We start from the raw sequence: 72089 nt of genomic DNA, 5'->3' as shown, positions 1-72089 counted from the left end.
GTGGGAGAAGGAGGACCCTATGACCAAGGATCTTCAAGAGTTCCTGCAGGCCTTTCGCAGCACCTTTGACGAGCCGGGACGCGCCTCTGCGTCTGCTTCATCCCTTCTCCGCTTACGTCAAGGAACACTGACGGTGGGCCAATACGCCATCCGTTTCCGCACCTTGGCTTCAGAACTCGGGTGGAATAATGAGGCCCTAACCGCCGCCTTCTGGGAAGGACTCTCGAGTCGCATCAAAGATGAGTTGGCGGGTCGTGACGTGCCCTCCACCCTAGATGCTCTGATTGCCCTAGCAACTCGAGTGGACCTTCGTTTTCAGGAGCGCTCCAAAGAGCTGTCTCGTGAGAGGCGTCCGGTATGGCATTCTTCTCCCCCACAGAAGCCCTCCGTCTCTCAGTCATCAACAGCTGGGATTCCCGTCCACGAGCCCATGCAGATCGACCGAGTACGACAGTCTGAACAACGTCGAGCAGAGCGGCTCGCCAAGGGTCTCTGCTTTTACTGCGGAGAAGACACACACCTCCTACGCTCCTGTCCGGAAAGGCCGGGAAACTCCAAAGCCTAGGGTTGGTAGGAGAGGCCACCCTAGGTGCTGGGACTCTCTCAGACCCGGTTATGTGGACTGTGCAAGTGTCAATGGGAGAGACGCGCTTCACGGCTGAGGCATACCTCGATTCTGGAGCAGCAGGCAATTTCATCCAGCAGGCCACTGTGGACAAGTACCAGCTGCCTGTTACTCTACTCGAGAAGCCCCTAGTGATTGCCTCTGTGGATGGGAGACCCCTCTCTGATACCATCTCCTGGGTCACCAGACCGGTCGAACTGCGTATCGGTGCCCTGCACACCGAGAACATCGCTCTCTACGTCCTTCCACACATGTCCCATCAAATCCTGCTGGGACTTCCCTGGTTGCGGACTCACGAACCATCAGTCAGCTGGGGTACTGGCGAAATCACCCGATGGGGTCCTGCTTGTCATGAGAAGTGTCTGAAGTCCATACAACCCATCCGACGACCTCCGGTTCCAGAGAACCTACCGGAACTGCCCTCGGCCTATTGGTCCTTCGCAGACGTTTTTGACAAGAAGGAGTCTGAGGTACTTCCGCCACACCGTCCCTACGATTGTGCCATCGACCTGCTCCCAGGAGCAACACCACCTCGAGGACGGATATATCCGTTGTCTCCCGCCGAAACCAGGGCCATGTCTACCTACATCACAGAGAGCCTGGCAAAGGGATTCATCCGGAGATCCTCCTCTCCTGCGGGAGCAGGCTTCTTCTTCGTTAAGAAGAAAGAGGGTGACCTACGCCCATGCATCGACTACCGGGGTCTGAATCAGATCACCGTCAAAAACAAGAACCCTCTGCCGCTCATCCCCGAATTGTTCGACCGGCTCAGAGGAGCCCGTGTGTTCACCAAGCTGGATCTGTGGGGTGCCTACAACCTAGTTCGTATCCGCTCTGGGGACGAATGGAAGACCGCGTTTAATACTCGCGATGGGCACTATGAATACTGCGTGATGCCCTTCGGCTTGTGTAACGCACCAGCAGTCTTCCAAGAATTGGTGAACGACATATTCCGGGACCTCCTCTACATCTGTGTAGTAGTTTATCTGGATGACATCCTTATCTACTCTCCGGACCTCCAGACCCACAGAGAGAACGTACAGCTGGTTCTACAAAGACTGAGAGAGAACCGTCTCTACGCCAAATATGAGAAGTGTGTCTTTGAGCAGTCCTCTCTTCCTTTTCTGGGATACATCATCTCGGGTACTGGACTGCAAATGGATCCAAAGAAGGTCTCCTCCATACTCAACTGGCCTCCCCCTTCTGGACTGAAGGCAATCCAACGGTTCCTGGGATTCGCCAACTACTACCGCCAGTTTATCCCTCACTTCTCTGCCCTGACTGCTCCTCTCTCCGCTTTGACCAAAAAGGAGGCTAATCCAAAGGACTGGTCACCTGCGGCCGACGCCGCGTTTTGCTCACTGAAGCGAGCATTTGCCTCCGCTCCTGTACTCCACCGTCCGGAGTTAAACCGCCAGTTCACCTTGGAGGTGGATGCCTCCTCCTCGGGAGCCGGAGCAGTGCTCATGCAGAAGTCCTCCTCCGGGAAGATGGTGACTTGCGGTTTCTTCTCCAAGAGCTTCTCAGCGCCTGAACGCAACTACACCATCGGTGACCGAGAACTATTGGCAGTCAAACTGGCTCTGGAGGAGTGGCGCTACCTCCTGGAAGGAGCAGTGTACCCCGTGATTATCTACACGGACCACAAGAACCTGGAATACTTGCGGTCCGCTCAGCGACTGAACCCACGGCAAGCCAGGTGGTCCTTATTCTTTGCCAGGTTTGACTTCCAGCTCCATTTCCGACCCGCGGACAAAAATGTACGCGCTGATGCCTTGTCTAGGTCTTTCATGCCCATGGAGCAGGAGGAAGAGACTACCCAACCTATCATCTCTCCTAGCAAGATCATTCCGGTGGCCCCTGTCACCCTGGCCCAGATACCGCCCGGAAAGACCTATGTCTCTGAGACTGACAGACAAAAAGTGTTACACTGGGGCCATGCCTCAAAAACAGCCGGCCATGCAGGCCAGAAGAGAACATGGGGTGCGATTGTACGCCATTACTGGTGGCCATCCCTTCGCACGGACGTCGCTGCTTTTGTCTCTGCCTGCTCCTCTTGTGCCAGGAACAAGACGCCCAAACACCTGCCCTATGGCCGTCTTCTGCCTCTGCCGATACCCTCAGTTCCGTGGCAACACATAGCAATGGATTTTATTACTGACTTGCCATTGTCCTCCGGACACACGGTCATATGGGTCGTGGTGGACCGGTTCTCCAAAATGGCTCACTTCGTCCCTATGGCTGGACTGCCCTCTGCTCAGGAACTCGCGGAAGCCTATATACATCACATCTTCCGCTTGCATGGCTTTCCATCCCACATCGTGTCCGACAGAGGAACTCAGTTCACCTCCCGCTTCTGGAGGGCGCTCTGCACACATCTGGGAGTGACTCTGGACTTTTCTTCTGCTTACCATCCTCAGTCTAATGGCCAAGTGGAGAGGGTCAATCAAATCTTGACCTCCTTCTTACGTCACTATGTCAACGCCCATCACGACGACTGGTCCACGCTTCTGCCTTGGGCTGAATTCTCACATAACCACCACATCAGTGAGTCGTCCTCCAAATCTCCCTTCCATGTCGTTTACGGACTTCAGCCCTCCGTCCCATTGCCTGTATCCCCTTCTTCGGATGTCCCTGCGGCTGATACTGTAGCCCGTGACTTCGCTACCATTTGGGACTCTGTCAAGGCGTCCCTTGGACGCGCTTCCCAGCGGATGAAGAAACACGCTGACAAGAGGCGTCTGGACCCTCTGTGTTTCTCTCCTGGAGATCTAGTCTGGCTTGCTTCCCAGTACATCCGGTTGAAGATACCATCCTACAAGCTGGGTCCTCGCTACATCGGGCCGTTTAAAGTCCTCAGCAAAATCAATGAGGTCTCCTACAAGCTCCAGCTCCCGGCCACGATGAGGATACCCAACTCCTTCCACGTCTCCCTGCTCAAGCCGGTTGTCCTTGGTCCCTTCTCCGCTGCTGCCAGTTCGGCTCCTCCTCCTATAGCCGATGACGACATCTATGCGGTAAGGGATATCGTGGCCATGAAGACCGTACGTGGTCGACAGTTCTTCCTGGTGGACTGGGAAGGGTATGGTCCTGAGGATAGGTCCTGGGAGCCCAAGGAGAACGTGGGCACTCCTCTGATCCGTGCCTTCATGTCCCGGTTGCGGGGAGGGGGGCGTGGGGGGGGGGGGTACTGTCACGCTCCCCGGGTCCTCACCCCCGCTCCCCGGCTCACCTGCCACGCTCCCCGCTATCCAGCCTCCGGTGCCCGTCCTTCCCAGGCCCCCTGGTGCCCGATTCCGGCGCCCGACGGCTTCCCAGGATCTGGCCGGCTCCCCTGCGTCCTCCTCTCAGCCTCCTTCCCTGGCTTCTGGCACCCGGGCGGCGCGCATGCGCATTAGGGCGCGCGCGCGGTCACTGACCCTTTCTTAAAGGGCCAGCGTCCATTAACAGGAAATGAGGTTGAACAGGTACAGGGTATAAAGGGGGTTAGTGTCCAAGGGGGCGGGGCCTGATCTTCGTGTTTTCCAAGCTAGGAGTCAGGTCTCCTTGTGTCGTCTTGCCATACTCACGTATCTCTCTTCTAGAGCTGATCCTGCCTCGCCAGCCGGGCCTGCTGAATCCCGAACCCCGCACGCTGTCCGTCTGCCATCTGACAGTCCGTACCATCTCGGATCCCTGCAGTGACCCGTCATCTCGCTCCAAAAGGTTCCGGACCCCGCCTGACATCATCTCGGCTTCCGAACCTGAGCTACGTCACCCGGACTACCATCCGTGACTCCGTGGTCCCAGGGACTTCTTCGGTACCTTCACTTGCACGGACTGTTCTACTGCCCATACTGCTGCAGCTACCGGACTCCTTACCACCATCTTAGAGTTCGGCCCAGTGGATCCACCTCCTGGGTCTGCCCGACCGCCTGGCCCTGACAGATGGATAGATGCAGTAGCAGTGGCCCATGTGGATATTTGCAGCAGCAGTAGTGAATATCGTGGTGGACACTTGCAGCAACTTCAGCAGAATTGTTGTAGGTGGCCTGCATGGATAGTTGCAGTAGGAAAGTTGCAATGCACTAAAACATAGAAACGAATCAGCAACAGCATACAGCATAATGACAGCAGCAGTAAAATGGACCTGAGAACTAGAAACATATAGAACTCATTGCCGAGGCAACTTCCCTTAAGGGGAAGGTGCCTTAAATACCTGATGCCTCTCAGCTGAGATATATGCAAATCAAAAAAGGTCCGTGGAGCCTCTGTTAGGAGTTTTTTAGGTTCCACAGACCTTTTCTGATTTGCATACTTCCCAGGGGGCAATACACCTAAGATTTCACTGTGTGGAATGCCTTTGCTGGCTGCCTGCAGTGTTTTCTCTAGCTGGTCTCCCTGAGATCAGTGATTGTTTTGTCTTGCTGGTCTACTAGGCATTGCTCCCACGTAGCCAGAATCCTACTCCACACTGATGAGAGGCAATACCCCGAAACAGCTGTCTGTGGATGAATACCTGGCCTTGGTATTTCTCTTGTCATATCTTTAAACTTGTCAAAGAGTTAGATATTGACTAAAAGGGTCACTTAATATGGTGGTTATGGTGGTTTCCTAAAAAAAGCCTCTCCTTGGCTAGGTCCTTCCCGGAGGAATATGTGGCTATTTTCTGTGTCGAGATGCCTAACAGAGGCTCCACGGACTTTTTTTGATTTGCATACTACCCAGGGGGCAATGCACCTAGAATTTCACTGTGTTGAGCGTCTTTGTTTTCTGCCGGCAGTGTTTTCTCTGGCTGGCCTTCCCGAGATCAGTGATTGTTTTGTCTCTCAGCTGAGATGAGAGACACTTCCAGGTCAGGGTGTACTGGCTGTTTAAGAAAAGGGGTGTGTCCATGTGCACACCCTACGGGCATACCAAGGAGGCTTGTGGGGTATGTGCAGGCCCGGGGTGACAGAGGTATGAACTGGGGATGGGGCAGCCACTGCTAGGCAGCTAGGAAGGTGAGAGTGCCAGTGTCCCCGAAGGAAGATGGTTATGGGTGTTGCAGTGATGCACATTGCATCACTAACAAGACATTGGGGACAAAGAACGTGACAGGTGCCCTTTAATAGAGCAATATCGGTCAGAGCTTTTAGAAAAAAAAAATCAATGATTTTTTTTTACTTCATAACACCTTTTTATTAATGTTTTGGTCAGTTAAACTGGAAAATATTTTTAAGGTGCTGTTGGATGCATAAGAGACATTGGAAAAACTTCTATTACAAATAGAAATCTTTCATACGTGACACTTTGTTGAACCCCAATGTATATTTGGACTGAGCGCTTTTATTCTTGTTTTCATTATTTTGTAGTCTTGTCTGATTGGGCAGAATTATCATCCTTGTGCACCTGTTTTATTGTTTCTGTGTGTAAATTACTTGGCTATATTTTCAGAGTAAAACCGGCGAGGAGGCTATGGGACTCTCCAGTGAAGCTTTACAATTGCTCTGTTTCTTTGTAAACAGCTGAAATAAAACCTTCATGTTACAAGCTATTGTTCCATTTGTATGTATTATGCCTCCTTGTATATTTTGAGTACATTTAATATAGTTTGATAACATTTTGTCTGTGTACTGTATGTCTTTTGTGGATATAAACAATTTCAGGAAGGATAGATGCAGATACCCTGCTTTGCATATAAGCATTTGGACGTTAGGCAAGTTAAATACTGACATTTGGACAATTGCCCAGAGTGCTAAGTAAGTTTTGGAAAATAGCTTTTATTTAGCATTCAGCTGAAACAATTCATGTGGAACTAACACCCATTTCTGTATAGTTACATAGAGCATTTGCTAAAATGTGACTTGTAATTGCTCATTTTCACATCACTCCTCAATTAAACATCAATAAACCATGATCGCATATGGCACATTGTGATGTCATCGCACCGTAGCATGTTCCAAGCATATCTGGGTCAATAAAATAATAAAAAGCCATAAAATGGATGACTAACTAGTAACTGGTAGTTTAAAATTGTCATCTTTTAGAAATTGTCACCTGTCAAAATGTTTCTCAGCTGCAGAACTGCTTTGTTGACAGTTCTATGATGCGGAAATGGTTCTAACTACATTATGGCTGAAATAGAATTTACTATATAGGACTATGGCCTGATCATGAAACGCGTTAGTACATATTTTTTTCTAAACAGTTTTCTTTTGTAACCTTTTTAATTGCTTTTGGAATGTTTTTGATATCAGTGTTGTCTTACAATGTATGTTTCCAGTGTGATAAACCTCCTGGCTTTCTTCTTTCTCGTAGTTGTTTACAAGTTATATATTTCTCATATTGTGAAATCATTTTATTATTATTTTTTTTTACTTATTGTGCCCAAGCATATTCTTGATTCTGCAAGGCCATTGTTAACAGTGTAATTTTCATGTGGGAAGTGTATATTCTGCTCCTTACTGAGCAGAGACTTGTTGGTATTAGCTGTGGTTTTTAATTGTTTTTATTGTTTCCATTATTTCATAGTTTCTTGTTTGAGAAACCACTTGATGGCTTATATTATATGGTATCCTTTTCTGCTGGAGGTTTGCCAAAATTCAGCAATAGCAAGACAAAAATAGAACATAATGAATAGGAGGAGGAATATTGAATTTTTGGCAGGTTCCAGATATTAATTTGCAAAAATTCTAACTTGGGATAATACATTTTTTTTAACTAATATGATTGCAAAATAAGCAGCATAAGTCTAAAAAGTGTTAAAAAAAATCGCTGCAGGCCCCATGTCTGAATAATTAACCATCTTGGTTTTGTTTTTGTATAATTTCTATTTTTCACTAAATTACTGTCCACGGAAAAGTCAACATCATTATAGCCACCTTTTACATTTTTATTCTTGCATATATATGAAGACAATAATTGAGAAACAAAGAATATTTTTGCAACATTTTTATTTTTTTATTTATTAATTATTTACACAATATTAAGTAGCTTTAAGTTTGGAGATTTTTTAAAGACATATAATATCTTTCTAGCAAAATAGAGTATGATCTCCAGCACTTAAAAAAAAATAAAAATATTTATTGAAGTCCTATTAAAAAAGATCCATCGATCATGAAAACAGTGAGGGGGGACACATTAAGAGATTGGCAGTCCTTGAATAAGGCTCTACTAGCCGAAACATGTCGGATTTCTCTTAATGTGTCCCCCCCTCACTGTTTTCATGATCGATGGATCTTTTTTAATAGAACTTCAATAAATATTTTTAACCTTTTTTGAAGTGCTGGAGATCATACTCTATTTTGCTTGTCTGTGTTCTGCCTGAGGCCAGGACAGCTCCATGCACCAACATCGATCCTGGTCTGGACTTTAGGAAGGGTGAGCTACTACTTTTTCTATTTTCTGCATTTCTAATATCTTTCTACAGTAGTATGATTTAAAATCTTCTATATGAATCTAGACTATTAGTTAGGCCCCCTTCACACGTGTGTTTGGTATGTTTTTCACATGTACCGGAGACACGGACACATGTAGACATTAAATTTAATGGGTTTGTTTACACGTCCATGTTATGACACGGACCTTGTATCTGTGTGGAGTACAAACATGTCTGTGTGCTCCACATGGTGACCTATCCATTTTTGGAAGGCAACACGGATGTCACATGGACCGCACACTGATGTGATCCATGTGACATCAGCGTGACATATACCGGAGAACACCTCACTGAAATTAAATGGATTTTTATACTTACCTGTTGCGTCCAACTTATTATGCCTCATGAATATTCACTGCACTGACTGCGGACCTGGAAGCACGTGTGACAACAGTGCCAGAAACAGGTAACTATACAAGTTCATGCTGTCCGTGTGCTATATGGATACCACATGGATAGCACCTGGACAGCACACTGATGACACACACACTAACATACGGATGGCCAATGGCACTCCACAAGGGACCGTGCAAAACATTCGTTTTCTGCATGGATGTGTTAAGGAGCCTTAAGGCCCAGTCACACTAAACAACTTACCAGCGATCCCAACAACGATACAACCTGATAGGGATCACTGGTAAGTTGCTAGGAGGTCGCTGGTGAGATGTCACACTAAGCGACGCTCCAGCGATCCCACCAGCAACCTGACCTGGCAGGGATCGCTGGAGCGTCATGGAAGCGATGCTGCACTTGGTAACTAAGGTAAATATCGGGTAACCAACCCGATATTTACCTTGGTTACCAGCACACACTGCTTAGCGCTGGCTCCCTGCACACCTAGCCACAGTACACATCGGGTTAATTACCCGATGTGTACTGCAGCTACATGTGCAGAGAGCAGGGAGCCGCGCACACTGCTTAGCGCTGGCTCCCTGCTCTCCTAGCTACAGTACACATGGGGTTAATTACCCGATGTGTACTGCAGCTACATGTGCACAGAGTAGGAGCCGGCACTGGCAGCGTGAGAGCGGCGGAGGCTGGTAATGAAGGTAAATATCGGGTAACCAAGGTAAGGGCTTCTTGGTTACCCGATGTTTACTGTGGTTACCAGCCTCCGCAGAAGCCGGCTCCTGCTGCCTGCACATTTAGTTGTTGCTCTGTCGCTGTCACACACAGCGATGTGTGCTTCACAGCGGGGGAGCAACAACTAAAAAATGGCTTAGGACATTCAGCAACAACCAACGACCTCACAGCAGGGGCCAGGTTGTTGCTGGATGTCACACTAAGCAACATCGCTAGCAAGTTGTGCATCAGCAGCGATGTTGCTAGCGATGTTGCTAGCGATGTTGTTTAGTGTGACGGTACCTTTAGACACAGCCTTTTTAAATCCTAATGACCACAGTGTCATGGGCCTAAATGACCAGTCTTTGCTTACATGATTGATTTTATTTTTTTTTACTATGTATGTACCTGTGTTATCCAGCTGGACACCAGCAATCACATGACTATCATCCCCAATAATGGCAGAAGCTTTGCTGCCTTTATTCATTATACAGAATTAATTTACAGATTGGTCAACACTACCTAAAGTGTAATATTAATGAATATGCAGACACAAGTTCTCTGTAGCATTAATATAATATGAAATTCAGAAACTATGCAACAGCGCTCTTGAACAATACATGAATTCCACCCCTCAAAAAGTCATGATTTTGTTGTTGTTCATCATCTTCTACTGTATGTCTACTTTTTCAGTCCGTGAAGCTGTACAAGCTAGGTAAGAAACCCATTGCCCACTTAAGAGCAACTTGTCTATTAGATTGTATTTAAAAAAACTAAGATAATGAATTTCATAATTTATGTCTGTGTATGATACTGATGTAGTATATATTTTTGCTTTCCAAGCACAGGAAATAAATATGTTTGGTTGACAATCATCTGTAAAACAAGAGTAATACCATGTTTTTAAATCAATTCTACCTTAGTCATTTTGATGTACAGTTAAAGGAGTTGTCCGACATAAACTCCAAAAATGTTTTAAGCTAATCTGTGCTGTATTGTCATATAAAACACCCCTACAATATTTTCTTTTTGTTATGTAACTTTTATTCCTCTTGATTTTTCACTTTATTTTCTGCAGCTCTTTGTTTACATTCAACACAACCAAACATGACATGTTTGACTGCCGAATGTCACAGTCAGAGTTGGCACCTTCCGGCCTCCCTGCCCAGCCCCGCCCTCTGCCCGCCCTCTGCACACACATTCCCTGTCAGTATACTGCCACCTGATAGATAAATGAATACTATGTAATGAAAATTATATATAGCCCCTAATGTGAGTCTATAGGATATACACACACACACACACACACCTAGAGTTATATAATATATTGTATATAATCCTCCCTCATGCACTCTCTTCTTTCCCCCTGCGTTGTCTCCCCTGCCCCCCCCACACTCCCCTGTCTCTCACCCATGAAACTCGTCTCTGCCCCCCACGCTCTGTGTCACTCATGAACTCTCGTCTCTGCCCCCCCCGCTCTGGGTCACCCATGAACTTTCTTCTCTGCCCTTCCCCCTGCTTTGTCAGCCGTGCACTCTCTTCTCTGCCCCCCCACTCTGTTAGCCATGCACTCTCCTCTCTGCCCCTATCCCTCCCCCGACTCTGTCAACCATGCACTTTGTTCTCTGCCCCATGCCCCCTGGCACTATCAGCTGTGCAGTGCACTTTGTTCTCTGCCCCCATTCCCCCTGGCTCTGTCAGCCATGCACTTTGTTCTCTGCCCGCTAGCTCTCTCTTCTCACCCATGCTGTCTCCCTAAACAATGTATGATATCCTCACATGTGAATTTCATCACATAAATTACCCCCACAGTATTTTCATAAGCACAGTATTATGAATCCCACAGTGCCTCAGCAACATATGATACCTCCACTATGCCCCAAACACACTATGATGACCCCCACATTGCCCAACAAACAATAATGTTCCCCACAACTCCCACACACTATGATGTCCCCAAAAGGTCCTCACACAGTTAGCAACATGGTCCCCATGGTCCCCACTATACAGTACCATGGCATTCAAATTCCCCCACAGAAGATCATGACCCGCACACAGTATCATAGAACCAACACAAAGTATCATTGTCCACATAGTATCATGGCACCCACAGCATTACATGGTATTATAGCCCTGATAGCCCCCAAAACACAGTATGATGGCCACTAGAGACCCCCACACTGTATGGTGGTTGTTTCTGTTCTCCCGACACAATTTGATGGTCCCCAGAAACCCCAAACAGTATGATATCCTCCTCATCCCCCACACACAACATGATAGATAGCTGCTACAACCTCTTCTACAAAGTATGATAGATAGCAGTTACCCCAATGATTGCCCTAACTGCCTACCACACTATATGATGACCACCATAGAATCTCACAGTGTCATAGCCCAGACACACCACATCATGGACACCACATACAGTTTCATAGCCCTCATAGATGAGCCTCCACAATATTGTGGCACCCCTGAGTGTCAGATGCCACAGGGTACTACATCCAACCCCGGATTTCTGGAAGACCAGTTCTGGTAAACACCACAACACACACACAAACCATGCTCTTTTCCTCAGACTGGGTGACAGACTAGAGATGGACTTGACGGGTGGTCACTTATTGGCAGGGACGCATCCTCCCACTAGAAACGTGGGAGCAGGAGCGGCTAGTCAGTGAAGTGGACGGAAGACAGACATCTTGACAACCAGTTTGTCAGAAACTGAATAGTGAGAAAGAAGTCAGAAGTTGATGTGCTGACAGGAAAGTGTGAAGTGACTACTAAGTAAAAGGGAGTACAGTCACTGGGAGAGTACGTACTGGTACTCACAGAACTGAGTACCGATGGGGCACAGGGCCCTAGTTCAGAAGGATTCTTCAGGCTCACCTGATAAACACCTGCCCACTGAGGGGACCATCAAGGACCTTACCGACATCAGTGTCCAGGGCAAAGCAGCAGAGAGGAAACCTGGGAATAGGGTCAGAGGTCCGACCAAAGAGTGGTTAAAGCTGCCTGCCGTACTGGCCAGGACGGACACAACAGGAGGGTACCCCCAAAATGCTCCAGACCATGGTGACCCACCAATTACTACAGACTACAGGGTGCATGGAAGTAAAGGTCACCAGTTCACTACACTGGCACTGGAACAAATGAAATACTGGATTGGTAAAGACCAGCACAAACCAGGTAGCAGCAACTCCAAACCAGTGAGTAAAGCACAAGTTAAATCACAGCCCCTGTGTTGTTTGAATTCTTCTTACACGTCTGCACTTAAATACTACTACCACAATCATCCTTCCCTGGGGTCTAGCTCTACACTGTGTTCCAAATTATTATGCAAAAAATATTTTTTCATATTTTCCTAAATTAACTTTATGAATTGCAGTCATTGTTGTTTTCCAGTCATCTACTATTCGTGTATAATTGAAATGTTTTTGATCAAACTGCCTATGAAAACAGTATATTTTTAAAAATAACAAACACTCAAAATGCACTCAAAATGCACTCAACATTCATGTTCCAAATTATTATGCACAGCAGAGTTTTCAACCTTTTTATTTTGAAAAACAAAATGGTCAATTGTGAAATTATAAGCATTATCGGCTTATTACAAAATAAAATCAAACAGTTTTCAAGTCAAAACTTAATTCTAGGTGATGTTACATTTGCACATAGGACCCCTTGTTCGAAAGCAGGCTTCTAAACTCTCTTGTCCATGGAATTTGTCAGTTTTTGGATGGTTTGTGCTTCAATTGTTTTGCATGTGGACAGAATACTCTCCCAGAGCTGTTGCTTAGATGTGAACTGCCTCCCGCCATCGTAGACACTCCTTTTGATAATGCACTAGAGGTTCTCAATGGGGTAGAGGTCAGGGGAAGATGGTGGCCACACCATAAGTTTGTCCTCTTTTATGCCCATATCAGCCAGAAATACAGATGTGTTATTTGCAGCATGAGACGGTGCATTATTATGCATGAAAATGATCTTGCTGCGGAATGCACGGTTCTTCCTCCTGAACCATGGCAGGAAGTGCTGTTTTAGAAACTCCATATAGATTATGGAGTTCATCTTTACCCTTTCAGGGATCCTAAAGGGGCTGACAATCTCTCTCCCCATGATTCCAGCCCAAAACATTACTCCACCTCCTCCTTGTTGGCGCCTTAGCCGTGTTTTCATGGAGTGTCCATCAACCAGCCATCCTCCACTCCATCCATCTGGACCATCGAGCGTTGCACGGCACTGATCAGTGAACAAAACAGTTTGGAAGTCAGTCTTCATGTATCGTTTGGCCCACTGGAGCAGTTTCTGCTTGTGTGCAGTGGATAGAGGTGGTCGACAGGATGGCTTACGCACTGCTGCAAACCTCTGAAGGACCCTGCATCTTGTTGTTCGAGTGACGTTAGAGGCAACAGCAGCTTCAAAATCTTGTCTGCTGCTATGACAAGGCATTTTAGCAGCTGCTCTTTTAACCTGACGCAATTGCCTGTTAGAAAGAGTCCTTAATTTTTCCTTATCAGCACGCACACGTGTGTTCTGTGAATCAGCTACATACTTCTTGATTGTGCGATGATCACGATGAAGTGTCTTGGCAATGTTGATTGTAGTCATGCCTTGACCTAAATACTCCACAATTTGTTGCTTCTCAGCAGTCAACACATCCTTTTTCTTTCCCATTTTGGCAAAACATGTAGGATGCTTAATAATGTGGAACAGCCTTCTTAAGTAGTCTTGCCTTTATTTGGACACACCTTCCAAACTAATTTGCACAGGTATCTGCAATTGCTTTCAGTGCTATAAAGAGCCCTGACACACATCACCAGCAATGAGTTTAACTGACAAACAAAAAATTTCTAACCTTATCACTCCTAAACTCTTTTTGCATAATAATTTGGAACACAGTGTACTTGCGAAGAGCCATCACACCTAAGCTGCTAATACAACCAGCCCCAGCAGTGGTTGCAGCGGCGGCTTCTCCCATATAGCCGCATACTGCAAGTGTATGGCTAAAAAACATTTTATTTTATTCCCTTGTACAAAACCACCTATTAAGTGACCCCCAGGGTCATGGAACCGGGCAACGGCCCCCCAGTGACATATCCCAGCAATATACAGCCCGGGACCGAGTACCCCAAAGCCCTGGGGTGCGTTAATATCATGATGCCTCCAGCCCCCCACTTACAGTATCATGCCCCTCACAGCCACCAATACATTGTAACTTCGCCCCCACAGCCCTCCCACACACTATGATGCCTCTTCATTTTCCCTGACATTTACTAACAATACTTTTATACAAATAAAAACACAATCTAGTGACACAATCGTGCTTGCTATGCTGAGACTCAAACATGCAGGCTACATGACACAACAGACAGCTGATAGCAGCCTGTTTGACAATTGAATTCAACTGTATCTGAATCTAGATGATGCAGATACTGTTGAAATTGAGATGTTGTGTGAGGGCTATGGTCTGACACTATTAAGCCCCCGTCACACACAGCGAGATCGCTGAAACTTCACAGGTTTTGTGACGTATCATCTCAATAGGATAAGGCACTTCCACAATTATAGAGTTCCGTATATGGGGTGCTCACGTAGGTTTCCAGACCATATAGTGAGTTAATAAGCACTAGGCACTCCCAGATAAATTGAGAAACATGAAAATGTTTTTATTGTTATTTCATATTCAGTGCAGTTAACGTTTCGGTCAATATTTGACCTTCGTCAGTAACTAGCACATGAAATTAACAATGCACAGGATAGCTGACTCTGGCTTCACAGGATTCCGCTCTTCACAGACGGCCAGTAATGATGCCTAATCATTAGCATACCTACAGCTATTCCTGACTTGTGAAGACAGAGCCAGCTATGCTGTGCATTGTTAATTTCATGTGCTAGTTACCGACGAAGGTCAAATATTGACCGAAACGTTAACTGCACCGAATATGAAATAACTATAAAAACATTTTCACGTTTTTCAATTTATCTGGGAGTGCCTCGTGCTTGTTAACTCACTTGTGACATATCAGCGACCTCGCTAGCGATATCGCTGTGTGTGAAAAGCAGCAGTGAGCGGGCCCCCGCTGCGAGGTCGCTGATCGTGACAAAACGGTCAGGACCATTTTTTACTCGTTAGTCTCCCGCTGTGCAGCACGCATCAGCGAATTTGACGGCGGGAGACCAACAAGCGCCCGTTCTGAGTATGCAGGGAGACGGTTTTACACAGGTCGCTGGTGGCTGATCTCTGATTGCTGTGGAGATCTGCCTGATTGACAGCTCACCAGCGACCATGTAGCGACGTTCCAGCGATCCCTGCCTGGTCGGCTCCATATCTCACCATCCACTAAAGCTTCGAACATGAGACTACCATCATTTTATATACAATCATCTTGGCTATCTCATACATCTATTAAGCATATCATTAGTTATGCAGATTCTTTTCATGTTACTGTATTGTTACTGTTTTGCTCCTGATGGTGGAAAAATCTTTTTCCTCCTGTATAATGTAAATTACAACCAGCCTAATAACAGAGTAATACCTCAGTGTGTTATTAAGCTGATTAACAAGCAAAAGGTCACTGGTTTGAATCATGGAGCCGGCATAAAAAAAGATTTGCAAAATTTAACAGAAAGGCCAGCTCCCCGCATTTTGACAAGCCCTCTTGTTAGGAGCACGGATCTGCTTTGCCAAAATGTGTAAACATAACGAGAAGAAAAATTCAAGTCCAGCTTCACTAACTACAGCCTTCTTTATTATTAAAATCACAATAATACAGCACACACCACATCCGCTATGATGTATCTACTAGTTTCTGATGTTAAGCATAAGCACCTTTAGTCATCATGTCATGACTAGGGGTGATTGACATCAGAAATTAGTAGAGGCATCATAGCGGATGTGACGTGTGCTATATTTTTGTGATTTTAATAATAAAGAAGGCTGTAGTTAATGAAGCTGGACTTGGAGTTTTCTTTATATCATCATAAAGATTTTCCTAGAAAAGAGAAACAGCATTGTAGGGATGGTGTCCCTGCGCCTCTTGCTTCTCTCCCCACAGGAACGTGTGCTCACTCACCGCTGCAGCCGTCTCTCTCCACTATATCCGGTGTCTCTGCGGCACTCCACATGGGTGCCTCTTGCTTTCCGCTTCTGGGGCCTGTGAGTGTGGCACAGGTTCTCTGAGAGTGCTCCTAGGGTGTGCATGTGCATCGCTGTCCTTCTCTTAAAGGGCCAGCGCATTATTCTCAGGAAGTGACACTCAGCCTATCGCTGAGAGGCACTGGGTACTTAAGGCACTCTCCCACTAGGGAAGGTGCCTGGTGAATGCCCTTGTTTAGTTAGTGATTTGTGCCCTATCCAGCTAGTTGTCATGTCCCCTTGTTGTCCATCCTGTCCTTCTTGTACCTGGTCTCAGCCCGTCCTACCCTGTTGGCACTTGGTTCCAGTCAGTCCTGTCCTTCCTGTAACTGGTTCCAGTCTGTACTGTCCTGTTGGTACCTGCTACCTGTCCGTTCTCTTGGCTCTAGTGACTGGCCATGCCATCTTCCTCAGCTACTTCAGTGGTCCCAGCCTTGCTAGTGACTCTGCCTGTCCTTCCTGGCAATGTCATCTACCTCAGCCACTCCGGTGGTTCCAGCCTTGGTAGTGACTCTCCCTGTCCATCCTGGTTGTGCTGTCTGCATCAGCTATCCTGGTGATCCCTGTTTACACTAGACACTCAGCCTGTCTGCACCTGTGTCTGTACCTGCCCTTAAAGTCAGCTGCAACAGTACAGGTCTCTGCCCTGCGTGTAGCACCTGGCATCCCCCTCTCAGTGGGCACTTAGTCAAACCCATCATACTAAAGACTAAGCCCGGGGATCCTTGATGGTCCAGTGGGTCCACTTCAGCTCACCACTTTACCTCCGGCGGCGAGCATTAAAAGCACCATCCAGCTCATATATAGCTATCTCTCTGCCAAGAAAATTACCAAACTACATCATGTGAGTGTCATGACAGTTGAAAGAATATAAAATGAAGTCAGTCCATCTATTCAAAAGCCAAGAGGTGGATTTCCAGGCAAAATATCTGCGTCAACAAGTCAGCTCATCACAAGGTCTATCAGTTGTGGCGTGACAAACATGGCTGGGGAGTTTTCTCATATGCCTTGTAATAATGAGATAACAGACGTACATGCAAGCACTCTGCAGTGCACGTTACACAAGTCACGAATGGCTGCCAGAAAAAAGGTGAAGGAAGAAGCCTTGACTTCAATATCGTCATAAGACGTGTTGGCTTGAGCGTGCAAAAAAGTACAAAAAGTGAATAGGAGAACATTGGAAACAGATAATTTAGAGTGATCAGATGAATAGAGATGAGCGAACCCAAGGTTTGGTGTTCGGCATTCGTACTTAACACAGACTTTACAAAATAGAGTTCGGGTTCAGCGTTCGGGAGTTTTACATATGCAAACCACTCACAGAAGCATTGCTGTGCTCGAGTAGGCTTGATGCTCAGCCCAACGCGAGCCTCGTGCAGTGTTTGAACATGGGGTAACAGCAGCATAATATAGTGTGCATCGAACAAAAAAAAAATGGAAAAACTCACCTTCCCATGGAAATGTTCTGTTTATGCCTGGCTGCATGTTAGTGGAGACCCAAACTGCTCAATTAGTGACTTTCATTAGTCCAAGTCCAAGTTCCAAACATAGCTTTATCTCAAGCTGTCAAACCGAACTTCCATGGGTCTGCTCATCTGAAAGTCAATAGACTGGGCTCTGATGGGGAGTGGGGACAACGACCTGAAACATATGTGAATATTGGCAAAGAAGGAACCAGGAAAAATGTCGATTAATTTGCGCTGCTGGAGAAGAAAAGATGTTCCAAATTGCTTAAAAGGCATGATAGGTGCTTTACTCAACGCTTTTCAAAGTAAATCCCCACTTCTTCATCAGGAAGTGCACTGTTGCATTCGATGCATTTATTGATTTAAAGGGCAGGTTAGAGAAGGAATTTGGGCATACAGGTATCACTGCTGTTGGGTTGGAGGGCATAAGGTACTTGACAGGTTCTTTTTAATAAAATCCACAATCTGAGGATCCAGATGTTGCTGAAATTGTGGCAAATGGAAGAGAGAGGGCCCCCACAGCCCCTTACTCATTATGAGGACCCCTATAGAACCCCATTCAGTATGATATCCTTCATATGCTGCCACTCAGTATGATGGCCCTCACTACTCCCTATGCACATTATGATGGCCCACACAGGCCCAACCTCAGTACTATGCCCCCAACTCATTGGTCCCCCATCAGCCACGTAGTCTGCTGTGGTTGATGGCATGCCCCTGCATATACCACCTCCAGTGTGTGCCCGTCTCACGTAATGACTGGTCATCTCCATTCCTGTATGCCATTCTCTTGTTTACCGAGGCACTGGAGCTTCTACTGCAGCCACCATGGTGATGCACCTCCTGGTAGTGATCATCACCTTCTTTTCCCCCATATCAATCACCATACTAGGTGTCTCTGATATATTTGCCACAGCACTCTAAATGTCATTTCTCCTTATGCTCCATACATGAACCTATGCAGAACCACACTTCAGTGCAGGAAAGTCAGCCATCTTATCCATTTTCTTGCTATTGTCTACCTTCCTCTCCATATGTTTAAGTTTTTCATACATTAGGTGGTGTACTTATTATCCTGTTGTGTATGATTTATTGATTCCTCTTCTGTCATTCATTTTCATGTTAGCCTAGGTCAGCGTCACCTGCCACTTATTTTATCATGTTGTTGCTCACATAATTATATATCATACCTTGGACACCTTATTATGCTCTTATTTTTTTAGCGACACTGGAAAAAAGACCTAGGAGGGTCGAAATGTCGCACATAAATTGTCGTTAACAGACCATGATATACCTTGTCAACACCTTCAGTGTACAAATTAATCTATTTTATGCTCACATCATAAAGCATATTTTGCAGTCAATTTCCTTATGCTGAGTTTAAGGTGTTCCACCCTCCTCTTCCAGTAACCACCTTCTTCTTTTTTATCCAAAAATCTTCAGACTAAATTATTTGGGCAATAGACAAAATTATAGGCGAGTGATCACAGAAGTTAAAGGGAACCTGTCACCAGTTTTGAGGTCTATAAGCTGCGGCCACCACCAGTGGGCTCTTATATACAGCATTCTAACATGCTGTATATAAGAGCCCAGGCCACTATGTAGAATGTAAAAAAATCACTTTATAATACTTACCTAACAGTCATTGCGTTAGAGTTGGGCCATATGGGCGTCTTCGGCGTTGTAGTTGGGCCATATGGGCGTCTTCGTTCTCCGATACCGGTGCCTCCTCTTTTGGCCATCTTCATCCTCCTTCTGAAGGCTGTGTGCATGACGCATCCTACGTCATACACACTCACCGGTCCCAAGCAGGAGCACTACAATACTACTGAGGGCAGATCAAGGTGTGCCTGCACAGGACCTAAATGCTGGCGAGTGTGGATGACATTCCAGTTCCCTTGAAAGGCAGATCTTATCATTAGTTGCCTTATTCATTTAATAGGTAAATGATACATTTTACTAATATAGCGGATCAATACATATATTACATGACATAGTGTAGGCACGATTTAAGCATATTGCTTAATCAGTAACATATGTTTATGCTTCAGTACAACTTAGTAAATCTAAATATACTGTATTACGGCTAATTTCTAGATTAATGCACTGAGCAATTCACTCCATTTACTAATTTCATTTTTAATTTTCTATTTATCACATAGCCTAGGTATCTAGACTCGCTATGTAAGATGGTAATTCAGCAACATCTTGACTAAGAGGTGTGAAGACATTCAATGTCTGTTTGGTCCTCTAAATCTTTTTATATAAATACAAGGTCACTTCTGTGTGAGAAAAATGGCACTTACAGTAGATGTGTTTATACTCATACTTGAAAATTAATGTTTAAATATGCCTGTCGTGTCTGCATGTTGTAAAAATACAAGCCATCATTTTTCTTCTTTATGAATCTATTTTATTCTGTTGCATGGAAAAAATGAGAAAACAATGTAAGCAGATGGATAATGGATTTATTCATGAGCGCTGCTTTCATAGATGTTTGTGCAATCACACTATGATGTTAAACAAAGGCACAGGATAAAGGCAAGTGTTCTCCTCGCTTATTTTACCAGCTTCACTATATTTCATGAATGATTTTCTTAAGAGCATTCACTGCCAATTTGCTCTGAGTTGGACCTTGACAATTATTTTGGCAAATTAATATAGCAAATAAAAAAGGGTTGGTGATAATCGCTTAATTCTGATGTTAAAAAATACAAATAGCTATGTTATTTTCCTATTATTTTGAATACTGAGTTGCAAGCCAGGGACTGAACACATTGAAGTGCTATTCTGTGCTCAAATTAAATTGTGATTTGGTTGCTTTTGCTATTTTTATGCTACTGTTTCTATATAAGGCAGGATTTTTCTTCAGTAACTGAAATTCCAGTTTACAGAATTGCTCCTACATATACAGGAGGGGGAATATTTGACAGGATTGAAACATCTATGAACATAAATTCAAGTTAAGACCCTGTACATGCCTTGACTTGTAATGTATAGTGGTGCTCTACTTTCTGCATACCTGACCACAGTCACAATTTTGATTTCCAATTTGGGCCATTAAAGGGAATCGGTCATGTAAAAAACAATTTTAATCTGGAGATACGGGGTTAATCTGAAGTTTAGTAGTGTTCTGACACTGTGCGGTCACTGCACTGAGAGCCCCACTATCAGGAGGAAATTAACTTAAATCCTCCCAGCAGTCTCAGACCTTCAGTCATAAAGGAGCAGCCAGCTCGGCTCAGTCACTGCTCAGGGGATAGTAAATGGTGGCTATAACCACACCCCTGTACTGAGAACCCCACTACCACGAGAAAATGAACTTTATTCATTTCTCAGCCTCGGGCTGTCAGTCATAGAGGAGCGGCTGACTCGGCTTCAGTCACTGCTCAGTGCATAGTGAGTGTCGGCTATAACCACACCCCAGCACTGAAAGCCCCACTATCAGGAGGAAATGAACTTCATTAATTTCTCAGCCTTCAGCTGTCAGTAATAGAGGTGCAGCCTGCTTGCCTAAATCCCTACTCAGTGCATAGTGAGTGGCAGCTATAACCACGCCTCAGCACTGAATACCCGATTAATAGGAGGAAATTACCTTTATTCTTTCCCCACCCTTGGGCTGTGTTATGAACCGGCGCCGCCATAGCCGCAAGCAGCCTGCTGCGGTTCCTGTTGCGCCGTGCCTCGGGTCGTCCAGTTGGCTGCTTCGTCCACCACGTCTAAGTGTGGAGAGGCGGCTAGTGCGCATGCGTGCGCCGATTTACCCCAGCCAGACTCTAAGTCTGGTGTTTTGCCTACTGAGCATGCTCAGCCTGATTCTGTCATTTCTGAGACTAAGTCCTCAGTTTAGGCTACTGAGCATGCTCCCACAATTAATCCTAATAGCCTCTTTGCACAGGTACTTGGACTTCGTGTTGTGTCTAAGTTCTGGGATGTTCCTACTGAGCATGCTCAGGCAGATAGTCTGATTTCTGACTCTGTTGTTCAGGCTACTGAGCATGTTCAGGCACTTAGTGCATCAGAGGCTAGGTCCGGTAAGGACCTCACTGAGCATGTCTGTGAGGTGGCAGGCCCTGATAGGGCAGAGGGTGTCAGGTGTCCTGATGACGTGGCCACTCCGGACTGGCTCGCAGAGGCCCGCCCCTATGATCTGGCACCTCACCATTGGTCGTCAGACGATGACTGGTGAAGAGTTTGGGGCGTGGCTGCCATGAGGTCATCAATGACGTGGCGGTTCCGGATAGGCCGCTGGTGACGTCGCTGCTGACATGGCACTTTGCTATTGGACCTTGGTGGTTCCACCCTAGGTTTGGGGTGGACCCAGGTTATAAAAGGGGCTGGAGACAACATGGAGGTATGCAGTCTTCATTTAGAGTTCATGGTGGCATAAGCTTTGTTGGAAGCGGTAGGCAGGGCTAGGCGAATGGTGCCTGTCACGCCAAGATTCGTGGCTCGGCACATCAGGGTCAGGCGCCGTGCTTCCTTGCTGCCGTTCCAGTTTTGCTATAGCAGTCCAGTGGCGTTAACTGGACTGCGGCTGCTGTGTCACCTGTCCGTTTGTGCCTCCTACGCACACGGACAGCATACCTGTTGCGTTACTTGTCCGGTTGTGTTCTCTACGCACACGGACAGCATACCTGCTGCGTCACCTGTCCGGTTGTGCCGTCTTCGCGCACGGACAGCGTATTCCAGAACCCCTGTGGAGTTAACAGGGTGTTTCTAGATTGGGTGTGTGAACCCTATTTCTCTCCCCGGCTTCCCAGTCAAATGCTACTGGTGTGACTACGTGGTCTGACGTGTCCTTCACACACGTGGCCAGTCGAGTGGTGACCAGAAACGCTAATCGAAGGACCGCTCGGCCTGACGTGTCTTACACACGTGGCCAACAGGGCACTGTCGCAGCGGTTTTCTCGGTCAACGGTAACTGGTTACCATCCGGCCTGACGTGTTCCCTACACACGTGGTCGGAGTAGCGCCCACTCCACCGAAACGCTAACTTGGTTGTCGTCCGGTTTGACGTGTCCCTACACACGTGACCGGTTCCCAGGTCTCCTGGGTTATCTCTGAGTCATCAGCTCTATAGTCTCCGCCTAACCCACAGGGTGCCAGAAGCTCCATTGCCATCTGGAGCACGGTGGGCCACGACTGGTGATTGGAATATATACCCCCTGGTTCTAATCTGCCGGTCCCCCCATAACAGGCTGTCAGTCATAGAGGAGCGGTCAGCTCGGCTTCAGTCATTACTCGGTGCATAGTGAGTGTTGGCTTTAACCACACCCCAGCACTGAGAAACTCACTATGAGGAAATTAACATTCCTCAGTCTTGAACTGTCAGTCATAGACTAGCAGCTGGCTCGGCTTCAGTCACTGCTCAGTGTATAGTGAGTGACAACTATAACCACACCCCAGCACTGAAATACCTACTATAAGGAGGAAATTAACTTTATTCCTCCCAACAGGCTAAGACCTTCAGTCATAGAGGAGCAGCTGGTTCAGCTTCAGTCACTGCTCAGCTATAACTATACTTCAGCACTGAGAACCCCACTAATAGGAGGAAATGACCTTAATTAATTCCCCAGCCTAGGGCTGTTAGTCATAGAGGAGCGGCCAGCTTGGCTTCTCTCACTGCTCAATGCATAGTGAGTTGCGGCTGTAACCAGACACCAGAACTGAGAACCCCAATATCAGGAGGAAATTAACTTTATTCCTCCCGGCAGCCTCAGTTCTTCAGTCATAGAGGAGCAGCCAGCTCAGCTTCAGTCACTGCTCAGTGCATAGTGAATGGCGGCTATAACAACACCCCAGCACTGAGAACCCCACCATGATGAGGAAATTAACTTTATAAATCCCTCAGTCTAAAGGCCCCGTCACACGCTACGATATATCTAACAATATGTTGGCGGGGTCACGGAATTTGTGACACACATTCTGCATCGTTAGAGATGTCGTAGCGTGTGACACCTCCGAATGACTGTGAATGAGCAAAAATACTCACCTTATCATTGCTCGTTGATACGTCGTTCATTTTCAAAATGTAATTCCTCCTTTTGTGCGCTGGTTGCTCGTCATCATTCCCGAGGCAGCACACATCGCTACGTGTGACACCTCGGGAACGATGAACTGCAGCTTACCTGCGGCCACGGGCAATGCGGAAGGAAGAAGGTGGGTGGGATGTTACGTCCCGCTCATCTCAGCCCCTCCGCTTCTATAGGGCGGCCACTGTGTGACGTCGCTGTGACGCCGAACATCCCTCCCCCTTCAGGAAGAGGATGTTTGCCACCCACAGTGACATCGTTAGGGAGGTAAGTACGTGTGACGGGGGTTAACGACTTTGTGCGCCATGGGCAACAAATTGCCCGTGACGCACAAACGACGGGGGAGTGTTCCATCGCTCATGCGATCGCACGACATATCAGCGCGTGTGATGGCGCCTTTAGGCTTTAAGTCATAGAGTAGTGGCTGGCTCGGCTTCAGTCACTGCTTAGTGCATAGTGAGTGGCAGTTATAACCACACCCCAGCATTGAGAACCCCAATATCAGGAGCAAATGAACATTAATTCTTCACTCTCAGGCTGTCAATCAAAGATGATCAGCCAACTTGGCTTTATTTACTGCTCAATGCACAATGAATGGTGGCTGTCACCACACACTAGCACTGAGAACCCCACTGTCAGGAGGAAATTCACTTTATTAATCCCGGCAGCTTTGCACCTTCAGTCATAGAGGAGCAGCCGGCTCAGCTTCAGTCAGTGCTCAGTGCATAGTGAGTGGTGGCGATAACCAAACCCAAGCACTGAGAGCCCCATTATCAGAAGGAAAGTAATGTTATACATTCCTCAGCCTCTGGCTGTCAGTCATAGAGGAGCGACCGGCTCAGCTTCAGTCAGTGCTCAATGCGGCTGTAGCCACACCCCTGTACTGTCTGACAGTCGGCTCTGTACTGATTGTGGAGACACGGGGCTCAATGGGTGCTCTCGTGCACTAAAACCCGCCGCCTTTAGAAAGACAGCGTGGCTCAGGGCTCATCCCAACTGAACGCCGGCCTCCTTAACCGTGGGCGTAACACTACTCAGACAACACAGGGTGAGGGAACCACAATAATTAGACTTTATTGGATCCCCAAACAATTAACGGCACATAACACATAACCAGCAAAACACACAAATGTAACAGGCAACAGAGTCTCACCCTTCCGCTGGCTCACCAGGGATTAGAATGTCCATGCCTCAGAGCTTCCAGGGCCACTTACTCCAATCCAGCAGCACCCCGCTTTTGCCGGGCACCCACCAAGAAAGGAATAGCGCCAGATTTAGGAAGCTGTGTGAGGTCTGCAAAGTCTGTAGCCAGGTGACTGAACTGTCCCAACCTGAGTGTCCTCCTTAGGTAGTCTTGGAATGATGTTACAATCCTGGCAGCCGGAGTCGAAATCCCTAGGCTGTGGATATGGTCTCCAACCGGAACCGGAGCCCCTAGATTGAAGCCATAAGATATCCTGATCCTCTAGTCAGCTCCTGAGAGCTTAGACTGGATCCATCAGCATCCATCAACCCCCTTGTGGCTTAAAGAAGTCCCTTTTATAGACACAGCCTTCCACTTAGATACACTGCGTCCTCATCGATTGGTTGGACAAGAGCGCCTCTCCCATTGGATGAATCTCAAGCTGCATGGACAATGTTCATCTAAATGATGTGCATAGAAAGACTGAAGATATCTACATGAAGTCTGCAAGTCACAGACTCGACAATGGCTACTAAGGTAATCACATTAGCAATACACAACTACAATACAATGGTTACTGGAAAAGTATGGAGAACAATACGTCTGGCTTTCAGTGGCCAACACAATTACATTGAGTCAACAAGAGTCTTGTAAAAACAATGAGGGACTTCTCCCCCGTCTATAAGCAATCTATCATGCTGTCTGGCTGAATTTTAAGAAACTTTAACCCATGAGAGTCCATGTCGTCACACTGATCACTACTGAGCCCACTGTCAGCCAGTATCGGGGTTGCGGTTATAGCCGCTGCTCACTATACACTGAGTGGTAATTTAACCCGCTCCGGCTGTGCCCTTATGACTTAAAATTCTGAGGTTTTCAGGAGGATTAAAGTTGGTCTCAATGTGGCTGCTGCACGGCATCAGATCACTATTAACCTGCAGATTAACCTAATATCTGCAGCTTAGTAGCATTTTGTTTTACATGACAAGTTCTCTTTAAATATTAGTAAGAATACTATCTGGTACATAAACATCAAAGTTATGAACACCATTATTATATATCCACTGAGTATGTGCAACCTGTCATAAAAGATGATGATGTATCCATGGGCAATCAGACAGGCAAAAGTGTCAAGTTTTCAGAGGCAATGTACGCAACACCGAGTACTTTTGGTAATTGATTGCATTTGACATCTTTATTAATTTTAAGATTTTAAGCCTTCGAGCTGTTGATATTGTGAGAATAACCCTTAAATGCTCTATATATGTGTCGATTTGTAATGGCGTAAAACATTTCAAACAATAGGATCAGCCAAGGAGAAGCCTTGGGAATAAGAGTCGGAGGTAGTTACTACTAATGGAGCCATTAGTGCAAGTTTTAAAGTTACTTATTTATATAGTAGATGAAATTCTAAAATTACCAAACATTGCTTTTCTACACTTTACAGCAATTATCTTACCTCTTAATAGGGACAGTTGTTTTGCTTTTACATCTTAGTAAGTGGTATTTTTTTTTTTACAACAAAGCTTTGTCTAAAATATGCATTTATACCATCCAAATTACAAAAATAACTGTAGTTATAAGACTTTTTCCTGTTTAATATGTCAACAATTGTGTGTTTCCAGAGTGCGGCCTAGCTTACTGATAGAAAACATTGTTCCCAGGCAACAACAGTCGGTCTACTATTGAGCTGATGAAAGAACTTTGCAGAGGACTAAGGTTAAAATCATACAGTGTTTTACTGCTGACTTCCCTGCTGCAGCGCAAAATCTGCCAGAGAAAATAAACCTTATTATAATTCATGAAAAAAAACCCACACAAGTCCGTCTCCACATATTGACAACAGTCAGTCTGGTATTGAGTCGGCAAGAGGACTTTGTAGAGGACGAAGGTTAAAATGACACAGTGCTTTACTGCTGGCTCCCCTGCTGCAGCGCATAATCTTCCAGAGAAAATAAACCCGATTATGATTCAGAAAAACATTCTCACAAGTCGCTCCCTATGTACCGCGGCGGCTTTTAGACATTTCCTCAGGCTCCACTAGCAGCTCATGTTTTAACAATGCTCATGCTGAAGAACAGGTAAGGTGTCTGTCTGCCGCCTCTTTCCTTTTCATTCCTCCTCGAGATGCTCAGTCAGCAAATGAGGCCTGTTAGTGGGTCCTCAGGATAGGTTTTAGCACCGCAGCTATACATTGTTGAAACAAATCACAATGGTACATTAGGTCCATGGGTAGAGAGAGGATGGAGTCACGCAGAGTTCATAAAATTATATAATAGGCATAACTGTGCAGCCAGACACCGAGCGGTAAACCAGGCTGTATTCTTCACTACAAGTAAGTTATATACTCTTATTATAAAGTAATAAGGCTGGGCCAGTAAGCCTGTGCCTTTGGGAGGTGGAGGGAGATGTTAACAATGTGATTTTAAAAATGGTAAGTCACCAGTAAAACTAAAAAAGAAAACTAATATTTTTCGCCTTTGGATGTGGCTATATATTATGCTTAAAGGGAACCTGTTACCAGGTTTATCCCATATAAACTGCACCAGTAAGCTCTTATATTCAGAATTCTAGAATACTGTGTATAAGTGCCCAGGCCCATCAGTATAACATAAAAAAGAGTGTTTATTTTACTCACCTGCGGGGCGGTAAGTTCTGATGGGTATCGCTGATCTTGGCCTACTATCTGCTTACGATCCCTGCTCCGTGTAGATGATGCATCCTACATCATCCACACAGTGCCCTCATTGTGCTCCTGTGCACGTGCACTTCTCTCCGCCCTGCGAGAGAAGAACAAATTATTGTAGTGGACATGTGTTGACATTCAAGAAGGGCTAGAGAGTGGCATCCCCGTACACCCGACGCTCATTTTGTGACTAAAGTGCTTTGTCCAGGAGTGTTCCTCCAGGACGAAGCTGCTTAGTTGTGAAACATACGTTTGGTGCACGGGGACGCCGCTCTTTAGCCCTTCTCAGACATATATGTAGGTCTTTATTTACTTACCTTACCATAATTGGATTTCCATTTCACATTTGGACTATGATGTATACCCTCTATATTATGATGTGCAATTTTCCTTTGGCCCACTTGTGCTTTGAATAATTGAGATTTGTGTATTATTATGATGACACACTTGTGTTTGGTATACTGAGGCATTATATCATTATTTCTATAAATGCCTCCTTTTCTATAGAACTGCATAGTTCTTATATATTATTTATGATATTTATTTTAGTGGTCCTGCCGTGTATCTCCAAAAATAAGACAATCTCTTACATTATTTTTTTAATCATTTTTGGAAAAATGCGCTAGAGTTTATTTATGGGGTAGGGCTTATTCTCATGGAAACACAGTTGGGGGGGGAAAGCTTATGCCCCCAAAATAGCAGAGCCCATCCCTGGGGACTCATACTTACTAAACACCAGACATCTGCGTGGCTCCCAGGTCCTCCTGTGATGTTTGGAGGGCACTCCCAGCAGGTAAGCTTCACACAATGTTCCCCTGCTTCTGGCCAACACACTCACATACATCAGATCACACACATACACTTATACTCATACACCTACACATCAGATCATACACACAATCACACATCAGGTTGCACACACACTCAGCAAATCTGGCGATACCAATTGCCTCCGGCAGGCAAGGGAAGATAGGACGCAGTGCAGTGGAGCGCAAGGACCTGTGGTGGAATGCATAGAGGACCTGCAGTGGAATGCATCGATGCGTTCCACCGCAGGTCATTCATATGTTTAAACACAGGTCCTCGCGCTCCACTGCACTGCATCTTAGGTTTCCCTGCAGGCTAGAAGCAATCATTATCACCGGATGTGCTGTTTGTGTGATCTCATTTGTCTGTGTGCAATCTGATTTGTGTGTGATCTGATGTGTGTGGGTGTGCATGAGTGTGAGTTCCACCGCAGGTCTTTGATGTGTTCCACTGCAGGTCCTCCCATTCGACAACATTTCATTATTGAACCGTGACTAGGGCTTATTTTCAGGGTAGGGCCTATAGTTTAGCCTTACGCCAAAAATGTTGAAAATTCTTGTTAGGGCTTATTTTTGGTGTAGGGCTTATTTTTTGAATAACACGATATTTATGTGGGGCTATTAACCACTGGGGTTTTTGCCAGGCGTTCCCCAATATTACCATCTGCCCCTTGGGATGTTCCATTATTGACGTTTTTGTACAGTCTTTTTATACATTTTTTTTACCTTTGTCTAAATAAAGATTATAATTTTATTGGCTTGCATAATCATTTGGTGACATTATAAACATTTAATGTATACAAACAGCCAAAAAACGCAGCAAAAACACAACAAAAAAAGCAGCTAAAATACACAGAGATCTACATTTTGAAAAAAAAGCTTTTTTTTCCTGCCAAGACAGCATAGAATTTGGTTGCAGGAAAAAAAAAAACTATGTGTGAACATAGCCTTATATGTTGTTATGGCTATAGTGTTCCTGCCAGGGTCCATAGTCCAATATATGATCCCAGATTGCCTTTCCATGCCTACGTCTATATAATAATGCTACTATTTGTAACAATAGCATTGCTTCTAGTTTTGCTTCTTTTCCATATTTCCTCTTGTGTCTGTGTAACACTGCTGTTTGCATTAACCGTTTTTTTGACCTATAACATTGACGAACATCTGTAGATTTATGCATCTAGTTGCATGCATATCTCAGACCATTGTCTACATGTAATACCAAGGTTATTATTTGCCTTTCACCAACACTTAAAAAGTTCCATTGTCTTTTTTGTGTTACAGAAACCTAAAACATCCAAATACGGAATACCCGTTACTTAAGGGACATGTAAAGGTCTTCACTACTTAGACAACCTTAGTTCTCATTTTACATAAAAGTCTTCAAACTCCTTTAGGGCAAGTGAGGCAAACTAGGGTCAGTGTTAAGGGGGCTTTACATGCTGCAACATCGCTAATGCAGAGTCGTTGGGGTCACGGAATTTGTGACGCACATCCGGCCGCATTAGCGATGTTGCTGCGTGTGACACCGATGAGCGATTTTGCATCGTTGCAAAAACGTGCAAAATCGCTCATCGGTGACATGGGGGTCCATTCTCGATTATCGTTACTGCAGCAGTAACGATGTAGTTCGTCGTCCCCTGCGGCAACACACATCGCTATGTGTGATGCCGCAGGAACGAGGAACCTCTCCTTACCTGCCTCCCGGCCACTATGAGGAAGGAAGGAGGTGGGCGGGATGTTCCGGCCACTCATCTCCGCCCCTCCGCTTCTATTGGGTGGCCGCTCAGTGACGTCGCTGTGACGCCGCACGGACCAACCCCTTAGAAAGGAGGCGGTTCGCCGGTCACAGCGACGTCGCCGGGCAGGTAAGTATGTGTGACGGGTCTGCGCGATGTTGTGTGGCACGGGCAGCGATTTGCCCGTGTCGCACAACAGATGGGGGCGGGTACCCACGTTAGCGATATCGGGACCCATATCGCAGCGTGCAAAGTAGCCTTTACTCTTCATATTATCTGCGTGTCTTTCCCACCAGTAACATCAGGCTTGACCTTCAACTTTCTCAGAACATCTCTGTTGATTCCTTCACTACTGGCTCCTTTACTCTTTCCAGAATTCCCTGTTTTTCCTGTCTGACCTTTAACTTAAAACAGACATTGAATGAAGATCTTTGTTGATCCTATGCTTTAAATTTCCAAGATGCTTTCCAAATTACTGATAGCTATAACATTTCTCATCAGGATCCTAATAGCTGTATTTGTGCTCTGAGGTGTTGATGATACAGAAGCATCTTGTAGAATATGACCCAAAGCATGGGGTGGTTATCCAAAGAAGAAACTCCATTTACAAGGTTTTTAAAGGAATTAACAATAGAATTGACATCCGTAATGGTTTGGAACAATGTGAAATGCTACATTTTAAATTCAGAATCAAAGAGTGTATTTTATTCACATTTACTTTTACAGGACAGATTTTGCCACTAATCTTTTGTACTTTATCTTTTAAAAAACAATGCAAACTTGATATTAAAAAAAATTGTGTCAACAAAGAGCCTCGAATCTATTTGTATTTGTTGACTATTGCTTGCTATAAATTGCGGTAAGAATAATCAGCACTGTGCAGAAGTTTTTACTAATCACGTAAGTATTTGAGGTAATTTCCAGACATAAATACTAAGGACATTTTTTACCATGTACCAATTAATTATGTATTTATTTGGTGACTTTGGTTGGACCCAAACGCATGAAAAAGTGCCACAAGACATGAGTATTAACCTCCGAATTCCTGTTCTGAAGATTTCCAATCATAATGGTCGGTACATGAATTTTTGGGATAATATAAATAATCAGAAAAATATATTGCTTATTTAATTGCAGCTTACAGTATGTGGGCCTACGTGGAATATATATGTGCATTTTATATAATGTACTTTGCTTTTTGTTTTATAAGACGCACCCCAAATTTAGAGAAGAAAAAAAGGGAAAAAAATATGGGGTCCATCTTATAATCCGGTGGTGTCTTACTGGTGGGGGGGCATTGGTGGCGAAGAGGGGTCACAGGAGGCGGTGGTAGAGTAGACACAGGAGGAGCATCTGTGACGCCCCTGGACTATCAGGTCATCACAGGGTACTGCACGTTCTTTCTCTTTAGTGCGGTATTCAAATCCCTCATGGTTCTGGGTCCCCATCTTACAGTGCTGCCTCCAACAGCAAATCAAATCCTAGATACACCCCGCACCACGCCTACCAGGCACACCAGTGGGTGGCTTAAGCGGAATAGGGTCGCCCACCTAGGGGTCAGGAAGGGGAGGTGAAGAGTGAAGAGTAGTAAAGTGGAGGAGGTGAAGTGAGGAGCTCTCGAGCTGAGAGAAGCTCAGAGCAGGCTGGGAGTAGTGGCTCCCAGGAGAAGCTGACTAGATTGCAGACAGTGGTCTGGACCTAGAGGAGTCGGACCCCTGGTCACAGGGGATTGAGGCTAGGTGCCTGGACCTGTCCAGGAGGACGGTCAGCAGCCTGGTCCTATCACCGGTCTGGGGCCGAAGGCACGGCAGGGTACTCGGACCCTAGGTCGGGGAGAAGCTTCAGGCAACCTGGCAATTAACCTGCGGAGAGCGAAGCCTTTATGGACTGTTCCCACTAGCTCCAGAATTGGGGCACTAGCGCAACAAGGGGGATAGGGCCTTCCATACAAGTAAGCCTCTAAAATCCAAAGCATGAGCCCTGAGAGCAGGCTCCCACACTTAGCCACAGTGGGGAGCAGGGCCCAGCAAGTTCCAGACTACTGGGCCACTACGGTGAATTTAAACTTTGTGCCAGGAAGTAGGTCACGGATCACCAGGCAGCACTGCAGGGGACGGGACCCGGACGAGTTCCCCTTTGAAAGGCAGCGGCACCCAGAGACCTGGTTTACCTGGTTGTCAGCGTCTGCTTATTGGCTGAGTGAGTGCCTGAGTGATTTCCCCTTCACGGCACCCAATAGCACCATCCAGAGTCCCGGGACCTACCCCTACCCGTTGAGGGCAACAACACCTTGCTGCCCTACTCCATCACCCCAGGTACTCCCAACGGCAGCGGCGGTACTCCCAGTTACCGCACACCACGGGTGGCATCACGAATAGTGTTGAGCGGACCCGGACTGTAAACGTTGATCCGCGCGGTTTCAGCGCTATCCCCGGGCCGGACCCGGGCGCGGGATTCCGGGTGCACGATCCAGAATCGGCAATTAATGAAAAATGAAAAAAACAATAAATAAATGAGCGTTTCATACTTACCGAGACTCAGTGTCATGGCGGCACACTGCTTCCGTGTCGCGCTTTTACTTCCTGTGCTGTGCACGTGCACGCGATCACACAGCTTTCCGTATTTTCCACGCCCACCGGCCGTCCTCTCAGCTGTGATTGGTTCTTGGCTGACTCGCCCCCCAGCCTGTGACAGTCTCTGCCGCGGTCATCACTTATTGCGGCTCAGCAATAGGCTGCATTCCGAGCGGGCAGCCGTGCTCTATAGCTGCTCGCTCTGACATGTAGCAGTGCTGGATGTGTCGGCATGGAACTTCTCCTGTGGATTACGTCGGAGCTGCAGGGTGTTGGGGGTTAATAAAGAGGTGAAGCAGGGTGTGTTTTGTACTTTCTTTCAAATAAAGGATTGCTCTCTGTGTCTGTGTTTACTTACTGTCACTTACAGGTTTGTGTGATGCAGATATCTGATAGACGCCTGTGCCATCACACAAAGCTAGGGTTTAGCAGCAGCCGTGCGCCGCTATTAACCCCTGCTATTACTCAGACTGGCACCGCATCATGCCTGCGGGAAGAGCCGGTATCGCACACCGGAATGGTCACATCTAATAGATGCAGCAGTACCGGGCGGCTACGGGCTGAGGATATACCAGCCCCCAGCCGGCGTTATCATGGCTGGGGATGAAAAAAGGGGGAACCGCACGTCGTTTTTTTTTTAAGTATTTAAAAAAAAAAAAAAAAAAAGCAAGCGTTTTTTTTTCTATGCCGCAGTCACACTTGTGAGGAACTCCCACGAGTCTGACATCGCAGAACAGCTGCACACTTCTGACAGGAGTGTGCATGTGTTTCTAGGTACATGCACGCTCATGGTCAGACAGCAGCAGGCTGTCCCGGGTGATGTCAGACCCGCACTAGTCTGACAGCGCATCACCGCCACTGCTGCACACTTCTGAGAGGAGCGTGCATGTGTTTCTAGGTACATGCACGCTCATGTTCAGACAGAAGCAGGCTGTTCCGGGTGATGTCAGACCCGCACGAGTCTGACAGCGCATCACCGCCACTGCTGCATACTTCTGACAGGAGTAAAAAATAAATAAATTCTGCCAGCAGGTGGAAATTTGGTGCTGAAAGCTGGTGCAGACGATTTTAGTACCAAATGTGCACCTCCTAGCAAAAAACCAAGGCAAAAATCGCAGAAAAATAACCGCGGCAAAAACCGCGGCAAAAAGTTACGTCAAAACACCGCAGTTTTTTGCCAAGAGGTGTAGATTGGATGCAGGAATATGGTGTAAAAATCTCAGCATCAAATTTGCATCTCTTGGCCCCCCCCCCAAAAAAAACAGCAGGTAGAAATTTGGTGCTGAAAGCTGGTGCAGACGATTTCAGCACCAAATGTGCCCCTCCTGGCAAAAAACACAGCAAAAATCGAGGAAAAATAACTGCGGCAAAAATGCGCAAAAGAATTCCGCCAAAACACTGCGTTTTTTTGCCTGGAGGTGTAGTTTGGATGCAAGAATATGATATAAAAATTTCAGCACAAAATCTGCATCTCTTGGCCAAACAAACTGCGATTTTTCTGCTAGGAAATGCAGGTCTGTGAACTCAGTGACCTCCACCTGAGGTCAGGTTACCTGCAATCACAGATGAAAGACCATGGGAACCTCCAGCTGTGACTGCAAATGACCTGAGTGACGTCACCACTCAATGCGCAGCTCATTCATTCTCTGGAGCTCACAGACAGCGATCGGTTGTGCCGCTCTATGTGATATTCAGATGTAGCAGAGGTGAAGCGGCGTGGGACTTCTCCTGTGGATTACATCGCAGCTGCAGGGTGTTGGGGGTTAATAAAGAGGTGAAGCAGGGGGAGTTTGTATTTTATTACAAATAAAGGATTGTTCTCTGTGTTTATTTACTGTCACTTACAGGTTTGTGTGATGCAGGTATCTGATAGACACCTGTGCTATCACACAAAGCTAGGGTTTAGCAGCAGCCGTGCGTCGCTATTAACCCCTGCTATTACCCCGACTGGCACCGCATCACGCCTGCGGGAAGAGTCAGTAGCGCACACCGGTATGGTCACATCTAACAGATGCGGCAGTACCGGATGGCTGCGAGCTGGAATACCAGATCCCAGCCGGCGTTATCTTGGCTGGGGATGAAATAGGGGGAACCACACGTTGTCTTTTTTTTTTTACTTTCACCGGAATCACACATGCGAGGGGCTCACGCGAGTCTGCCATGGCAGTACCCGGCAAAGCCTAGCACGTCTGACTCTGGGCACTTATTACACAGCACAGATACAGCACAACAGCTGAGGCTGCAGCCGCGCGCTATAACTGTGCTGCCGAGTGTTTACCACCGTGAACTGACCGACAGACTGTACTGCTTTCCCCGCCCACTGGCCATCCTGGTGCCTGTGATTGGTTGCAGTTAGCTGACACGCTGACACTCAGGGTGGGGGCGTGTCTAACTGCAACCAACACATGCCGGTGGGCGGGGAAAACAATGAATATTGAATTGTCGGCTCCGGAAGGTAACAGCGTGACCCAGAAGGAGTGTGCCGCCATGACAGCGCCTCGGTGAGTATGCCGTGCTCGCTCCTAGCCCCCTAGCCCCTCCACAAATGTTTTTAACCTCCGGATTCCGGATTCCGGTCCCCGTTGACTTATATGGGCACCGAATTCCAGAGCGGTTCGGACTCTTTTAAATCTGGCAGTGATCCGCCGGTACCGGATTATTTGCCGCCCGATTAGCTCTAGTCATGAACTATAACTCCCCTGTAAATATCTCCCTTTTACTTTAGAGTGTGGCCCCTAAGCCCCCGGGTCCGGAGACCCTCGAGCCACGAACGGACACTGTCTCGGATTCGAGCGGTTCAATCCGCTGCTGGGGGCACACATCCAGAAACTGTCAGCGGTGTGGGCTTAAAAAAATGGTGCCTGGAGTCAGCACATGAGCAGATGGTTCAATAACAAACAGAGATCTCAATTGCGCATGTGCCACCTCCGGGCTCCAGTTTCCTTAAGTCCGCTGCAGGGATATCAATGGGCTGGAGGCAGCATGTGCGCAGATTAGATCTTGAGCTGAGAGCCCCATCTGTAGAGCCGCCGACTCCGGCCGCCATTATTTGAATCCCGCACCGCCGACATTTTCAGAATGGCAGCCAATGCCTCACAGCCCACACCACAGCAGTCCCCGGCCCACAGCACAGCCCGCAGCACAGACTGCAGCACAGCACCCGCAGCTTGCAGCATCTCACCAGCCTCCTGTGAACCCTCTCCACCACCCTTGGTAAGCTACATTTGGGTTACAAGATGCACCTCTCAGTTTCTTCCCAAATTTTTGGAAGGAAAAGTGTGTTTTATAATCCAAAAATACAGTATATTATTTCTCAGTACAGTATATTTTTATCTTTCTTCTTGTTTGCATTTTAGATTTAAAATATAAACAGCAGGTAGAAACTCCAGTGAAATTGAGGTCTTAGGTAGGTTATGATGCAATCTGCCTTCAAGGAAATGTTAAAAGGAAAGAATACTAGATATTACCTATCTTGTTCAGCAAAGAAGCAAGACAGCAAATATTGAGCAGGTGAAAGGTTATAATTGTCCTGTTTTTCCTACCACAATAATAACACTGTTTCCATGCAGCTTTCTGAACCCATTATCCTCTAAACTCATGAGTCTACATTAGCAGAAGAGCATGTTCACAGCTTCACAAGAAGTGTCCTAGAGATCGCTCGCAGTCTTTCTGCATAAATTCTAAATTCAGTCAGGACTGCCACATATTTTCATTTCAGTGACAATTTAAAACACTTCCATTTATTTCCAAGTGGTAGGAGTACAGCGCTTAAAGTATTTTTATGTTTTCTTAGAATTAACCCATTGTCTTCACTTAAGACCTCATTAGAATTTTTACAGCAAGATATCAACTGATGTAAAAGGTTAGTTGCCGTTTTTCTTAGTGTACAAGTACAAATTAGGTAGACTTCTCTGTTTATCAGTGTAAGGAGACATACAACAATACACAATTAATAGACTATTATATATAAGTAAATGCTAGAGATGCAGATCTGCTAAGATTGGATTTTGGAAAATTTAGGCGATTTTACAGGGCAATTCGATTTGCAGCAAAGTTAAGGGTACTTTAAACACTGCGATATCGCTATCGATATCGCTAACGAGCATACCAGCCCCCGTCGGTTGTGCGTCACGGGCAAATCACTGCCCATGGCGGACAACATCGCTTACACCCGTCACATGGACTTACCTTCCCCTTTCTAAGGGGGCGGTACGTGCGGCGTCACAGCGACGTCACACGGCAGCCGTCCAATAGAAGCGGAGGGGCGGAGATGAGCGGGACGAACATCCCGCCCACCTCCTTCCTTCCTCATTGCGGCCGGCCGAAGGTACGAGGTTGTTGCTCGTTCCTGCGGTGTCACACATAGCGATGTGTGCTGCCGCAGGTACGACAAACAACATCGCTACTGAATTGGCAACGCTTTTTGGTATGTAAACAACGTCTCACATACCAACGATTTTTGCCTCTTCTGCAATTGTTTAAGGTCGCTCATACGTGTTACATGCTGCGACGTTGCTAACGACGCCAGATGTGCTTCACAAACACCGTGACCCCGACGATATATCGTTAGCAATATCGCAGCGTGTAAATGGCCCTTTATTCTCTGCAGAATTTTGATTAATGTAGAATTCAAGTATAATTTAATCCCACTTGGATTAATCTGTAGTAAACACAATTTCCTTCAAGATGGAAAAAGGAAAATTAAAATACTGACACATGGGCCCAAGGATCTGAGGCCTGCAACACACATCCGTTGAAAACGTGCGTGTTTGGTCCGTTTCCGTACATACAGGAGATACGACCAAACGTGCACATATGTTGTTCTATGTTAAAAGACACACATGCGTGTTATTTGATCTTTCGTGTGTTCATGTGCGTCCCACGTTTTTTGCTCCGTTTGGCACGGAAGCATGTTCATTTTTTTGACGGAGCACGCACACACGGATGTGTGGTTATGTTGCACGGATGTGTGGTTATGTTGTCCGTGAGAAATGTCCGTGTGTGATGCAAAATGTCGTTACTACATGTCGGAAGACAGAGTAGCGGGATGAGAATGAACTCGGGTGAACTTCATCCGACTTCATTGTCATGCCGCGGCTCTGTCTGTGTGCCGTGTACTGATTAGCGGTCACCTGTGAAGGATTCACCGGTGACCGCTAATCCCCCGAGTGACTGAAGTGTCCCCCCCTCTCTCATACTCACCGATCCCCGATCACCGGCGCTGCATGGCATTCACACTGCTCCGGCGGCTTTTTCTAATTTGATCTCGTATTCCCTGCTTTCCCCGCCCACCAGCAAATATGATTGGTTGCAGTGAGACACGCCCCCACGCTGAGTGACAGGTGTCTCCCTGCACCCAATCACAGCAGTCGGTGGGCGTGTCACTATGGAGTATAGAAATAAATAAATAAATAATTTAAAAAAACGGCGTGCGGTCCCCCCAATTTTAATACCAGCCAGATAAAGTTATACGGCTGAAGGCTGGTATTCTCAGGATGGGGAGCCTCACGTTATGGGGAGCCCCCCAGCCTAACAATATCAGACAGCAGCCGCCCAGAATGGCCGCATACATTAGATGCGACTGTTCTGGGACAGTACCCGGCTCTTCCCGATTTGCCCTGGTGCGTTGGCAAATCGGGGTAATAAGGAATTAATGGCAGCCCATAGCTGCCACTAAATCCTAGATTAATCATGTCATGCGTCTCCCCGAGATACCTTCCGTGATTGATCTGTAAATTACAGTAAATAAACACACACACCTGAAAAATCCTTTATTAGAAATAAAAAACACAAACACATTCCCTGGTTCACCAATTTAATCAGCCCCAAAAAGCCCTCCATGTCCGGCGTAATCCAGGATGGTCAGGCGTCGCTTCCAGCTCTGCTGCATGGAGGTGACCGGAGCAGCAGAAGACACAGCCGCTCCTTTCACCTCCACGCAGCAAATGAAGAGAGCCGCGTGATCAGCTGAGCTGTCACTGAGGTTACTCGCGGCCATCGCTGGATGCAGCGGTGGCCGCGGGTAACCTCAGTGACAGCTCAGCTGATCGCGCTACTCACCTCAGTTGCTGCGTGGAGCTGACCGGAGCGGCAGTGAGTAGCGCGATCAGCTGAGCTGTCACTGAGGTTACCCGCGGCCACCGCTACATCCAGCGGTGGCCGCGAGTAACCTCAGTGACAGCTCAGCTGATCACGCGGCTCTCTTCATTTGCTGCGTGGAGGTGACAGGAGCGGCTGTGTCTTCTGCTGCTCCAGTCACCTCCATGCAGCAGAGCTGGAAGCGACGCTGGACCATCCTGGATTACGCCGGACATGGAGGGCTTTTTGGGGCTGATTAAATTGGTGAACCAGGGAATGTGTTTGTGTTTTTTATTTCTAATAAAGGATTTTTCAGGTGTGTGTTTATTTACTGTAATTTACAGATCAATCACGGAAGGTATCTCGGGGAGACGCATGACATGATTAATCTAGGATTTAGTGGCAGCTATGGGCTGCCATTAACTCCTTATTACCCCGATTTGCCAACGCACCAGGGCAAATCGGGAAGAGCCGGGTACTGTCAGTACTGTCAGTCATCTAATGTATGCGGCCATTCTGGGCGGCTGCTGACTGATATTGTTAGGCTGGGGGGCTCCCCATAACGTGAGGCTCCCCATCCTGAGAATACCAGCCTTCAGCCGTATGGCTTTATCTGGCTGGTATTAAAATTGGGGGGGGGGACCGCACGCCGGTTTTTTTAATTATTTATTTATTTATTTTACTGCACAGTATAGACACACCCACCGGCTGCTGTGAGTGGGTGCAGTGAGACACCTGTTACTCAGCGTGGGGGCGTGTCTCACTGCAACCAATCATATTTGCTGGTGGGCGGGGAAGCAGGGAATACGAGATTGATTATTGAGTGGCCGGCTTTTTCAAAGGAGGAAAAGCCGCCGGAGTTTAGAGAACAGCCGTGCAGCGCCGCGCCGGGGATCGGGGAACGGTGAGTATGCGAGAGGGGTACTCCATTCAGTCACTCTGGTGATTAGCGGTCACCGGTGAGTCCTTCACGGGTGACCGCTAATCAGGACGCGACACAGACAGAGCCGCGGTATGAGGATGAAGTCGGGTGAAGTTCACCCGAGTTCATTCTCAGTGCGCGACTCTGTCTGCTGTCAGCCAGCATGTGTCAACGACATTTAACATCACACATGGACATTTCACACGGACAACACACACACACGTCAGTTAAGTTTCACACGCACACACGGCCATTCCACACGCACTTGTGGTTACCATACGCCGGACACACAGCCACCACACGTGCGTTATTTACCGACCAAAAAACAGATTACGGACATGAATAATGGCCTGTGTTACACGTGCGTGGTTATCAAAGACGTGTGTTTTAGGCCTAAGGAGGATCAACTCTCTTTTTTTCCGTACTCTGACATCACTATTTGGCACTTTCATTAGGTCACTATTGGCCCCAATAATCTGAGGCACCAGTCTGTGTTAAAATTGCTCATTTATTAAATAATTCATAATACATATAGGTATAAAGGTATATATTTGCTGACATAACAGAAGTATATCTGTGTGAAATTCTGGTACTGCATTGCATCATACAAGGGACAAGACGTCCTAAGAAGGGCATTATCAGCTGCACGTTAAAACTATAAATACCATACCATGTGACATTTAGGGGGCTCACTTCACACTGCAGGGTCAACCCTGCAGCAGCACATGTCAGAGCTATAGGAAGATTCCCGATGGAGCAAATGGGTTAGGTCTCAGGAGAAGCAAGACATCCAGACACCCTAAGGGGAACTTTTCACACTACGACATCACAGGTGTGATGTCGGTGGGGTCATGTCAAAAGTGACGCACTTCCTGCATCGCTCTCGACATCGTAGTGAGTAAATCCTAGATGATACGATTAATGAGCGCAAAAGCATCGTAATCGTATCATCAGTGTAGCGTCGGCGAATTCCATAATTATACTGATGCGACAGTCCGATGTTGCTCCTAGCTCCAGCGGCAGCACACATCGCTGTGTGTGAAGTCGCAGGAGCAAGGAACATCTCCTACCTGCGTCCCGGCTGCAATGCGGAAGGAAGGAGGTGGGCGGGATGTTTACACCCTGCTCATCTCCGCCCCTCCGCTCCTATTGGCTACCTGCCATGTGACATCGCATGTGAGTGCATGTGAAGCAGCCAAAGCGATAATATTCACTACGGCAGCTATCACAATGATATCGCAGCTGCGGTGGGGGCGGGAACTATCATGCTCGGCATCGCAGCATCGGCTTGTGATGTCGTAGTGTGCAAAGTACCCCTAAGGCTATGTGCCCATGGGAGATTAAACCTGCGGATTTATCTGTGGAAAATCCATGGATTTTCTGTATTTTCCAGATAAATCCGCAGCTTTCAGCATGTACAGACACTCCCCATGTTATCCTATGGGACATGGGGAGTGCTGTGTCTATGCTGCAGATACGTGCGGCTGCGGAATATGCTGCGGATTTCCCGAAGCTGGAAATAATTGCATTTCAATTTTTTCTGCGGAATTACCTGGGGAAATCCCGGCCCTCTTAATTCATTATTCCCATATAAAATATCTTTATTTAAATCCCGGCCCTCCACTATGGAGATAGAGGCCGGGACTTCCACAGGTAAGTCGCACAAATTCCCGCAGGTTTACTGCAGCTATTTCGCTGTGGATTCCGGCGAGCAGCTGTGGGAAACATGAGGATGTACCTGCAGATATATCAGCAGGTACAAATGTGACTCTAGTGCAAGTGCAAGTCGAGAGCAGTCAAGGTCACGGGCTGTCCTGTGTCCGTGCCCTGATAAGAGACTACCCGGTGGCTGGGTCAGAGCCCAGTCACCATTGGCAAAGAGGCAGATGGTGGTGGCCGCCTCGGTGGGCACCATCAGGGGTCGCAGCCCCTGGTGGAAGATGTCAGGGAGTTCAAGGAGCGAGGACAGTTCTATAAGTGGAGCCCGGCTACTGTACCCACACCGCAGGCAGTGGACAACGATGTCTTTATGGACAGTGCCACCGTGAGTGAGTGTGGCATTGGGGACCCATGCTGCCCTGTGGTGGACAGGGGAAAGTGGCTGGAGGAGGCTGCGCCGGCAGCGGAGTTTTAATGAAGGGAGTTAAAGTGCGGTAGCGGTTCCCGGCTACCATGTTAAAGTCCCCGTTGGGACCCTGACTGCCCGTCCCTGTTGGGACTTTTGTTTTCCCTGTTACAAAAAGACAAGGACGAGAACTTGCAGGCCAACCCAAAAACTTTTGGGCATGTAAATAATCCCCTCCCTTAACCGGCCGTCCGGTTTCACCGCCTCCGGAGAGGCAGACTGGAGGATGGGCCTGCGGGAAGCTGTTGGCCGAGGCCCGCCACCACTACAACCGGTGGCCATCCTCCGAGTCAGGGGTCCCCTGGACGTGGGGCCTCTGAAAGGATTGTGAAACCCGCACCCGTCTCGTTAACATACTTGGGCCCGTTCCTGGACTGGGGAAAAGGGGTGCTGCCCACTTCTTAGGGGCAGCATCAAGGTCTAGGTTGTTTGGGTGGGTGACTGAGGACCTGGTTCCCGTATTATTAAAAATGTTACTGTAAAGTTCAAGTATGTGCCTCCCGCATGGAAGGATCCAAAAAGATAAAAATGTTGAAATGTTATTATGCTTGTATTGTTTGTCCAGTTTTCTATTTTACAGATACAAAAATAAACCGGTGATGGACGGGCAGCCCGCGGACGGTCTGCATTAAACCAAGGGGGAATGTGACGCCCTGGACTATCCAGGTCGTCCCAGGTAGTCACACACAACACCACACCCCCTCCCGATTAGGTAACATTAGCCAACCTAAAAACCTTGTCACCACCCTCCAGGTTTGATGTCCACACCAGGCCAGGGGGGCGGAGCCAGGCGGTTGGCTCCACCCACGAGAAGTTCACAGGCCTGGAGGCGGGAAAACAGTTAGTCTGACACACACTAGTACAAGTGCAAGTCGAGAGCAGTCAAGGTCACGGGCAGTCCTGTGTCCGTGCCCTGATAAGAGACTACCCAGTGGCTGGGTCGGAGCCCAGTCACCATTGGCAAGGAGGCAGATGGTGGTGGCCACCTGCAGGAGACCAGGAATATGACCGGTGGAACTGTAAGAGACCGGGACAGGGTAGTGGCCCGCCGGAACCGAACCGGGGAGCCAACTGGATACCGGAGCACCAGGCAGGGTACTCAGACCCCATACAAAGCCCTGAACCAACAGGGCCGAGTCGAATCAACTGATTCCGGGCTGGACTTAAGGACCAACCCCACACAAGTCCCTTTAGAAGACAACAGCCCAACCATACAGGGTAAAGCCACCGCCAAGGCATAGAGACCCAAAGGGCCAGCGTCTGCGGGTAAACGGGCTCCTCCAGCATACACAAGTCGGGGAGCGGACTACCGGTGTCGAGGCATAGGAGTCAAAACATTCTACACACAGAGGTGCAGGAGAAAGGCGGAAATCACCAACCTAGTCTGGAAGAAGTTGCAGCCAGCTGCGGGCCCCGTTCATCACTCCGTTTGGTTTACCAGAGACTCCAGTGTCTTGTGTCAGAGTGAGTACACCAGTGCCATCAGGCACCACACCGCACTCCACCGCACACTTGACCCTGCACCCCGGCCCTCGCCTACCGGGCTCCGGGACCAACAGCCCCTACCCACGGAGGGGTCAACACCTAGCGGCACCATTACATCGCTCCCGGGAGCCCCCATACCTTCACTGCAGCGGTGGTGTCCATAATCACCACAACCCGTGGGTGGCGTCACGAACTATCATCCCAAACCAAACACTCAAATCCCCACGTGTAGCGGCTACTCCCTTGCAGAGCGACGTGACCCCCGGGTCCGTGAGAGGCTTGAGCCACCACCTGCAGTATGAGCACAGATCCGAGCGGCTCGGGGGTCGCAGCCGAGCCCGCGGGACGGTACACAAACTCCAATGGGCACATAGCCTAATAGAGGATATTTCCAAGGCCTATAGCATGGCCTAATCCATTCAGGAAGCAAGGAAAGATGGAATAACTACCAAACCTTCTACAGATTTAGTAGAAAGATTAACTATTATTTATTATAATCTTTAAACAAGTCTTCACGTAAGCTAAAGAACAATACTATTATTTTCCTTTTCTGTAACCTAACCATCATACAATGAACTTTTGTCATTCATTTTTATTCTATATAAAACTAGCTGTACTACCCGGCTTCACCTGGGTTAATAGTTGCTGTTAACAAAATAGAATGTATTAACATTCCCGGGATAGAATGTATAAATAGAATATATTAACGCCCGGGATAGTAACTGTCTCTCTGTTTCTCTCCCATTCTCTGTCTGTCTCCCCCTCTGTATATATCTCTCTCTCTATCTTTGTCTGTCCGTCTCTTTCCCTGTCTCTCTCTCTCTTTGTCTGTCTGTCTCTTTCACCGTCTGTCTCTGACTTTTTCTGTCTCTTTCTCAGTCTGTCTCAATCTCTTTCTTTGTCTATCTATCTCTGTCACTTTCCCTATCTGTCTTTTACCCTGTCTGTCTCTTTCCGTCTGTCTGTTTCCCTGTGTCTGTCTCTTTGTCAGTGCCTGTCTCTTAACCTGTCCCTCTCTTCCCCTCTCTCTCCCTGTCTGTCTCTTTCCCTGTCAGTCTGTCTCTTTCCCTAGCTGCATTGGGACACGCCAACATTCCATATAATCTATCTCTTTCCTTGTCTGTCTATCTATCTCTGTCACTTTCCCTGTCTGTCTTTTACCCTGTCTGTCTCTTTCCCTCTCTTTCCCTGTCTGTCTGTTTACCTGTGTCTGTCTCTTTGTCTGTGTCTGTTTCTTTACCTGTCTGTCTGTCTCTTAACCTGTCTCTCTTTCCCTGTCTGTCTCTTTCCCTGTCAGTCTCTTTGTCTGTGTCTGTCTCTTTGTGTCTGCCTCTTTCCCTGTCTGTTTATTTCCCTGGCTGCATTGTGACACGCCAACATTCCATATAAGGGCGTGGCTGCGCATTCGTCTGAAGTTCTGGCTGCACTGTGGCTCCCAGCTCCATTTGCTTTAATGGAGGCAGTTTTTTTGGTGAATAACTGTAAAGAGCGGGGTTAAAATTTCCCCTCAAAACATAGCCTATGACGCTCTCGGGGTCCAAAAGTGCGAGTGTGCAAAATTTTGTGGCTGTAGCTTCGACGGTGCGGATGCCAATCCTGGACATACACACATACACACATACATACACACATTCAGCTTTATATATTAGATACAACTATTTATTTTTAAATCTTAAGTCTTTCTTTTCTGTGCCTCATCGCGGACTTACTTAAGAAAATAAGTCACATATACTTTTTTCACAATCTGTTTGCATTGTATATTGATTTTGTCTACCTTGTATAACATTATGTACCTGTATTGCTTACACCTGGCAAAAATGGTCACACACCAGCTTTTTTGCTCTGGATAACATTCTAATGCATAATTATAAGTAAAGTAAGGGTCACATAGACATTGAACTAGTCTTAATGTATGGAACCCAAGGGTCCATCTATATGTGGAGTCACAGATGACACAGATCATCAAATTAACCCTTACACTCTCGAGCCTGTTTTCACCTTTCTGACCAGGCCAATTTTTTTTCAGTTTTGACAAGTGTCACTTTGTGAGGTAATAACTCTGGAACGCTTCAACCGATCCAGGTGATTCTGAGAATGATTTTTAGGGACATACTGTTCTTCATGTTAGCGGTAAATTTAGTAATTTTTTTTAGATTTATTTAAGAAAATATTATAAATATGGCAAACATTTTTGAAAATTTTGCAATTTTATGCTATTAAACCAGAGATTGTCACACAAAATAATTAATAAATAACATTTAACAAATGTCTACTTTACATCAGCACCAGTTTTGAAACTTTATTTGTTATAAAGTTAGAAGTGTTAAAAGTTTATCAGCCATTTCTCATTTTTTCCCAAAAAATTTACAAAACCAGTTTTTTAGGGACCATGTCACATTTAAAGTTAGTTTCAGAGACCCATGAGACAGAAAATACCTAAAAGTTACCTCATTTTAAAACCTTCACTGCTGACGATGCCCAAAACCACATCCAAGAAGTTAATTAACCCTTCAGGTGTTAACAGGAACTACAGCAATGTGGAAGGAAAAAAGGAAATGTTACTTTTTCCCACAAAAATGTTACTTTATTCCCAAATTTGGCATTTTCACAAGGATAACCATAAAGTTTGTTATGCAATCTCTCCTGAGTATACAGATACCCCATATCTGGTGGAAAACTACTGTTTGGGCGTAAGGCAGGGCATGGAAGGGAAAGACCGCCATTTGACTTTTGGAACACAAAATTATCTGGAATTGTTACTGGATGCCATGTCAAATTTGGAGAGACCCTGATGTGCTTTAACAGTGGAACTCCCCCAAGTAACCCCATTTTAGAAACTAGACCCCTCAAGGGATTTATTTAGATGTTTGGTAAGCACAAAAATGTTGTTTTAGTTCCAATTTTGTTTTCACAGGAGTAACAGGAAAAAATACACATAAAATTTGTTGTGAAATTTCTATCGAGTGCGCGGATACCCTCTATATGTGGTGGAAAACTATTGTTTTGGCACAGAGCAGGGCTTGGAAGGGAAAGAGCACATTTTGTTTTTGGAATCTAAAATTGATTTGAATTGTTAGTGGATGACATGTTGTATTTGGAGAGACCCTAATGTGACAGTGGAAAACCCCCAGAATTGACCTAATTTTGGAAACTACATCAAGAAATTTGTCTAGATGTCTAGTGAGCACCTTGAAGCCCCAGGTAGTTCAAAACATTTTTCAATGTTGAACTGTGAAAATGAAAAAAAAAACCTTTTCCCTCAAAAATGTTGCTTGAGCCCCCTTAAACCCTTGAACCCTTGTGAAAATATTTAATTTTCACAAGGGTAGCAAGAGAAAATGTCCCCATTTTTTTGTGTGCAATTTCTCCTGAGTATGCAGATACCCCAATGAGGTGAGAAACGTCTGTTTGGACACACTGCCAAGATCCAAAAGGAATGAGTGAGGTTTTGAAGTATAGACTTTTATAGAATGGTCTGTGGGTGCCATGTTGTGTTTGGAAAGCCTCTGATGTGCCTAAATAGTGTAAATCCCAACAATTGACCCTATTTGAGAAACTGTATCCCTCAAGGACTCTAACTAGATGTGTGGTAAGCACCTTCAACCCCGAGGTGCTTCACAGAATTTTACAACGTTGAACCGTAAAAATGAAAAAACTTATTTTTCCCACACAAAAATGTTTCTTGAGCCCCAAATTATTTTATTTTCACAAAGGTAGCATGAGGAAATGGACACCCAAATTTTATTTTCAAATTTCTCCTGAGTACACCGACACCTCATATGTGGTAGCAAACATCTGGGCACCATAGGGAGCTCTAAAAGGAAGGAGCAATGTTTTGGAGAACAGACGTTGATGGAATTGTTTTTCAATGAGATACAAAACACAATAGAAACCTCCCATAAAGGATGCAACTTAGCAATTGATTTAGGGGTGTATTTTACTACTATGTGAATTTGGAATGTGGTGGCATATGTTGTGCAGAATACATCAGGGTGGCATATGTAAAATGTGTAGAGTACATCAGGGTTGCACATCTAAAATGTGTAGGGTGCATCATGGTGGCATATGTCAAATGTGACACATGGGGAAAGGATGGGGAATTAGGGATGGGGAGGGTGGAATTAGGGATCAGGGCTTGGGTCAAAGGCAGGGATCAAGTCAGAGATCAGCAGTCTTCAGCTGTAAAACAGTACAGCAGGAGCGTAGAAAGATCAGAAGAGCAGAATGATTCTTGTGGAAGAACCACAAGTCCCATCAGGCAGATCGCAGGTAAAATGAGCAGCACCATAGCACAGGACCTCTCAGCACCACATACTTCACTGGAATAGAGGCAGGAAGAGCAGTGAGCGGCACATGACTTGGTGTCGCTGCCAGTTCATCGGATAGTCGCATTATTGCTACCATACTGGAGCTTGCAGGTAGAGGAGTCAGGTGGGGTTCTAGAACATGACGTGTAATTGGTGCTGAGAAGCAGCACCAATCATGATTGGGAATATGGTATCAAATCAGGACTTCAAATGTACTATTGCTGTGATTGACCGGTCAGATTTTACTGGCTAATCGCAGTGATCGCTGATGCGGGGATGGGGCGATGACCCTTGGGTGATGAGAGAAGATGGTCTACTTTGAGGGACAGCAGCTATCTTCACCTGATCACCAAGTTTTTTGATCATTTTGCCACATGACATACCAGTATGTCGATTTGCAGGAAGCCACCAAAAAACATGACGTATCGGTAGGTGTTAAAGCACAAATGTATTTGTATAATTGTGTGGATGTAAAATTCCAGCTTTGAATGCTAATCATTTTATGCATTAGAGAATGATTATCACCTATATATTAACATTCTCACATGTAAATGGGTATTATTTCTTACATAGCCTTTGATATACATAAGGGTTATTTTAAACTCAAAAACTCTAGAAAGTCCCAAACAAGTCCAGGTCCAGTGCATTGCTGTGTGCTGAGAGATTCATAATGCTTAGAATTACACAGTGTAAAAACTGGCTGCTAGTACAAGAAAATCAGTGGTCCTGTTATCTGTGCAGATGGCAGCACATGGTTACGATCGGTCCATTTCCCTGCCAGTAGAATCTTTGTCATAAATATAACAAAAAGAACGGGCAAAGTTAAGGGGTCACAAAGAATGGTGATGTATGGTAAGCAGATGAGGTGTATCGCTAAAACTGCCAGATAAGCCCGTCTGTAGTTTGCCAAGCTTTTCTTGGCATCAGTGAAAATGCAAATCAAACACTTCTCTGCATATCTGTAAGATTACCGCTGCTCCCTTCCACGGTATTTCACTCCAAACAAGACTTTCAGAAATATGTATTATTTCCAAACTTGTAACATATTTGTGTTCATAAAATTAAGCCTAAAACATCCCATACATCAATTATGACATCTAAGGAATGTAAGAGCATAAAAATCTCATAGCGACATATGGCACAGCGCAATAATTAGGTGAGTGTAATCGCTTTTGGAAACATTCAACAATACTTGTACTTCCAAGATGGAAGCATTCTTCTGTCTAGGCTCAACATCTGCAAACTGTCTTGTTTGTTAATCCTGTCAGAGTAAAACATTTACGGTATGAAATTTCATGTGGATTGGAATTTTTATATCCAGAATAATGTGCTTAGCAGAACTCTTTTTCTCCTGCTCAGACATCAGTGATATAGAAACGAATTTTGTGTTCTGGTTATTGCACAGAAAAATGTACAACGCAATGAAAGCAATCTCAAACAAAGAAATAAGATGAGGACGAGAAAAGAAGAGTGTGATACAAATCAATGTCATAGAAAAGATTACACTCTGATTTTTAATGTTCTGACTTCTGTGCACTTGGCATTAACAAAAAAAGGGTTGAAGGTAATTTTCAGTGTGTTGTTTCTGCCAAGTTATTGCATTTTGTGTCTTCTGTCTGCGGAATCCATGTTCATCTCTTATACTGTGATTGCAAGTAAGCAAAAGTTCTGCCTCATTGCCGAGCAAAAATCTCAGCATTTCTGAAAAGCTGATATAATCAAATAATTTATCAAATTGTTGTAATACATACATCCATTGACTGGGTAGTGGAGATGAACAGATCAATCTGTTGTGATTGGACTTCAAGTCGAATTTCCTGAAAATTGCAGACATCAGGCACATGACATGCACATGACATCAGGCACGGCCTCCCCTTTATACCTTACAGTTATGACACTACATGATCTAGTACAACCAATAAGGGGGACTATAACATTGGCAATAAAAGCACTGGTAATTTTCAAATTTTGCATCCTAGGGATAGGAGACCAGAACACACAGTTCATTTCATATTCGGACAGAAAAAAAGCCTAAATCTAATTATGGTATACTATTGCAGCACTAAAGAACATTGTAAGTGGGAAGTCTCACTTTGTGAATAATAATACAACCCCTAGCAAATGTTTTGGAATCACCTGGCTCTGAGGATGTTCATTCAATTGTTTACTTTTGTTTAAAAAAAAAACAGATCACAGACATGGTATAAAACTAAAGTCATTTCAAATGTCAACTTTCTGGCTTTAGGAAACACTAAAAAAGAATCATGAAAACATAACATGCTACCAGTAACGGTTACTTTTCAAGACCAAACAGGGGGAAAAATTATGGAATCACGGAATTATGAGAAAAAATTATGGAATCATGAAAAAAAACAAACAAAAGAACACTCCAATACATCACTAGTATTTTGTTGCACCACGTCTGGCTTCAATAACAGCTTGCAGTCTCTGAGGCATGGACTTAATGAGTGACAAACAGTACTCTTCATCAATCTGGCCCCAACTTTCTCTGATTGCTGTTGCCAGATCAGCTTTGCAGGTTGGAGCCTTGTCATGGACCATTTTCTTCAACTTCCACCAAAGATTTTCAATTGGATTGAGATCCGGACTATTTGACCTCATGTGTCTTCTTTCAAGGAATGTTTTCACAGTTTTTGCTCTATGGCAGGATGAATTATCATTTTGATAAATGATTTCATCATCCCCAAACATCTTTTCAATTGAAGGGATAAGAAAAGTGTCCAAAATTTCAATATAAACTTGGGCATTTATTGAAGATGTCATGACAGCCATCTCCCGAGTGCCTTTACCTGACATGCAGCCCCATATCATCAATGACTGTGGAAATTAACATGTTCTCTTCAGGCAGTCATATTTTTATTTTTAGCTCTTCTGTATGTAAATCCCATTTCCTTTAGGCGGTTTCTTACAGACATTGACTCCAGTTTCCTCCCATTCGTTCCTCATTTGTTTTGTTGTGCATTTCCTGTTTTGGAGATATATTGCTTTAAGTTTCCTGTCTTGACACTTTGATGTCTTCCTTGTTCTACCAGCATGTTTGCCTTCAACAATGTTCCCACGTTGGTTGTATTTGGTCCAGATTTTAGACACAGCTGACTGTGAACAACCAACATCTTTTGCAACATTGCGTGATGATTTACCCTCTTTTAAGAGTTTGATAATCCTCTCCTTTGTTTCAATTGATATCTCTCGTGTTGGAGCCATGATTCATGTCAGTCCACTTGATGCAACAGCTCTCCAAGGTGTGATCACTCCTTTTTAGATGCAGACTAATGAGCAGATCTTATTTGATGCAGGTATTAGTTTTGAGAATGAAAATATACAGGGTGATTCCATAATTTTTTCCTCAAAATTGAGTGATTCCATAATTTTTCCCCCTGTTTGGTCTTGAAAAGTAACCGTTACTGGCTAGCTCATTATGTTTTCATGATTTTTTTTAGTGTTTCCTGAAGCCAGAAAGAGGACATTTGAAATGACTTTAGTTTTGTGCCATGTCTGGGATCTGCTTTTTTTTTTAAAACAAAAGAAAACAATTGAATTAACATCCTCAGAGCCAGGTGAGTCCATAGTTTTTGCCAGGGGTTGTACAAAGATTTAAGTGATTGAGAAGTGCTGATCCTGCAGAGTCAGTGTGTCTGTGAATTGATTGCTCTGTGATATACTGCAGAAACAGCCCCTTAACAATACCATTTTGCATTGTTCACACACTGCAAACAATGGTGGTTTAATACCCCTCTGCCGCTAAAAAGGTTCAGCACAGTCATAGGAGTGATCAGAAAACTGTATATAAGTATTTTCCAGGCACTTAGAGGCTTGGATAAAATTGGCATAGCTGGTAAATTTGAATTTTTGGGAGTTACCTGTCACCTGTTCTTGAAGGTATTTCGTTAAATAATTTGGACTTCCTTTAAAAAGCATATATTCAAACTACACTTGGTTACTACATATTGCATATTAGCCAGCCATACAATGAATCAAATGAGTGTCTTCATCATAATTTACAGTAATTTCTATCTTAAAATATAAGATAAAAATAGAAAAAAGTGACCATTGTCTCTGAACAGAATAAAGCAAATGTGATCAGGTGCAAGCTGCTATAATTTCATTATATTCAAACCAAAGGATGCAATAGTACACTATGTTTTCAAACATTGAATATGTGAAATTTAGACTGCATTACCGCTGCATAGAATGTACTTATGAAAATACATTAGCACAAATTCACATGTGCCCACTAGCCAAGGCAAGATGACCTTTCTCTGATGGGAGATACATTTTTAAATGGAACCTGTCAGGTCCAATATGCACCCAGAACCACAAGCAATTCTGGGTACACATGTCTAATCCCTGCCTAACTGTCCCTGTATCTAGTAGCATACATAAAGAGATCTTTAGAAAAATTATTTCTAAAGATCCTTTATGATATGCTAATGAGCACGGGGACTAGTCGTAATTGCTTTACATTCCCCGACTAGTCCACCCTCTCAGCATGTTAGCACACCTACAGGGGTATGCTAACATGCTACTCAATGCCAGTTGCACACTAGAGCTCTCTGAAGCTGGGATGCATACACCCGGCTTCATAGTGCGCATGACCGTAAGTGTCGGGACTTCTGATTATACGCACTGAGCCTAAACCCAGCGTCTGAGGTGGTTACAATGTACACAGGTATGCAGTACACACATTACCGCTAATAGCGCTGGGCAATGGGCATTGAATTTCATGTTAGCACGCCTCCGTGGGCGTACTAACATGCTAAAACGGCGGACAAGTCAGGGGAACTAACGCCCTTGCAACTAGTCCCTGCGCTGATTAGCATATCATAAAGGATCTTTAGAAATACTTTTTCTAAAGATCTCTTTATGTATGCTACTAGATACTAGATACAGGGACAGTTTTAGAAATATGCACTCAGAGTTGCTCATGGTTCTGGGTGCATATTGGACTTGACAGGTTTCCTTTAAACTTTTAGCTTGGGTGAGGTATGTTTAATACATTTTAGTCACACCTAGGGTCCCATCATAGAAAGCTTGTCTGATTTTGGCTGGGAAAAAATAATTTTACATATGTTTATGACTAAAATTGAGATATAAAATAAATAGCACTATGTTTTAGGCTGCAATCAGCACTTTTATACCCACTGATATGATGTTAATAATCTGAATCTAGTTTAGGATTTTTCTCCCAGTATTATATTTGGAATGTGTGTCAACCGTTCCATAGCCATTAGTATCTCTCATGTATTAGCACATATTCATTCCTGCAGTGATTTCCCAAACTATAGCTTATGAAGGATCATGTGCTTTCTTCCTAATACACGACTTGAATGAGCAGCTGTGGTTAATAACTTGAACAGCTAAATCCATTTTCCGCTTTGATCTATGTACATCCCCCTCACAGCTCCCTACTGCTATCTCTGATCCAAAGTAAAGGAAGGGAAAGAGCAGACAAAGCTGCCAGATTCAGGACCAGAGCTCGAATTTTACTCAGATTTTGCAGACTGGCAAGCTAGGTGAAAGATTTACTGTACACACATTCTACAGAAGCAAAAGGTCGGAATCTGTTTAGAAAATACTGTTTAGAAATGTTCCCAATTTTACATTTAGGAAGCAAATAAATGCCAAAAAAATCCACTGCTAAGATTTGTCAAAGCTAAAAAATCTTGTTAGACATATCTATTTTCTGTAATTAACTTCATAACTATGCTACAAACACAATTTACTGAGGAAAAACAAAGGGAATCTTTTGTGACATGGTTTATCAGCTTTATCACGTCTTTGAGTCATGTCCCTCCTTTTTGTAGATACTTTGAAAGCTGTCAGTGTAGGAGTAAAATTTGTTTGAAACCCTATTGATATGCAGATGTAGATTTTTTTACTTGACAGATATACCACAATGCAGCTAAATATCTTGATACAGAAAATTGACACCTAACTTACAGTCAAGAAAATAATTATTTGATCCCTTGCTGATTTTGTAAGTTTGCCCAATGACAAAGACATGAACAGTCTATAATTTTAAGGATAGGTTAATTTTAACAGTGAGAGAATATCAAAAATAAATCCAGAAAATCACATTGTATAAATTATATAAATTTATTTGCATTTTGCAGAGAGAAATTAGTATTTGATCCCTTTGGTAATCAAGACTTAATACTTTGTGGCAAGCACGGCAGTCAGACATGTTTTTGTAGTTGAATACAGCAGAAAAATGACCTCTCTTGATCTAGATTCAATGCTTGTCTTGATACATAACAGAATTTTGTTGGGCTTTTTAGCTGCAGCACCAAACTGTTGGCTTGTGTTGAATCTTTAATCATTGATCTACTTTTATGCCCAAGTTCTTTTCCCCAGTGCTATTCCTAGTTCTATTCCTCCCATACTATATATGCTTTTCACATTTCTTTTACCCAGATGTAGGACTTTGTCCCTGTTAAACACCATTCTGTTCTCCTCAGCCCATTGTTCGAGTGTGTCTAGATCCCTTTGAATACACTTTCTTTCCTCTCTAGTGTTGCCCACTCCTCCTATCTCTGTATCATCTGTAAATTTTATGAGTTCTTCAATAATTTTGTTGTTCAGGTCATTTAGAAAGATATGTAACAGTACAGGGCCAAGGACAGAGCATTGTGGTACCCCACTTTTGACTTTCCTCCAGTTCGATGTGTAGCCATTTAGTACTACTGTATTTCCAGATCTCCGATCTGTATCTAAAGAAGGTCTGTATGTAAAGATCGAAATGTCATATGTTTTTTCAAACTAGAATGCTTTTTAGAAATAAATCAAATGATATGTACTTAATCGTAGGGAGCAGCTGGGATGTTGTTTTCCCCCTCCGTGGGTAGGGGTCGGTGGTCCCGGGGCCCGGTGATGTTGTGATGGGGAGGCAGGATCAGTGAGGTGCAGGGTTGCAGGGACAGCACGGCGCGGTGCCGGATGGCATGGGTGTACTCACTCAGCAAGAAAGGTACAAAGTCCTTGGTAAACCAAACGGCTGGATGGACGGGTCCCGCAGCCGGCTGCAGTGCTTCTCCCCGGACAGGTGATGGCGGCTGTCTTTCCCTGCACCTTAATGTTCTCTTTCTGACTACTATGGATTCCCAACGGTAGTCCACTCCCCGGTGTATGGGTACCGGAGGAGCCCATTTGCCCGCAGACGCTGGCCCTTGGGTCTCTAGCCTTAGGCGGTAGCTATATACCCTCACGGTGTGGGCTGTTGCCTTCAATCGGGACTTTTGCTGTTGTGAAAACCCTGGGGTTCCAGTCACATTCGGATCTGACTATTGTCGGCGGCTCCAAGCCTGGTCGGGGTCCGATGGCCCTGCCTGTGTGTGCTGGCTTCACTTCGCTCCCTGGTCGGTACTGGCGGGCCATCACCCGTCCCCGGTCCTATGGTTCCGCGTTGCTCCACCACTCCTGCAGACGGCCACCACCGTCTGCCAACCTTGCTGTCAGTGCCTGGGCCACAAACCCAGACACCCAAGTGTTCACTCCTCTCACTTCAAACTCCAAACTCTGTTCTGTCACTTTTCCCGCCTCCAGGCCGGTGAACTCCTCGGTGGGTGGGGCCAACCACTTAGCTCCGTCCCACCTGGTGTGGACATCAGACACTGGGGGGAGGCAACAAGGATTTTTGCTTGGCTGTTGTCCCTGTCTGATGGGGTGGGGTGTTTATGTGTTATCTGTGACGACCTAGGCCAGGGCGCCACACTTACAATATGAGTTCTGGACTTAAACCTTAGTTATCCAACCCTCTCAACACCAAGTGCTGATTATGTGTGTGGAACAGCAACATTGAACTTATAGACCCCAATTGATCAATAGGAGGTGTGCTTGAGTCAGACACATCTGATCCATTAAGCGGCATTTGGCACATGTTTTACTATAGTCAGTGACTGGAGAAAGATTTTTGGCAAAATATGTGCCACAGCTGGTCATGAATTTGATGAATGAGCATCGCAATGCCCCAACCCACTAATGCTCTGCCTCTTTTTGGAGGAATGGGCTAAAATAGGTGTGAAAATGCCAAAAGTCTCAAAATTTACTGCAACCTTGTGTTGTGCAAAGAAATTAGCAATTTTCTAGGCCGTTTGATGAAACACAACTATAAGGACACTTTACACGCAACAGCATCACTAACGCGATGTCGTTGGGGTCACGGAATTCGTGATGCACATCTGGCCTCGTTAGCGACGTCGTTGCGTGTGAAACGCACGAACAACCGTTACCGAGCAAATTACTTAACTTATCATTGCTCGTTTCCCAAATATCGTTGCTGTAGCAGGTTGCTCGTCGTTCCTGTGGCAGCACACATCGCTATGTGTGACGCTGCAGGAATGAGAAACAACCTCGTACCTGCAGCCGGACGTAATGAGGAAGGAAGGAGGTGGGCGGAATGTTTGTCCCGCTCATCTCCACCCCTCCGCTTCTATTGGGCGGCTGCTTAGTGACGTCGTTGTGACGCTGAACGAACCGCCCCCTTAGAAAGGAAGCGGTTCGCCGGCAACAGCAACGTCGCTAGGCAGGTAAGTAGTGTGACGGGTGTTAGCGATGTTGTGCGCAACGGGCAGCGATTTGCCCATGACGCACAACTGACGGCGGTGGGTATGCACGCTAACAATATCGGTAATGATATCGCAGCGTGTAAAGCGGCCTATAAACTTTATTGGGCCCTAGTGTGTCTTGATGTGCTTATAATTTCAAATTCTGGCATTCGGTTTTAAGTTTTGGAGTTTATTTGTCTGTGTTATGGTGGTATCCTTCATAAGATAACATAGTATGGAGTATAAAGGCAACAAAATATAGTGCCTATAGCACACAACACAATGGTACACTTAAGGCTGCTTTACACCAGAAGATCTATCGTGCGATAGATCGTCGGGGTCATGGTTTTTGTGACACATCCTAGCGACGCAGTATCACTCACAAATCGTGAGTTGTGTACTGCTCGATAGGTTTCATAATATCGTTTAATTTAATTGTTCATCGTTCCCGGTGTAGCACACGCCGCTCCGTGTGACACCCCGGGAACGATGAACATCGCTTACCTGCGACCCGCGGCTCTCGCCGACTATGTGGAAGGAAGGAGGTGGGCGGGATGTTTACATCCCGCTCATCTCCACCCCTCCGCTTCTATTGGCCGGCGACCGTGTGACGTCGCTGTGACGCCGAACGTCCCGCCTACTCCAGGAAGTGGATGTTCGCCGCCCACAGCGAGGTCGGACGGGGGGTAAGTATGTGTGACGGGAGGTTACAGACTTTGAGCGCCACGGGCAGCGATTTGCCCGTGATGCAAAAAGGACGGGGGCGGGAACGATCGATTGTGAAATTGCACAATCGGTCGTACCGTGTAAAGCAGCCTTTAGTGTAGCTTTTTTGGATGAAGGTTCAATACATCTTTATACTCTTTTTATACCCTTTTACTGTATATTTAATGCCTCACCTAGTACCGCAGCGCTATGTACATGTCACGGCCAGGTGGACGGGCAGACCCAGGAGGTGGATCCACTGGGCCGAACTCCTAGATGGTAGTAAAGAGTCCGGTAGCTGGAACACTATAAACAGCAGAACAGTCCGTGCACACGAGTATAGCGGAGAAGTCCCTGGGACCACGGAGTCACGGGTGGTAGTCCGGGTGACGCAGCTCAGGTTCGGAAGCCGAGATGATGTCAGGCGGGGTCCGGAACCTTTGGAGCGAGATGACGGGTCACCGCAGGGATCCGAGATGGTGCGGACTGTCAGGATGGCAGATGGACAGCGTTCGGGGTTCAGGATACGGCAGGACTGGATGGCGAGGCAGGCACGGCTCTACAAGAGAGATAGGTGAGTATATACACATATACACCAGGAGACCTGACTCCTAGCTTAGGAAACACGAAGATCAGGCCCCGCCCCCTTGGACAATAACCCCCTTTATACCCTGTACCTGTTTAGCCTCATTTCCTGTTAATGGACGCTGGCCCTTTAAGAAAGGGTCAGTGACCGCGCGCGCGCCCTAATGCGCATGCGCGCCGCCCGGGTGCCAGAAGCCAGGGAAGGAAGCTGAGAGGAGGATGCAGGGGAGCCGGCTAGGGCCTGGGAAGCCGTCGGGCGCCGGGATCGGAGACCAGGGGGCCTGGGAAGGACGGGCACCGGAGGCTGGAGAGCGGGGAGCGTGGCAGGTGAGCCGGGGAGCGGGGGTGAGGACCCGGGGAGCGGAACCGAGGACCCGGGAAGGAGAGCCGAGGACCCGGGGAGCGTGACAGTACCCCCCCCCCCCACGCCCCCCTCCCCGCAACCGGGACATGAAGGCACGGATCAGAGGAGTGCCCACGTTCTCCCTGGGCTCCCAGGACCTATCCTCAGGACCATACCCTTCCCAGTCCACCAGGAAGAACTATCGACCTCGTACGGTCTTCATGGCCACGATATCCCTTACCGCATAGATGTCGTCATCGGCAATAGGTGGAGGAGCCGGACTGGCAGCAGCGGAGAAGGGACCAAGGACAACCGGCTTGAGCAGGGAGACGTGGAATGAGTTGGGTATCCTCATCGTGGCCGGGAGCTGTAGCTTGTAGGAGACCTCATTGATCTTGTGGAGGACTTTAAACGGCCCAATGTAGCGAGGACCCAGCTTGTATGATGGTATCTTCAGGCGGACGTACTGGGAAGCAAGCCAGACGAGATCTCCAGGAGAGAAACACGGAGGGTCCAGACGTTTCTTGTCTGCGTGTCTTTTCATCCGCAGGGAAGCACGCCCAAGGGACGCTTTGACAGAGTCCCAAATGGTAGCAAAGTCACGGGCTACTGTATCTGCAGCAGGGACATCCGAAGAAGGGGATACAGGCAATGGGATGGAAGGCTGAAGTCCGTAAACGACATGGAAGGGAGAGCTGGAGGACGACTCACTGATGTGGTGGTTGTGGGAGAATTCAGCCCAAGGAAGAAGAGCGGACCAGTCGTCGTGATGGGCGTTCACATAGTGACGTAAGAAAGAGGTCAAGATTTGATTGACCCTCTCCACTTGGCCATTAGACTGAGGATGGTAAGCAGATGAAAAGTCCAGAGTCACTCCCAGATGTTTACAGAGAGCCCTCCAGAAGCGGGAGGTGAACTGAGTTCCTCTGTCGGATACGATGTGTAATGGAAAGCCATGCAAGCGGAAGATGTGTTGTATATAGGCGTCCGCGAGTTCCTGAGCAGAGGGCAGTCCAGCCATAGGGACGAAATGGGCCATTTTAGAGAACCGGTCCACCACGACCCATATGACTGTGTGTCCGGAGGACAATGGCAAGTCCGTAATAAAGTCCATTGCTATGTGTTGCCACGGAACTGAGGGTATCGGCAGAGGCAGAAGACGGCCATATGGGAGGTGTTTGGGCGTCTTGTTCCTGGCACAAGAGGAACAGGCGGATACAAAAGCAGCGACGTCCGTGCGAAGGGATGGCCACCAATAATGACGTACAATCGCACCCCATGTTCTCTTCTGACCAGCATGACCGGCTGTTTTCGAGGCATGACCCCAGTGTAACACTTTTTCCCTGTCTACCTCGGAGACATAGGTCTTCCCGGGCGGTATCTGGGCCAGGGTGACAGGGGCCACCGGAATGATTTTACTAGGACAAATGATGGGTTGGGTAGTCTCTTCCTCCTGCTCCATGGGCATGAAAGACCTGGACAAGGCATCAGTGCGTACATTCTTGTCCGCGGGTCGAAAATGAAGCTGGAAATCAAACCTGGCAAAGAATAGGGACCACCTGGCTTGCCGTGGGTTCAGACGCTGAGCGGACCGTAGGTATTCCAAGTTCTTGTGGTCCGTGTAAATAATCACGGGGTATACTGCACCTTCCAGGAGGTAGCGCCATTCCTCCAAAGCCAGTTTGACTGCCAAGAGCTCTCGGTCACCGATGGTGTAGTTGCGTTCAGGCGCTGAGAAGCCCTTGGAGAAGAATCCGCAAGTCACCATCTTCCCGGAGGAGGACTTTTGCATGAGCACTGCTCCGGCTCCTGAGGAGGAGGCATCCACCTCCAAGGTGAACTGGCGGTTTAACTCCGGACGGTGGAGTACAGGAGAGGAAGCAAAAGCCCGCTTCAGAGAGCCAAACGCGGCGTCAGCCGCAGGTGACCAGTCCTTTGGATTAGCCTCCTTCTTAGTCAAAGCGGAGAGAGGAGCAGTCAAGGCAGAGAAGTGAGGGATAAACTGGCGGTAGTAGTTGGCGAATCCCAGGAAGCGTTGGATTGCCTTCAGTCCAGAAGGAGGAGGCCAGTTGAGAATGGCGGAGACCTTCTTGGGATCCATCTGCAGTCCAGTATCAGAGATGATGTACCCCAGAAAGGGGAGAGAAGACTGCTCAAAGACACACTTCTCATACTTTGCGTACAGACGATTCTCTCTCAGTCTTTGTAGAACCAGCTGTACGTTTTCTCTATGGGTTTGGAGGTCCGGAGAGAAGACAAGGATGTCATCTAGATACACTACCACACAGATGTAGAGAAGGTCCCGGAACACGTCGTTCACCAGTTCTTGAAAGACGGCAGGAGCGTTACACAGGCCGAAGGGCATCACGCAGTATTCATAATGTCCATCGCGCGTATTGAACGCGGTTTTCCATTCGTCACCAGAACGGATGCGTACCAGATTGTAAGCACCCCGAAGATCCAGCTTGGTGAACACACGAGCTCCTCTAAGCCGGTCAAACAATTCGGGAATGAGCGGCAGAGGGTACTTGTTTTTTACGGTGATTTGATTCAGACCCCGGTAGTCTATGCATGGGCGTAAGTCGCCCTCTTTCTTCTTGACAAAGAAGAAACCTGCTCCAGCAGGAGAGGAGGATCTCCGAATGAACCCCCTTGCCAGGCTCTCTGAGATGTAAGCAGACATGGCCCTTGTTTCGGCTGGAGATAAAGGATATATGCGTCCTCGTGGTGGTGTTGTTCCTGGGAGCAGGTCGATGGCACAATCGTATGGACGATGTGGCGGCAGTACCTCGGATTCCTTTTTATCAAAGACATCTGCAAAGGACCAATAGGCCGAGGGCAGCCCCAGTAGGTTCTCTGGAACCGGAGGTCGTCGGATGGGTTGTATGGACTTTAGGCACCTCTCATGACACGAAGAGCCCCATCGGGTGATTTCGCCAGTGCCCCAGATAACTGATGGTTCGTGTGTCCGCAACCATGGAAGTCCCAGCAGGATCTGGTGGGACATGTGTGGGAGAACGTAGAAAGCGATGTTCTCGGTGTGAAGGGCACCGATACGCAGTTCGACCGGCCTGGTGACCCAGGAGATGGTGTCAGAGAGGGGTCTCCCATCCACCGAGGCAATCACTAGGGGCTTGTCGAGAGGAATAACAGGCACCCGGTACTTGTCCACCGTGGCCTGCTGGATGAAATTGCCTGCTGCCCCGGAATCGAGGTAGGCATCAGCCGTGAACCGCGTCTCTCCCGTTGTCACTTGCACTGTCCATGTAACCGGGTCAGAGAGAGTCCCAGCACCTAGGGTGGCCTCTCCTACCAACCCTAGGCTTTGGAGTTTCCCGGCCTCTCTGGACAGGAGCGTAGCAGGTGTGTGCCCTCACCGCAGTAAAAGCAGAGACCCTTGGCGAGCCGCTCTGCTCGACGTTGTTCAGACTGACGCACTCGGTCGATCTGCATGGGCTCGTGGACGGGAGCCCCAGCTGTCGATGACTGAAGTACGGAGGGTTTCTGCGGAGGAGAGGAATGCCGTACTGGACGTCTCTCACGGGACACTTCCTTGGATCGCTCCTGAAAGCGAATGTCCACTCGAGTCGCTAGGGCAATCAGGGCATCCAGGGTGGTCGGTACGTCACGACCCGCCAGCTCGTCTTTAATTCGCCCTGAGAGTCCTTCCCAGAAGGCGGCGGTTAGGGCCTCGTTGTTCCACCCGAGTTCTGAGGCCAGGGTGCGGAACCGGATCGCGTATTGCCCCACCGTCAGAGTCCCCTGACGTAACCGGAGAAGAGACGAAGCAGACGCGGAGGCGCGTCCGGGCTCATCAAAAGTACCACGGAATGCCTGCAGGAAGTCCTGGATGTTCGTGGTAACAGGATCCCCCTTCTCCCACAAGGGGTTCATCCACGCCAGTGCCTCACCCTCTAGATGGGACATGATGAAGGCGACCTTGGCTTGGTCGGAGGCAAACAAATGCGGCAGCTGCGTGAAATGGAGGGAGCATTGGTTTAAGAATCCCCTGCAGGTCTTGGGGTCTCCGGCGTACCGGGGTGGTGAAGCCAACCGAAGTCTGGTGGTATCTGAAGAAGTCGCCACAGGAGCTGGATCCGTGGATTGACTAGTGGAAGCCCGGGATGTTGAAGTCGTAACTGCCGTTTGTAGCGTGTTCAGGCGGGCGTCCACAGAAGACATGAATTGCAGCATGCGGGTCTGGACTTCACGCTGGCGTTGAAGTTCCTCCTGTACGGCTGCTAGTGCTGCAGCGGGATCCATGGCCTGATCTTACTGTCACGGCCAGGTGGACGGGCAGACCCAGGAGGTGGATCCACTGGGCCGAACTCCTAGATGGTAGTAAAGAGTCCGGTAGCTGGAACACTATAAACAGCAGAACAGTCCGTGCACACGAGTATAGCGGAGAAGTCCCTGGGACCACGGAGTCACGGGTGGTAGTCCGGGTGACGCAGCTCAGGTTCGGAAGCCGAGATGATGTCAGGCGGGGTCCGGAACCTTTGGAGCGAGATGACGGGTCACCGCAGGGATCCGAGATGGTGCGGACTGTCAGGATGGCAGATGGACAGCGTTCGGGGTTCAGGATACGGCAGGACTGGATGGCGAGGCAGGCACGGCTCTACAAGAGAGATAGGTGAGTATATACACATATACACCAGGAGACCTGACTCCTAGCTTAGGAAACACGAAGATCAGGCCCCGCCCCCTTGGACAATAACCCCCTTTATACCCTGTACCTGTTTAGCCTCATTTCCTGTTAATGGACGCTGGCCCTTTAAGAAAGGGTCAGTGACCGCGCGCGCGCCCTAATGCGCATGCGCGCCGCCCGGGTGCCAGAAGCCAGGGAAGGAAGCTGAGAGGAGGACGCAGGGGAGCCGGCTAGGGCCTGGGAAGCCGTCGGGCGCCGGGATCGGAGACCAGGGGGCCTGGGAAGGACGGGCACCGGAGGCTGGAGAGCGGGGAGCGTGGCAGGTGAGCCGGGGAGCGGGGGTGAGGACCCGGGGAGCGGAACCGAGGACCCGGGAAGGAGAGCCGAGGACCCGGGGAGCGTGACAGTACATCAATTTATGACATTTTGTGATATCAACAAATACCATATAATATACTTTACTCCGTCACAGGTAATATTTTCTCAGCTGTTGACAAAATCTAATTGAAAAAATTATTTTACAATTGTCAACAGATTATTCGAAAAAATCTTCCATTGCGTATTATAAATGTTTTATATATAGAAGCACAAAACCTTAAACCAAAGATATATGGATGCTAAAACTAGGTGCAGCCACTTCTATTTACCGAGCTCTCAGAAAATCTATGAGACATTTACTTACAATATTAGTTCAGCTTCAATCTCATTCCCTTCACCTTATAGAAGCATTGATCAAAAACTCTGATGCTTGTCAAAGAATAGGATTCTTTGAATAACTTACACATTTTTACCGCACCAGTAGAGCGTCATAGAAAGTGTGCTTTCCATTCAATGTCCTCAAGTCATTTATTTAATTGACCATATACCCATTTCATTTTCTATTCAATAACAATATCGTATGTGAGAGACTTGAGTTAATTGAGAAGAATTCTAAGGAATAACCGTTCTGATCCAAGTAATGGAATGAAGAAGATATTAACTGAGAGTATATGAGAGCTATTGTTCATTTTCAGCCGAGTTCTCCAGGCTGCATTCTTTGCTGCTGATCTATCGACCATAATATATATACGTTCATAGTACATGTCTATGTGAGATCCATGCAGTGAAGCATGTAAATGGAACAGCACTATAAATAGTTGAAAAGTGTTGTGAATTACTATGGCATTAAAGAAAAGGCACATATACAGCATATCCATCTATCTATCTATCTATCTATCTATCTATTTATCTACCGTATTTTTCGGATTCTAAGACGCACTTTTCCTCCCAAAAATGTAAAGGAAAATGAGGGGTGCGTCTTAAAATCTAAATACAGCTTACCAGGAGGTGGACAATTGGCGGGGAGCTGTAGATGCGGCTCTCTGTGCAGGCGGCCGGGTGCCTGTATGTGCAGGCAGCCAGGTGACTCTCGGTGCGTGCGGGCAACAGCCTCTCTGTGCAGGCGGCCGGCTGCCGGCAGCTGCTGCCTCTCTGTATGGGTGGAAAGGCGGCCTGCTGGCTGCCACTCTATGCGAGCGGCTGGCTAGCTGTGCGGACAGCAATGGCTGTGCGGCAGGTGTCCGAAATGGTCTGTCTGCGGTCCGGGCTTCAAATGATGGTGCCTGGAGTCAGCGTATGCGCAGATGGAGCTGTTAGATGAGAGCTCCATCTGTGTGCGCGACACCCTGGGCACCATTCCTTTGAAGCCTGGACTGCAAACAGAGAACCTGGGACATTTGCCGCACCGGCCTGCTCCACCACACTATCACCGCAGGTTCCGCTGCCAGCACAGACCCACCGCTGCTGCCAGCACTGATCCGCCGCTGCCAGCACTGTCCCATCGCCACCACTGCCAGCACTGACCGACCACAACCACTGCCAGCACTAACCCGCCGCCGCTGCGACCACTGAACCGCCACCATCGCTGCCAGTACTCACACTGACCCACCGCTGCTGCGAGCACTGACCGGCTGCCACTGCCAGCACAGCCTCTGCCTACTGTGACCCCGCTCCACCACCGCTGCTGCCCCCCTCCGGTAAGACAACACCAGAGTATAAGACGGACCCATTTTTTTTTTACTTTTTTTATCTCTGAATTTGGGGTGTGTCTTATAATCCAGTGCATCTTATAAAACCAAAATTATGGTATCTATCTATCTATCTATCTATCTGTCTGTCTTAAATGAAAAACTAAGCAAAAACAGACCCCCGCACCACACAAGTATATATGTACATAACAACCAACAATACATATATATATAATATATATATATATATATATATATATATATATATATATATATACATATATATATATATATATATATATATATATACTGTATATATCCAATTGATTCAGAAAAGGTCTCCTTATAATGACAGAAGCTATATAAATCTCTCAAAAAAAGTATGTTAATTAGTCAAAAATATCCAAATACTACTACAGAAAATGCAATAACTTTTACTGTATACTTATTGCACTTCTGCACTTTTTGATATTCATATAAGTTATTGCATTTTCTTTAGTAGTGTTTAGATGTTTGACTAATTAGCATAATTTTTTTGAGAGATTTATATAGCTTCTGTCACTATAAGGCTATGTGCCCACGCTGCGGAAAATTCTTGGAATTTGCCGCAATTTTTTAACGGAAATTCCGCGGATTTCTCCAAAATCTGCAGTACAGCGAATCCCCAGCAATTTCTATGGCATTTGGAGAATGCTTTGCCCATGCTGTGTTTTTTTCCGCAGCGGAAATAATGCGGATTTCCCTGTGAAAAAATCTGCAGCATGTCAATTATTCTTGTGGATTTTTCCTCACGATCCTATACTTACCTGCCTTGATTGAAGACACCGGAGTCACTTCCTCCGGTGCAGAGGAGCGCAGTGGAACCAGGAGCAGGCAGCAGGAGGTGGGCGGGGCCTGCACAAGCTCCGGTCATGTGACAGCCGGAGCTCGTTCAGGCCCGCCCACCTTCTCCTTCAAAGTGTAGACAGACACGGCCAGAAAGTGAAGTACGGCGTGATGGAGGTAAGTATGAACTCCCCGATCACTGCAGCACTTGTTCTGCATTGAGGATGCAGTGCCGAAGCCATGGTACTGTAACCTCAATGCAGAATGACTGCAGCATATACGCAGGACATTCGGCAATATAACTACAGCATTAAAACCGACAAAGTTGAGCTGCGGTTTTCTGGGAGCTCCTGCGGAATGTCCCGCAGATATATCCGCAGGACACTTTCCCCGCGGGCACATAGCCTAAGATGACCTTTTATAAATCAATTGGATATATATATATATATATATATATATATATATACAGTTAGGTCCAGAAATATTTGGACAGTGACACAATTTTCGCGAGTTGGGCTCTGCATGCCACCACATTGGATTTGAAATGAAACCTCTACAACAGAATTCAAGTGCAGATTGTAACGTTTAATTTGAAGGTTTGAACAAAAATATCTGATAGAAATTGTAGGAATTGTACACATTTCTTTACAAACACTCCACATTTTAGGAGGTCAAAAGTAATTGGACAAATAAACCAAACCCAAACAAAATATTTAGTTTCAATATTTTGTTGCGAATCCTTTGGAGGCAATCACTGCCTTAAGTCTGGAACCCATGGACATCACCAAACGCTGGGTTTCCTCCTTCTTAATGCTTTGCCAGACCTTTACAGCCGCAGCCTTCAGGTCTTGCTTGTTTGTGGGTCTTTCCGTCTTAAGTCTGGATTTGAGCAAGTGAAATGCATGCTCAATTGGGTTAAGATCTGGTGATTGACTTGGCCATTGCAGAATGTTCCACTTTTTTGCACTCATGAACTCCTGGGTAGCTTTGGCTGTATGCTTGGGGTCATTGTCCATCTGTACTATGAAGCGCCGTCCGATCAACTTTGCGGCATTTGGCTGAATCTGGGCTGAAAGTATATCCCGGTACACTTCAGAATTCATCCGGCTACTCTTGTCTGCTGTTATGTCATCAATAAACACAAGTGACCCAGTGCCATTGAAAGCCATGCATGCCCATGCCATCACGTTGCCTCCACCATGTTTTACAGAGGATGTGGTGTGCCTTGGATCATGTGCCGTTCCCTTTCTTCTCCAAACTTTTTTCTTCCCATCATTCTGGTACAGGTTGATCTTGGTCTCATCTGTCCATAGAATACTTTTCCATAACTGAGCTGGCTTCATGAGGTGTTTTTCAGCAAATTTAACTCTGGCCTGTCTATTTTTGGAATTGATGAATGGTTTGCATCTAGATGTGAACCCTTTGTATTTACTTTCATGGAGTCTTCTCTTTACTGTTGACTTAGAGACAGATACACCTACTTCACTGAGAGTGTTCTGGACTTCAGTTGATGTTGTGAACGGGTTCTTCTTCACCAAAGAAAGTATGCGGCGATCATCCACCACTGTTGTCATCTGTGGACGCCCAGGCCTTTTTGAGTTCCCAAGCTCACCAGTCAATTCCTTTTTCCTCAGAATGTACCCGGCTGTTGATTTTGCTACTCCAAGCATGTCTGCTATCTCTTTGATGGATTGTTTCTTTTTTTCAGCCTCAGGATGTTCTGCTTCACCTCAATTGAGAGTTCCTTAGACCGCATGTTGTCTGGTCACAGCAACAGCTTCCAAATGCAAAACCACACACCTGTAATCAACCCCAGACCTTTTAACTACTTCATTGATTACAGGTTAACGACGGAGACGCCTTCAGAGTTAATTGCAGCCCTTAGAGTCCCTTGTCCAATTACTTTTGGTCCCTTGAAAAAGAGGAGGCTATGCATTACAGAGCTATGATTCCTAAACCCTTTCTCCGATTTGGATGTGAAAACTCTCATATTGAAGCTGGGAGTGTGCACTTTCAGCCCATATTATATATATAATTGTATTTCTGAACATGTTTTTGTAAACAGCTAAAATAACAAAACTTGTGTCACTGTCCAAATATTTCTGGACCTAACTGTATATATATATATATATAGGTATTGCTGCTTGTTATGATATATTACCTGTATTAAATCACCAAAAAAGAAAGGAACCGAACAAGGGGTCATAAAATTCAATAATTTTATTAATATCAATTAAAAAGCTATAAACATTGCATGTTGTTACGTCCGGGTGGTGGAAACTCTGGACCGTACACCGGTTTCCCCTGAGGAGGCAGCCAGGCCGATCACCCCGCCAGAGGGTCTTGATGCACGGCAGCCGAAGCACTATTGGTAGTCAGACAGTCCGTAGGGGAGCTGGAAAGGTGGATGTTGCTGAACACACGGAGTTCTGGACGGTAGTCCGGGTGACGAGGCTCAGAGTCCAAGGCCGCGTTGAAGGGTCAGGCGGGAACCGGAACCTGCTGAGCGATGGGACGGGTCACCCAACGGAGCCAGGGACTGGAGACTGGCGGAGCTGCAGAGGTGGTGGAACATCCGCCGTAGTCACCGTCAGGAATGGACGTGGTTCGGAGCGGCTGGCGTGGCAGGACAGGCTCTGCGAGACAGACAGGGTTAATACAGGGCAAAGCAATACGGGGACCTGAACTCCTAGCTTACTAAACACGTAGAACAGGCCCCGCCCACCAGGAAAGAGAATCCTAATATACCCTTTACCTGTCTATGCAATTTCCTGTTTGAAGGTGCTGGCCCTTTAAGAAAGGGTCAATGACCGCGCGCGCGCCCTAATACGCATGCGCGAGGCCCGTGTGCCAGAAGCCAGTCCAGGGAGCGGTGCAGAGGAAGCAGGGGTGCCCGGCAGGGTGTCCCACGTCACTGAGGAGCGCCGGGAGCGGGGAGCTGGACGCATGGAGGGCGCAGGCGAGGAAGAGGAGACCGGGACCGGAGTGGTGAGTCGGGAACGCCGCCGGGAAGCGGGGAGCGGGCCACGGGGACCGGAGAGCGGGGCACGGGGACCGGGAAGCGTGACAGTACCCCCTCCCCCACGCCCCCCTCCCCGCAACCGGGACAGGAAAGCACGAATCAGAGGAGTGCCAACATTCTCCCGAGGCTCCCAGGACCTATCCTCGGGACCATAACCCGCCCAGTCCACCAGGAAGTATTGCCGACCTCGTACAGTCTTCATGGCCACGATATCCCTTACCGCATAGATGTCAGCGATAGGAGGAGGAGCAGGACTGGCAGCAGCGGAGAAGGGACCAAGGACGACAGGCTTGAGCAAGGAGACATGGAAGGAGTTGGGTATCCGCATCGTGGCCGGGAGTTGCAGTTTGTAGGAGACTGCATTGATCTTGCTGATGACTTTAAACGGCCCGATGTAACGAGGACCCAACTTGTACGAGGGTAACTTCAATCGGACATATCTGGATGCAAGCCAGACCAGATCACCTGGGGAGAAACACGGGGGATCCAGGCGCCTCTTGTCCGCATGTCTCTTCATCCGCAAAGAAGCACGTTCTAGGGAAGACTTGACAAAGTTCCATATAGCTGAGAAGTTCCAAACCAGAGCATCTGCTGCGGGGACATCGGAAGCCGAGGATACTGGCAACGGGACAGAAGGCTGAAGTCCGTAAACGACCTGGAAGGGAGAGCTGGAGGTGGACTTGCTGATGTGTTGGTTGTGGGAGAATTCAGCCCAAGGTAGGAGCGTGGACCAATCGTCATGATGGATGTTGACGTAGTGGCGCAGGAAGGAGGTCAGGATCTGATTGACCCGTTCCACTTGGCCGTTCGACTGAGGATGGTAGGCCGAAGAAAAGTCCAAGGATACTCCCAGATGTTTGCAGAGAGCCCTCCAGAAACGCGAGGTAAACTGAGTTCTTCTGTCGGACACAATGTGTGCGGGGAAGCCATGCAATCGGAATATGTGCTGTATGAAGGAGTCAGCTAGCTCCTGGGCAGAGGGCAGCCCGGCCATGGGAACGAAGTGAGCCATCTTTGAGAAGCGATCCACCACAACCCATATGACCGTGTGTCCGGAGGATAAGGGTAAGTCCGTAATGAAGTCCATTGCAATATGTTGCCACGGAACGGAAGGAATGGGCAGAGGCAGAAGACGTCCATATGGTAGGTGCTTGGGTGTCTTGTTCTGGGCACAGGATGCACAGGCTGAGACGAAGGTTGTGACGTCTTTACGGAGGGACGGCCACCAGTAGTGACGGACAATCGTACTCCAAGTCTTCTTCTGACCAGCATGGCCGGCGATCTTCGAGGCATGGCCCCAATGCAGAACTCTCTGTCTGTCAGTATCTGAGACATAGGTTTTCCCAGGGGTATCTGAGTTAGAGCGACAGGAGTCACCGGAATGACTTTACTGGGGTTGATGATGGGCTGGAACGTCTCCTCCTCCAACTCCACGGGCACGAAGGACCTGGACAAAGCGTCTGCCCGCACGTTCTTATCCGCAGGCCGAAAATGGAGTTGGAAATCTAATCGAGCAAAAAACAAGGACCAGCGGGCTTGTCGCGGGTTCAGTCTTTGGGCTGACCGCAGGTACTCCAGATTCTTGTGGTCCATGTATATGATCACAGGGTATACTGCTCCCTCCAAGAGGTAGCGCCATTCCTCCAAGGCCAGCTTAACGGCCAGTAGCTCCCGATCCCCGATGGTGTAGTTGCGTTCGGGTGCCAAGAAGCTCTTGGAGAAGAATCCACAAGTGACCATCTTTCCGGAGGAGGAGTTCTGCATCAACACTGCCCCGGCTCCTGAGGAGGAGGCATCCACCTCTAAGGTGAACTGTCGGTTCAATTCAGGGCGATGGAGAACCGGGGAAGAAGCAAACGCCTGTTTCAAGGAGCAGAATGCGGCATCGGCCGCCGGTGGCCAGTCCTTAGGATTAGCTCCTTTCTTAGTCAAGGCAGAGAGAGGCGCAGTCAAGGCAGAGAAGTGCGGGATGAATTGACGATAATAGTTCGCAAAGCCGAGAAAGCGTTGGATAGCCTTCAGTCCGGAAGGAGGAGGCCAGTTGATGATGGCAGACACTTTCTCTGGGTCCATCTGCAGGCCAGTGTTCAAGATTACATAACCCAGGAAGGGAAGAGACGACTTTTCAAAGACGCACTTCTCGTACTTGGCGTACAGACGGTTCTCTCTAAGCCTCTGGAGAACTAGCTGCACGTTCTCTCTGTGGGTCTGTAGGTCCGGAGAGAAGACCAGGATGTCATCCAGATATACCACGACACAGACATAGAGGAGATCTCTGAACACGTCGTTCACCAATTCTTGGAAGACTGCCGGAGCATTACACAGACCAAAGGGCATGACACAATACTCGTAGTGCCCATCCCGAGTGTTGAATGCGGTCTTCCATTCGTCTCCAGAGCGAATGCGAACCAGGTTATAGGCCCCACGGAGGTCCAACTTGGTGAATACACGAGCTCCTCGGAGCCGATCGAATAGTTCGGGGATAAGTGGCAGAGGGTATTTGTTTTTTACGGTGATCTGGTTTAATCCCCGGTAGTCAATGCAAGGGCGCAGATCACCTTCCTTCTTCTTGACGAAGAAAAAACCTGCTCCGGCAGGGGACGAAGATCTCCGAATGAACCCCTTTGCCAGGCTCTCGGTGATATAGGCAGACATGGCCCGTGTTTCAGCAGGGGACAAGGGGTATATCCTTCCTCTAGGAGGTGTAGTTCCTGGCAGTAAATCGATGGCACAGTCATAGGGACGATGAGGCGGTAGTACCTCTGACTCCTTTTTATCAAACACGTCTGTGAAGGACCAGTAGGCAGAAGGCAGTCCTGGTAGAGACTCTGGAACCGGAGGTCGTCGGATGGGCTGCATGGATTTCAGACATGTCTCGTGACACGAGGAGCCCCATCGGGTAATTTCACCTGTACTCCAGCTGACCGACGGTTCGTGTGCCCGTAACCATGGGAGTCCCAGCAGGATCTGATGAGACATGCGCGGGAGGACGTAGAAGATGATCTTCTCGGTGTGCAGAGCACCAATCCGTACTTCCACAGGCTTGGTGATCAGTGAGACGGTGTCAGAGAGGGGTCTCCCATCTACAGAGGCGATCACCAGCGTTTTTTCTAGTGAGAGGACAGGTACCTGGTACTTATCCACCGTGGCCTGCTGGATGAAGTTGCCTGCTGCTCCGGAATCGAGATACGCCTCTGCCGTGAACCGGGTCTCTTCTGTAGTGACTTGAATAGTCCAGGTAACGGAGTCTGAGAGAGTCCCAGCACCTAGGGTGGCCTCTCCTACCAAGCCTAGGCTTTGGAGTTTCCCGGCTTCTTGGGACAAGAGCGTAGCAGGTGTGTGCCATCACCGCAGTAGAAGCAGAGACCCTTTGCTAGTCGTTCTGCTCTGCATTGCTCAGACTGCCTCAGGCGGTCAATCTGCATGGGCTCGTAGGTAGACGCGCCAGGTGACGCCAACTGGGGAGCGATGGACTTCTGGGGTGGGGAGGAGTGCCTTATCGGACGCCTCTCGCGGGACACCTCTTTGGATCGTTCCTGAAAGCGAAGATCCACTCGAGTCGCTAGAGCAATCAGGGCATCCAGGGTGGAAGGCACGTCACGACCAGCCAGCTCATCTTTAATGCGACCCGAGAGCCCCTCCCAGAAGGCGGCGGTTAGGGCCTCATTGTTCCACCCTAGTTCCGAGGCCAAGGTGCGGAAGCGGATAGCATATTGGCCCACCGTCAGAGTCCCCTGACGTAGCCGGAAGAGGGATGAGGCAGACGCG

Source organism: Anomaloglossus baeobatrachus, chromosome 1 (assembly GCF_048569485.1).
Source record: "Anomaloglossus baeobatrachus isolate aAnoBae1 chromosome 1, aAnoBae1.hap1, whole genome shotgun sequence".
NCBI lineage: Eukaryota > Metazoa > Chordata > Amphibia > Anura > Aromobatidae > Anomaloglossus > Anomaloglossus baeobatrachus.
Note: the sequence above shows the minus strand (reverse complement) of the source record.